The sequence below is a fragment of the Carcharhinus amblyrhynchos genome, chromosome 7, assembly GCF_965287045.1.
Source record: "Carcharhinus amblyrhynchos chromosome 7, sCarAmb.v2.hapA, whole genome shotgun sequence".
NCBI lineage: Eukaryota > Metazoa > Chordata > Chondrichthyes > Carcharhiniformes > Carcharhinidae > Carcharhinus > Carcharhinus amblyrhynchos.
The window spans coordinates 28,444,316-28,516,404 of NC_137330.1; the positions used below are offsets into that span (position 1 = coordinate 28,444,316).

Below are 72,089 nucleotides of genomic sequence, written 5' to 3' on the forward strand. Positions count from 1 at the left end.
AACTCCCCTCACCCCACCGATCACTCCCCCAGAGGCCCTGCCCCCATTATGCCCCAGCCCCATTATGCCCCATCTCCTTGGCACTGCCTGATACCCAGTGGGTAGTGCCAAAGTGCCCCATGGGCATTACTACATTGCCTTTTGGGCAGTTAAGTGGGCCAGGCTAGCACTGCCAAGCGAACCAGGGGGCACCTCCCTAACCTTGACCTCCTGGAGGGCGTCAATGGCCCCCCCTTACACCAGCGGGGTTGGGTTACAGCTCCCTGCAAGTGGGGAGTTGTTTTAAATCCCACTGGAGTGAAATACTCTTGCAGTGGGGGAGGGAGGGTGGGGAGAGACTCCTGCAGGTGCAGAGATTTTGGTCCCAGGCCCGCTAATGAGATTGAAATCCTCATGAGAATAAATTATACAGCTCCACACCAGTTTCTGGCACGGAGCTCTTGGTGCCAGAAGTCCAGTGGCCAGATGCCGTGGTGCCCAGTGGGGAGCCCCCTAAACAGCCTCTGCTTGAGTCTCCCAGTTCACTGCGCTGCTGAAAGAACCAATTCCTCATCCCCTAACTATTCACACCACACTGACACTTTCCTGAGATGAGCTATCAAAATTCAATTACCTATTTTAAAACAATAACTGCAGCAGACATGAACTAATAACGTCCCTTTGGAACACACAGCCAGCAAGGCTGTGAAAGGAGAGAGGAAAGAATAAAACCGTATTGAAGCAGGCTGTTGGAGCTTAATGTCTTTTCTCTCCTTTTTCTCTGAAATTTTTCTGTCCAGTTCATAGTAAAGAAATTTTATTGAGTCTTGGAATAAATGAGTCAGAGTGTCATCCTTGTTTGTAATAATTGTGATCAATGGACTGAACACTCAAATCTCTGTTCAAGGTTAACTACAGTTTGATGAAGTTGATTGTAGCAGGAGCTCACGTAAGTTAAAGTTAACATTTCCATTTAGTTCCAATTCCCGTCATTTTACCTTATATAAAATAACAAACACTCCCGGAATGGCTATGTCAGTCACAGATATAGGGAATAAATAACCCGGCCATGAAATTTGGTTTGTTTGTGCCTGGCTTTTCAGTGCTATGAGCGCTATTTTGCATCCAAAATGGCGATTGCAACGGGTGGGCGTATTTTTGGTGCTAGCTGCCCCAAAAAAATATTTTGGTAAGGGCATGTGGAGCGAGCATTTGCCAGAAATATGCAGAGTAGCAGAATAGGCAAACCGTGCTGAAGTGTGGAAACCTGATTAAACTCTGTCTCAATCGTTTTGGAGCACAACACTCCAGCTAACACTTTCCTCTCACCTTCCACAGCAGACCATGCGTCCTGTAGTTGGAAAGACCCCCCTCCCCCCCAACCAATATTATTGAAAGGAATCATGAACTATTTACTGGTTATTTGCTGATTGATTTCTACTGTGATGAAGTGTGGAAGACTGATTAAACTCCGTCTTAATCATTTTGGAGCTCAACACTCCAGCTAACACTCTCTTTTAACCTTGCACAGTTTTATTATTTATTTAATTAGTTTATTATTTTATTATTTATTTAATTAGTTCCATTATTTCTACTCCTATGATTGTGCACGTGTTTTGGTTATTTATAAAGTTGTATAAAATTGCTGAAGTTTTTGGACAGTGGTGTGACATGTCCTGAAGGACTTTATCCTCACTTCAAAGACCTTGCACGATCCATTTGTTCCCAGGCCTGGACTACAGCATGATGGGAGAATGAGTAGGGGTGGCACAGACAGAGACAACTGCAAGGAGGGAGGAGGAAGATGGGTAGAAAGCCTCTCAGGAGACGACCATTTCTGCCCAGTTTGTTCAGGCAGCAATTCTCCTGTCGTAACCGCAGAGAGGAAAATGTGTTACCAATTCGCTAGCAATGTCCTCACTGAAATCTGCCTCCTGCAGCAGCCACAGCACAGCCTCAGAGCAAAGTGAGGACAACATTGCCAATGACTGGAAAAGTGACCATCATCAAGAACCGATATCCATCAGCCAGCTGCTAATATGGAGCAAGTGATTTGACAACTTCTCTGAGTTTGCCATACATCACTATGTAATGTAGGTCACTGAAACTCTCTACTTCAGGAGGACTGAATACATTTCATTGTTTCTTGCCAGAGAGAAGCAGACAGAGTGAAAGCAGGGCTTCATGAAGATTGCATGGTGCAATGTGCCATTGACTGCAGGCACATTGCTTCACAGACACCATGTGTCAACTCTGAGATGTACCACAATAGAAAGGGATTCTGCTCCCTCAACATTAAGCTGGTATATGATCGTAGGCAGTGAATCATGCCTGTTGCCTGCATTATTAGTAATAATCATGTGTTAATCCTACATTATGATTCCCACATCTGTCTTCAAGCCTACCCAGTTCTATGATGTGTACAGTTTGTTGTGATGATGTGCTTATTAAAGCTACAATTTCTATTTTTTCTTTTAGTGACTGGATTTTAAAACATGGGGACACTCAGTACAAATAATTGAAAACTGCTCAGGCTGCCCCATTACACACAATTTTGCATGCCACATGCCAGGATGAAAACAGACACTCAACCATCAGGGGAGTGTAAAAGACCCCATCCTGTGTAGATTTGCACCATCCTGAGACTTTTCAAATGTTTCTGAGATGAATATCAAATGTTATTCTGAAACAATAACTTCAGCAAATATGAACTAGCATAATTTCTCTGGAATATATAGTCAGCAAGGTACTTTTAGCATCCTTATGAAACAGAAGAGAGAGAACAAAAAAATACAATGTTGTACTGAATATAGGCTCAGCTGTGTACCCTCTCTGCCTTTCACTCTTGGAAGTGCTATACTGGTTTGCAAAAGGAGTCATTCTGAGAAGAGGAATTTACCATGAACCCAGATATTTTTGGGAAAAAGAAGGAAATCCTCTCCATGCAACTACACCCAAGAAAATATTTGAACAAAATAGCAATAATTGGAATCACTGCACTAAGATCCGACAAGGAGCAGCTGACTGTATATTCCCCTGTTTTATTTATACCAACTGTAATAATCCTATAAACCGATCCTCTCATTCTGCCAACTGTGCCCAAATGAATGTATGTAACGAAATTATTTTAACTTCAGGAAATCGTTACAATGAACACATCATGTTCTTTTTTATAAACTTGTCTAAGTTTACAATCTGAAAGTGTATAGTGGGACTCGTATAGAATTGGCAATGCACATCCTTCCCAAATTCACAAAAGAAATCCCTATAATGGTCAAACCTGGCTTGGGTGAATAGGGGTGTCATTCCATCCCTCCACACATGGATGTAACAAGCTTAAGGAATTTTTATTTACTTTTCCCAGTGGCAAGCGTGCAGTCATTTTGTTGTCAGTCCTTGTTCCCTCTTTTATTTTCTTCACTAATGTGTGCTCAGCTTACAAAATTAACTTTGCTCCAAATTACTACTGGTTTATAACCTTACATTTACTGGAAAACTAAGGGAAAAAAACTTCTAAAATATAGACCATGTACTGCTATGAGGCTTATTTCAGTTTTAAAATGATTACTGTGAGTAAAACCAGAGACTAATGTAAACCTTCCGCTCTTGTATAAACTTGACTGTATCATACTTGAGTCATTTTCAGTTGATGGTGCTTTCAGGAAGTTAGGAGTTTGGATCTTGCCTGCAGTAAATTTAAGCTCTTTATCCAGTTATGACGTTTCCCAGGAATTCTAATGTCACTGTCTGAATGTGGCCCACTTATAAACATAAATAAGATAATTCTTACATAGGGAGTTAAATACAAAAGTACTGAGCATACCTATGCAAATATGACCAGAATAAAGACATATCTATCTATTTGGGCATATCTATCTAAATATCTCAAAATAAATAAATGTCACTGCCCTTAGCCGTTTCCTAGTATTTGGCTGAATATTTTTAGATTCGCTCTTGCCTAACATCCTTCAAGATAAAGCGACAGTGAGTTGAGGGGGTTGAGCTATGAGGAGAGGCTGAATAAACTAGGCTTGTACTCGTTAGAGTTTAGAAGAATGAGGGGAGATCTCATTGAGACATATAAGATGATGAATGGGATGGATAGGATAGAGGTGGAGAGGCTCTTCCCGCTCAGAAAGGACAGTAGGACTAGAGGGCACAGCCTCAAGATAAAGGGGGGGCGGTTTAGAACGGAGTTGAGGAGGAACTTCTTCACTCAAAGGGTGGTGAATCTCTGGAATTCTCTGCCTGTTGAGTTGGTGGAGGCTGTCTCGCTAAACATATTTAAGACGCGGGTTGATAGGTTTTTGATAGGCAAGGGGATTAAGGGTTATGGGGAGAGGGCGGGAATGTGGAACTGAGACACGACAGATCAGCCATGATCTTATTGAATGGCGGGGCAGGCTCGAGAGGCTAGATGGCCTACTCCTGCTCCTATTTCTTATGTTCTTAAGATAACTCAGTTAAATTTAGCTACCTTTAGTAGGCATATGTGTTAGCTCCGTTGCCATGAAGTACTCATTATTCGAACGGAAAACTAGTAGGTCCAACACTTGTCCCACTTTGTCAACCCTTGCAAGAAAAAAAGTACAAATACAGGTAGAAATAGCTGAACAATCCATCTGTGGGTGGTAGCTTACATCACAGCTGACTACCTATGTGTGATGTAACATCAATACAAAGCTGGATTGCTGTCTCACCACATGATTATGACAAATCCATTGAATTAACACACACAGCTAACATGATTTTGTTTGTTCATTCTCCAACTGCAGGACATTGTGTTTGCGTTCCAACTGTCCTTCAAGTGAGAGTTAAGCTTTAATCCCCATGGGGGGGAAAATTTATCTTGCATGCAAAAGTCATATGTTTTGGATTTAGGAATAAGGGAAAAATTAAATTTTGCTCATTTGACTAGAAAATGCATTTATATTTTGCTGCCTGGTGCTGGACCTGTGAAACAGGTGATGAGGGGGTGTCAGCTTACTTCAGTTGGATGAATGACTGGTTTGTAATGCAGAGCAACGACAATAAGAACATAAGAACATAATAACATGGGTTCAATTCCTGTACCGGCTGAGGTCATTTGTGAAGACCTGCCTGCTCAACCTTGCTCCTTGCCTGAAGTGTGGTGAGCCTCAGGTTAACTCACCACCAGTCAGTTCTCCCCCTCAAAGGGACAATGGCGGCTTTACCTTTACCACTTGTAATTAAGTGACCTGGTCACTGACAATGCACTCCAACCTGTCAAAAGACAATGAAGAATTGTCATCTGAAGCATTACAGTCAGCTGCAGTTAGGAGAAGCTATAGCTAACTTCAGTTGCCTTGAGTCTTGGTTGATCACCCGACCAGGGTTAAGCCTGAAGAAGGGTTAAAATACAGCACACAGCCTCGTTATAATATTTAAATAATCAGCCTGCGCCCTGCGAGCAGATTGGTTATTGGCCCACCAACTCCATACCCCAATTCCACCTCTCTTTTGTTAAAGCTGAAAGCAGAGACAGGTTAGGGTTGGATCTGAGATTTTTAAAAAGATTTAACATTCCAGCTATAAAAACCATTTTGTTGTTAAATTATAATTGCCTCTTAATTGTACAACAAATATCATAAGCAACAAATGCAGCTAAGTGGAGAATGAGCTGGATATTGTGGCTAGCGGTTCGCAAGCAGTATCTGATATTCATTAGATTTACATTTGGTCATTGGTTTCCTGTGGGGGGGTTCTTTTGCATGGCAAGCTGCTTCAGCAAACTATTCAAAAAGCATGCCACCCTATGCAAGGGCATCTGGGAGACCTGTGGGAATTGGACAAGCAAACACGTGTTTCCTTGATCAATCACATTGAATAATCATCAATAAGTAGAGAGTCTGAACTAGTCACTGTCAATGAGGACAATGAATGTTACCTTTGATTAGACAGATAGGATTTAACCGAGAACTGGCATTTATGCAGAATGGATATCAAACATGTCAAATCAATACAATGAAGAGAGTCTGACTCACGAAAGAATGTCACAATCAGGCCTCCACAATTGCTGCTTGAATTAAGTTTGAGCAATCACTGACTTCCTGCCAGTCTAGTAAACCTCTGACACCATGTACTGTAAATATAAGTCAGCGTGCCTATTCACAGACACACCCCTGCAAATGGACCATTCCTAATCTGACCAAATCCATATTATCTGCAAAACATGATGATCCTGCTCCCATCATGTACACAGGAAGAAAGGCTCATTTTTCCATTCAGTTTGGAAACTCTTTGTCCTTGGCTAGATGTAAGAAATAAGAATGTAAGAATTTGGAGGAGTACACCATTTGGCCCCTTGAGCCTGTGCCATTTAATACAATTATGGATAATCTTCTACCTCAATACCCATTTCCCTTGATTCTCTGAGAGACCAAAAATCTGTCTATTATGGCCTTTCATAATGATGAAGCCTCTGGGGTAGAGAATTCCAAAGATTCATTACCTGGGTGAAGCAATTTCTTCTCATCTCTGTCCAAAATGACGAGCCCTTTATCCTGAGACTATGCCCTGTGTTCTAGATTCCCTGGCCTGGGGAAACAACTTCTCAGTGGCTACCCTGTCAAGCCCCGTCAACATGTAATTTGGTGGCTTCTAAAAAAATCTTTGCTTTATTTTGATGTAAACAGCAGTTTTGCCCCAGGATTTTAAAATAGAAATATTACGTCATTGAATATACAATGTTTTCATGAATGTAGTCATGTCCCCATTACTCAGGCCTTCTTATTATGAATCTGTTTAATCCTAAACAATTCCATTTAAGAAAAAGTATTGCTATCTTCTGCTGAAATTTACTATTATTCTCATTCTGGATTAAAGAAAGCTATTTGGAGATTTCAAAGAGGTAGATTTCAAGGAGGGAAGTGAGGTGCATGAGGCTTAGCCAGGGAAGTCCAGAGTGCAAGGCTTTAGGCAACTTGAGGCACAGGCAGCAGTGTAGGCTGTGAAGGGTGGAGGATTTTAAAAGTAAGAGATCAAAATGACACATCACATAATTATGTTTGAAAGACTTTGAAAAAGTGTACTGGGCTGCAAGGTCTTAAAAAATCGACTTTCACACACTTAATTTTCCCCGAGGAACTAATTAGACAGATAAACAAGGATTACAATGATGTTGCATGATTCTTCATTGGTGTTTAATAGCAATTCATATCCTTGTGTATAAATACTATATATTTTTATAAATATTTGTATAAATACTATATATTGTGAATTTTAACATCCTGCCCTCCACGAGAATCAGACTGGGTGAGGGGGCGAACTATGGAAAGGTGCATTGACTTCAGAAGGGATTTTCTGGTTTCAGGGCGAACAAGGCTGGAAAATCCCATCCATAGTCTCTACTACATGTCCATTAAAAAGTTTAATTTACTATTTTCACCTACATAGAGTTGCTTGCATTTTCCCCTGTCTCAGCTCATCTGATGCTGAAACTTCATTCATGCCTTTGTTACTCTATAATTTGCTATTCTGATGCACTCCTGGCTGGTCTCCCACATTTTACTCTCCTTAAACTCGGGATCACCCAAATCTCTGCTTACTTGGTCTTAACACCCACCAGATCCTATTCACCTATCACCCCTCTGCTCACTCACATGCATCAGCTCCAAGTCAAGCAACGTTGATTTTAAACTTCTCGTCCTTGTTTACAAATCCCTCCATGGCTTTCCCTAGTCTTGCAAGCCTCCAAGAGATCTGAGCTGTTCAAATTCTGGTCTTTTCAATAGATCCACTACTGAAGGTCGTGCCTTCAGTTATCTGGCTTTGGAGCTTCAGAATTTCCCTCCCGCTCCCCGCTCCCCCCACCCCCCTCTGTGTCACTGCTTCACTTTTCACCTTTAAGATACTCCTTAAAACCTATCTTATTTAGTTAATGTATGGCTTGGTGTCACATTTTGTTTTATAAAACTCCTGTTAGATGCAAAGGGAAATTTTATGACATCAAAAGCACTACATGATCACAAGTTGTTGTCTCCAGTAAAATAAATGAAGTAAACAGAATGTGCAATATTCCAATGACTGGCATCGCAAGGGGATTGGTCACAGTAACATTGGAAAACTCTGGCATCAGTTGCACAGGTCGAATATTCAACATCACCTTGCTGTCTCTAATGTTGACCCTGAATTGGAGATTCTATTTCGAGCCACTGCAGAACATTATTAGTCTAACTTTCTATAATTAGTCATGTCATATGGATTTTACTTAAAACTTATATAATTTGGGAAATGTCAAAAGCATTAGGCAGCACAAACGTAAGTACAAAATAAACTTATACTGGATATATTTTCCTCAGGAGCTTTTTCATATTTGTTACTCATCAGCTTATGTGTGGAGACTCACCTCACAAACTCAATAAAATGTGTTTTTCCATGGAAATTGTTACATGCATCTTTCAGTTTCTTAACCATGGAGATCAAATGTGTCAGTTTGTGTGGCAATGACAAATGCTGGTCTACTAGAGTCAAGCTATTTGCTCTTTACATTCAGGTTTCCTTATTTACTGAAAAATTAATTATTAACTTTCTTTAGTACCTGATGTATTTGACAACACCCAGAATTACACAAGTTTCAGAACCTTGTAAGCTTTCATGAACCATAAGTCCATGCTGCAGACCCAATGAATATTTTTAAAATATGAATTGAGTCACTTTTGGAAGAGATAACAAAAAAGTTAAAAAATCATTATTAAATATTGAAGGATATTACTTTGAAAGTAACAGCACAAAATTCTGACATACATTCCAGACTGCAATGAGGAGTGCAGGAGGGCAAGGCAGGAATAGCGCCAGGCATACCAAAAATGAGGTGTCAACCTGTGAAATATAACACAGGATTACCTGTGTGGCAAACAACAAAAGCATTAAGTAATAGACAGAGATACGCAGTTCCACAACAAACACATCACATCCAAGCTGTGCCAAATCCAGTTCAGAATAGTGGTGGACAATTAAACAACCCTCACTGGAGGAAGAGGCTCCACAAATATTCCCATCCTCAGTGATGAAGGAGCCCAGCACATCAGTGTAAAGATAAAGCTGAAACATTCACAACAATCTTCAGCCAGAAGTGCCGAATGGTGATCCATTTTGGCCTCATGTGAGTGTCCACAGCATCATAGCCGCCAGTCTTCTGTCAGTTCAATTCACCCTATATGATATCAAGAAATAGCAGAAGGCACTGGATACTGCAAAAGCAATTGGACTTGACAGTATTCCGGTGTAAGTACTTAAGATCTGTGCTCTCAAACTTGCCACATCCCTAGCCAAGTTATTCCAGTACAGTTACAACACTGTAATGTGTAAAATTACACAGGTATGACCTGTGCACAAGAAATAAGACAGATCTAACTAGGGTAATTAGTGCTCCATCAGTTTACTCTTGATCATCAGTAAGTTGAGCTAAACTCCAGAGGTGAAGCGAGAATCCTGCCTTTGACATTTTTGCAGAATTTGACCAAGTGTGGCATCGAAGAACCCTAGCAAAACTGGAGTTAGTGGGACTAAGGGGAAACCCTCTGCTGGTTGGAGTCATATCTGGCAGAAAGGAAGATGGTTGTGGTTATTGGAGGTTAGTCATCTTAGTTCTAGGACATCACTACAGGCTTTTCCTCAAGCTAGTGCCTTAGACCCAAACATCTTCAGTTGCTTCACAAATGACTTTCCTTCCATTCAAAGAGCAGATGTAGGAATGTTTGCTGATGATTGTACAATGCTCACTACCATTTGTGACTCCTTAGATACTAAAGTAGTCCATGTCCAAATGCAGGAATACCTGGACACTATCCAGGCTTAAGCTGACAAGTGCCAAGTAACATTTGTTCTACACACGTGCCAGGCTATGACCTTCTCCAGCAGGAAAGAATCTAACCATCATCCCTTGACATTCAATGATATTACAATCGGCAAATCTTCAATATGTGCATTCTGGCAGTTACCAATTATCAGAAAATGAACTGCTCCAGCCATATAATCTCCAGCCATATGATTATTATCACTACGAGAGCAGGTCAGGGGCAGAATTCTCACCTCTTGACTTCCCAAAGCTTGTCCATCACAAATCAGGAGTGTGATGGAATATTCTTCACTTGCCCAAATAAGTGCAACTCTAACAACACTCAAGAAGTTCAATACCATCATGAAAAAGCAGCCTGCTTGATTGGTACCTATCCACCACCTTAAAACATTTATTCCCTCCATCACTGATGCACAGTGGTAGCAGTGTCTACCATCTACAAGATGCATTGCAGCAACTCAGCAAGGCTCCTTCAATAGCACCTTCCAAATCTGTGACCTCTGTCACGACAGTTGATGCATGGGAACAGCCGCAAGTGCAAGTTCCTCTCCAAGCCACTCACTATCCTGTCTTGGAGACATGTTGCAGTTCCTTCATTATCCCAGGGTCAAAATCCTGGAATTCCCTTCCTTACATCATTGAGGATGTACCTACATCACATGTCATTGGTGATGTCTTGCTTTCACATCTTCTGCCTCCTCAGCTTCCTCCCCTTCTGCATTTACCTCCTCTTTGGAAGTCACCTCAGAGGCTTTGTGTTCTGTTCCTTGGCACTGTTGCAGTTACAATCCTCACTATTAGATAACATTACAGAGTGCAGCGTACTACGGCCATCCTGGAGATGCTGGCTGGTCACTGAAGAACAGTTCCAGATCTGTTCAGCCGTCCGAATTGAAACATCTCATGCTGTAGCTTGTTCAACAGCATGTCCGGTGATCATATGGTCGTCATTATATTGCTCCAGTGCCTCATTGTTTGCTGAGAAGTATGATTAGCCACATTCTAAGCATTGTCACCAAGAGTTGGCACGGTGGCTCAGTGGTTAGCATTGCTGCTTCACAGCTCCAGGGACCTGGGTTCAATTCCTGGCTTGGATCACTGTCTGTGTGGAGTTTGCACATTCTCCTTGTGTCTGCATGGGTTTCCTCCGGGTACTATGGTTTCCTCCCACAGTCCAAAGGTGTGCAGGTTAGGTTGATTGGCCATGCTAAAATTGCCCCTTAGTGTCCTGGGATGTGGAGGTTAGAGGGATAAGAACATAAGAAATAGGAGCAGGAGTAGGCCATCTAGCCCTTCGAGCCTGCCCCGCCATTCAATAAGATCATGGCTGATCTGTCGTGGCTCAGTTCCACATTCCCGCCCTCTCCCCATAACCCTTAATCCCCTCTCTTATCAAAAACCCATCAATCCACGTCTTAAAAATATTTAGCGAGGTAGCCTCCACCACTTCAACGGGCAGAGAATTCCAGAGATTCACCACCCTTTGAGTGAAGAAGTTCCTCCTCAACTCCGTTCTAAACTGCCCCCCCTTTATCTTGAGGCTGTGCCCCCTAGTCCTACTATCCTTTCTGAGCGGGAAGAGTCTCTCCACCTCTATCCTATCCATCCCATTCATCATCTTATACGTCTCAATGAGATCTCCCCTCATTCTTCTAAACTCTAACGAGTACAAGCCTAATTTATTCAGCCTCTCCTCATAGCTCAACCCCCTCAACTCCGGCATCAGCCTAGTAAACCTCCTCTGCACTCCCTCCAAGGCCAAAATATCCTTGCGTAAGTACGGCGCCCAAAACTGCACACAGTACTCCAGCTGCGGCCTCACCAATGCCCTATACAGCCGCAGCAAGACCTCCCTACTTTTATATTCAATCCCCCTTGCTATGAAGGCCAGCATCCCATTCGCCTTCCTGACCACCTGCTGCACCTGCAAGCTGGGTTTTTGCGACTCATGCACAAGGACCCCGAGGTCCCTCTGCACCGTCGCCTGCTGCAGTTTTTCGCCACGTAAGTAATAACCCTTCCTACCATTATTCCTACCAAAGTGGACCACCTCGCACTTGCCAACATTAAATTCCATTTGCCATTTCCTGGCCGATTCGCCCAGCCTATCTAGATCCTTCTGCAGACTCTCCACACCCTCCGCACAATTTGCCGTTCCACCAATAGTGGGTAAATGTGTAGGGCTATGGGGATAGGGCCTGGGTGGGATTGTGGTTGTGCCGACTTGATGGGCCGAAGGGCCTGTTTCTGCACTGTAGGATTCTACGTTATCTTTGTTAAGCCAGCCAGTAGTTCTGCTTCCAGACAGTAGGGAGGATGGATTGTGCAGAATGAAAGCACCATGAAATCTCCACAGAAATCTTGTCTACAGCTCCATATTGAGCTTTTTTGTCGTTGTACATTGATGAAGTGGAAGACCTTGCAGTTGACAAACTCTCAGACCTGTATTTCCAGTGTTTTTCGATTTATTTCAGGTTTTTATATCTTTTTATTTTTGTTTTTAAAAAACACTTTTTTTTTGGGATAAATGTTTCAAAGCTGTCAGTAGATAATTGTTCTGAACTGTGAAGTAGTGAGGTGATTGTCACCTCTTAAACAACACATTTTTGGGGTAACAAGAAACATTAACCAGTAAATCCTGTGCTGGATTGATGTGATTTTCATTTTGTGATTCATCGTTATATTTATTAGTAAATCAATGAGCTGATTTGCAACATTTTTCCTGTGTTTGGAGAGTAGGATATTTATTTATTGAGGGAGTTAAATGAAGATCAAAACAGACAGGGTACATTAAGTCATTAAAATAAAAGGAAGTGAGACATGGTAAATCAAAAAAATGGGGGCTACAGATACAAACCAGTTTGCCAATCGCCGTAACAAGTCCACAGCAGATGCCCAGCATCTCCCTGGCCATACGCTCAACCCTGATTTTATTTGTGACCTTTTTTGCAGTCAGAATCGTCTGCCATTCAAATTAAGTTTTTTCTTCTTATCGCCATAAGATTTCAGTGAATGTGTAGGCAGCAGCAACAGTGGAAAGAATTTGTCTTTTGCTAAGGTACATTCTCCTTTAAATGTTCAGACATGATTGTACACAGATACGTTTGAGGTAGCAGGCAAATTTAAACAGGCTTGCCTTTCATCACTCCTCATAAAGCGATTGAGCAATCGAGCCTCAAAGGCATAAATGTTAACCAGTGCTCCATAATAAAGCATTTGTGTAAAAATACATAAGGATTGTAAGCACGACTATAACCATCGTAACTCCAAATCTTTTATTTAAGTAATTATTCCGCAGTTGTTTGCTCTGCAATTTCTATTGACTATTTAACTTGATCTAACGCAGCACAATTGTTAGTTTAAAGTTTATTTATTAGTGTTACAAGTAGGCTTGCATGAACACTGCAATTAAGTTACTGTGAAAATCCCCTAGTCGCCACACTCTGGCTCCTGTTCAGGGTACACTGAGGGAAAATTTAGCATGGCCAATGCACCTAACCAGTACATCTTTAAGGAAACCGGAGCACCCGGAGGAAACCCACGTAGACACGGAGAGAATGTGCAGCCTCTGCACAGACAGTGACCCAAGCCGGGAATCGAACTCAGATCCCTGGAGCTAACCACTGGAGTGGTGCTAACCACTGTGCCATCCCAATAACTTAGGAAGGAAAGAATTAGAAAATGTCAGAAATGCACTGCAGTTCAGTCAACATGCAAGAGGGAGCAAGAGACTAATTTAATAGTTCAGCTGTGTTGTTTATCAATTCTGATAGCTCAGTGTTGATAGCTGCTTTAAATTTGTACAACGTTCATTGCTGCTAAGTCCAATGGCCAGGTAAAAGTCCAAATGAAAAAAAAAGCACCAATCTGGAAGTTTACTCTGGGATTGCCTTGAGCTGTGTGAAGCCCACATATTGGGAATCAGAAATGCTAGGATAGGTCTCACCTAATATAAATGCAGGCATTGTTTTTATATTGTTCTCCAGTTGTATTAAAAGATGAGGGTAACCTATCCATCTTTCATAGACTGATTGGTATGGCAGTGGATGTCTTTAAGAGTTGTTTTATGATTTTGCACAGATGCAATAGTTATGCCTGCACGAGGTATTTATAGGCTTTTCCTGTCTGATTTCCCAATAAACAATTAGAAGTTTATTTTTACTGCCCAGTATCTGATCATAACAAAAGAACTCCTTATTAAATGAATTGGATACTATCATTGGAAATAAGCTTCCATGTTTGATTGTCCAATTTTCCAAAAGGTGAGCTAATTAGCCCCCGCCAAAGCAACAGCCACCCGCATAATTCTTAATTACAATAGAACAAATAGCCATTTGCTGAAATGAAATTCATGCAACCACAGCAAAGGTTTGTGCTTATTGTACTAGAAGGATTTGGTACCTAAAGAGTTAACATAGGACTGAGTATACTACCGCTCACATGGTGATATAAGAAAGCACATGACCTAGAGATAAGGCAAGACTTATTTGTAACTTCAACAAGACTACTTCATGGGGCAGTGTCCTGAGCCCGCATTCACCGTCTGTGAGGTTGCTGATGGGGGCCCAAGAACCGAAAGCTGCCAATCTCGACAGCAAGATTGTAACTTCGGATTTTCCCCGCATCCCGCCGGTGACATCGTCAGGTTCTCACCCATTGTGAACATGAACCTGCTTTACGTGCATTTCTGCAGATTTTAATATAATTAACACACCCTTCCCCCCTCTCTGTATCTTGACTCCTCACCATAACTTCAAACCGCATTGACATGTTGTCACATAGGTGCGGTTTACAACAGGTTCATATAGATGTGAACCTGTCGGGGGTCTCCCTGGGTGCTCAAAGATAAGTATAGCCCTGGAGGAAAGGGATGTGGCCAATCAGTGCCTTGGCAATGTCTCCTAGCTTTGCCCCTGGCACAGATTGGCACTGGCAAGTTGGCACCATGTCACCCTGACCGTGCCAACTTGTGCCAAGGGACTGTCCCCAGCGGAATCCTCATGGGAGGGGGAATGTTAATGCAGAGGTAGTTAAGGGCTAGGAGTGATATATGAGCAGGAGATGCCGGCAATGGGATTACCAGCTTCGACTGGGGGGGATTTCGAATCCATTTTCAGTGGATTTTCAAATCCATTGAAAAATATTGAAACCAGCAAAATGAAAGACCTTTTTCAATTACCCCTGCTGCTATCCCCAGAATTATTGAGAGGGATTTTCTGCTCCTGTTTTTAATGGACGGAATGGTGGAGGAAGCAGAGAATCGTGGAGGAAATGCAAGACAGCTTTTACACAAGTGGGATTTCCTACTTGACTGTCCCTGCCTCCCCCACTGCTGACATGACAGGATTCCTGCCATTGCATTATAATACATTTAAATATAATTAGCGGGTGTCCTTGCTGAACATCCCTCACCTAAAAAAGTCCTGCACACCCATGGACCCTCTTAACCTTGACGTAATTTAGGGCCTCAGCATGTCATAATCCAGCCCTGATTGGAATTAATCCCTGACAGGTTGATTTTGAATAGACAAAAAAATTAAATGCTAGCAAAAGTCTACATTTGCTTCACTTGTTGTGACAGCAGCTACAATGTGTTACACTGGGCTGGGAATATTCATTCATACGCATGGTCTGATAGCCATCAGATTTGGATTACAAAGAGAATTTCTGATAAGGCTCAGGTCCCTTCACTTGGGGAATCACTATCCCATGCCATTAGATATGAGCATGATGATATTTAATGATTTTCCTATTTCTGGGCATCATGTTTCTCATCTGTGTGTTTTCAAATGCCTATATTGTCTTGCCCTTCTTTATCTCCCTGTAATGTCTTTCAGACTCACAATCCTCCAATTCTAGCCTCTAATGCATTCTCAATCTCAAAAATCCCTGTGAATAAACTTTCCAACATTCAATTTTGAGCAATGGTGAAGACTGGACTCGTGATAACAGTAGCCTAAAGATCTCGCTAGAAACATCTTGGCAATTTCATAGCACTGGGAACAAAGAGAAATCTCCCCACTTTTACAACACTGACCAGGAATATCCTTCGAACTGCTTCTGTTTTTGAAGCTGTTACTTCACAGTGGTGTGGTATAATCTCCACTTCCACATACCTGTGTAGCCTCCATGCTCTGTGATATTCATCAACTAGCTCCCTATCCAACTCAAGGCCTGACCTTTCAATCAAGCTGAACACTAGTAGGGTACTGATCAGTGATGCTAATGAAACACCATAGAGTTCAACTCCACTGCACTTTTTTATTATTGTCACAATGTGATAGGGATCATTAACATTTAAAAAGAAATCCACACAGCTCATTTTAACTGATTGAATATGAGATTACACTTTTCTTAACAAAACAAACTTTATTGTGCATAAAATAATTAAACAAACATTATTGACATCTGAAGTTGAAAGAACAATGCACTTGGCAAACATTTTTGCTTGGAATGAGGAGAAACATTTAATAATTTTCTTCCTATTGTATTACTGTGCATTCCATAGAACTATTGAACAAGATGATAGCAATGACTATGGTGTGCTTTCATATGAAATTTACAGAAACAAGTTATTCGGACCAGCAGTCTATGCCCGCATGGATCTCCTCCCACTTTACTTAATCCCAACCTAGTTACATATCCTTCTCTTTCTTTCTCCCTCATGTTCTTATCAAGTTTCCCCTTAAATGTATCTATGCCATTCATCTCAACCAAGTGGTAACAAGTTGCACGTTCTAACCACACTCAGAATAAATAAATTTATCTTGAATTCTTTATCAGATTACTTGTGACTATCTTATGTTTATGATCCATAGTTTTGGGACAAAATCTCTTTGGGATCAAACACCATAAATTTCACCTTTGGAGAAAATGCTCAGGTCTGTTCAGTCTTTCCTAATGCCCTCTCAGTACTGATCATCTTTGTAGATCTTTTAAAACCTTCTCCACACCCTTTAAAATGCAGCCTACCATTCCTTTCATAAGAACATAAGAACATAAGAAATAGGTGCAGGAGTAGGCCATCTAACCCTTCGAGCCTGCCCCGCCATTCAATAAGATCATGGCTGATTTGTCGTGGCTCAGTTCCACCTTCCCGCCCTCTCCCCATAACCCTTAATCCCCTCTCTTATCAAAAACCCATCAACCCGCGTCTTAAAAATATTTAGCGAGGCAGCCTCCACCACTTTCATTTTATTTTTGTCTCTGAATAGGACTGATAAATACAGAACTAAATTTCTTCAGAGGGAAGGTGGAAAGGTTGTTGACAAGGGGTGATTATTTTATGTTCTCTCCTGTGACGAGTTTGGAGGTGGGGAATGCATTCATTTGGGCAGGGTGGTGGAGGGTAGGGACTGATTTTTTTTATTTGTCCAGGGGATGTGCACATTGCTGTCTGGGCCACTTTTACTGCCCCTCCCTAATTGCCCTTGAACAGAATGGTTTGCTAGGCCATTTCAGAGTCAGTCTCATTGCTGTGGTCTGGAGTCACATGTGGGCTAGACCTGGTAAGACTGGCAGATTTCCTTCCCTAAAAGGCATTAGTGAACCAGATGGGTTTTTATGACAATAGACAATGGATTCATGGTCATCAGTAGACTTTTAATTCCAGATTCCTATTGAATTCATATTTCACCATTTGCCATGATGGGATTCAAACCTAGATCCTCAGAGCATTACCCTGGATCTCTCGATTACTAGTCCAGTAACAATACCACTATGCTACTGCTTCCCTAATTAAATTCCTGGTGAAAGGTCTGTGGACAGGCTTTACACACTGGCACCAACTGAAGCCCTTAATCGGGCAAGTAATGGCCAATGAAGGGCCGCATCCTACCCCTGGTATTAAAGTAGCAGAGGGCATTTAACCATGTGGGGAGCACGAGAGGCAACACTCTGCAGGTTTCTTGTGACCTTTGTGGGAAGGGTTTGGAGGGGAAGTTCCTTCATCCAAAAAAATTTGGCATCAGCAAGGGGGCGGGGGTCTGGGGGGAGAGTTGATGCTGACAGTAATTGTCCTGCCCTTGCTGGCCTCCATATAACCGCCTCCCCCATGACCCTCCTCCACAATCCCTATACCATGAAACCCCACCTGCCATCACTCACCTGAGTCGAGGGATCCAATGAAATGAGGGCTCCGATGGATGTATCCTGCAGCCTCCACCAGCTCCATGGTGGTGCTGATGAGAGGATTCTGATTGGCCAGTGGTACTCAACAGGCGCAAATTCATGCCAACAGGGGCCTGGAAGACCTACCAATGATCTCTCAGCTACCTGATTGGGACAAAACATCAACAAGCTCTCCCAGGAGGAATCAGCATTGGTCTTTACCAACCCTCCAGCTGGTGACCAAGATCTCTGTGACATCCATAAAATGACCCCATCGAGTTTATTGGGGAAGAAACCACACAGATAAGAATTTTATTTGGGGCCTTGGGAACCAATTGAAGTTAGAAAGGATGAGTGATGAATAAGTGCGGATATAAGATATGGGAAGAGATTGAAACTTGCAGTCGGTGGGCAATGGGAGTTTGGCTATGAGATGGTATGGAGGTAGGTGCAGTTAAGGCTTTATTTATGAGGAAGCTTTTCATCAACAAAATCTTCATATTAGGTGTTGGCAAAGATCATTTCATTCAGGTTCATATGTTCAAAGAGCTCCCTCAGAATGAGCGGATTCTAAATTCACCTTTTGCTGTTACTTGGATTATTTCTACATTATAGTGTGCACCCAAATGCTAGAGAAGAGAAAAGCAAAGGGCAGAATTCATGCACATTATTTGGAAGCAAACTTTGCCCAAGCATGGTGAAGAAGCAAGCTAATGAGAGTTGTAAAAACTTTTCCTTTGAATTCTTGTCCCATTTAAGATGTGTCAGAGGGTGTTAGAATCAGAAAGCAGCAGTGAGAGGCAGCTACCAAGATTTCCTACATCCCCTCCCTCAGATTTGTCAGCACGTTGAGTACAGTTGTCATGGGCAGCCACAGACATGGCTGTTTGTGCCACTCTCTTTGGAGGCTGCTTACCTTTCTTCCTAGCATTTGTCTACCTGATTGGCCTTTGTCTACCTGATCAGCCTTTACTAGGCTGATACCGGAGTTGAGGGGATTGAGCTATGAGGAGAGGCTGAATAAACTAGGCTTGTACTCGTTAGAGTTTAGAAGAATGAGGGGAGATCTCATTGAGACGTATAAGATGATGAATGGGATGGATAGGATAGAGGTGGAGAGACTCTTCCCGCTCAAAAAAGACAGTAGGACTAGGGGGCACAGCCTCAAGATAAAGGGGAGGCGGTTTAGAACGGAGTTGAGGAGGAACTTCTTCACTCAAAGGGTGGTGAATCTCTGGAATTCTCTGCCCGTTGAAGTGGTGGAGGCTGCCTCGCTAAATATTTTTAAGAAGCGGGTTGATAGGTTCTTGATAAGAGAGGGGATTAAGGGTTATGGGGAGAGGGCGGGAAAGTGGAACTGAGCCACAACAGATCAGCCATGATCTTATTGAATGGCGGGGCAGGCTCGAAGGGCTAGATGGCCTACTCCTGCTCCTATTTCTTATGTTCTTATGTTCTTATGATTGGACAGTAAATGGGGATCCAACTCAAGGAAAACCATTCCTGGTTCATTCCATGATTATGATGAATGGCGGAGCAGGCTGAAGGGCTAAAAGGCCTCCTGCATAGAAGAAACACCTTCTATGTTTCTACGTTCAGGTTTTGTGATGGAGGCCGGTTTATGACCCAGAGTTGAACCCATCTCTCGTCTCCCATCTTCAAGGGGAAAATTTGGCCCTAGTTAATTGGGGGATGAATGGTCGTATCCACAGAGAATTTTGTTTATGATTTTGGTTTGATCATTTTGATGGTGCAAGCAGCGCAAAAAACCTGGTTGGAGGGATTGAATGCAGAGGTGTAGGGTAGATTGATAGTCTAATTTCATAGCCATTATTCTGTTTGGTTCATCTTCACAAATGATGATTTACTCACTAACTGGGGGCAAGTCCACTTTGGATTATGTTATGTGTAACATTTTTGCTATGATTTATTATGTATTTTGGACATCAATCAGTGAATGGAAGCATGGCTTATTTACAATTTGTAGCCTTGGCCTAGGGAGGCAAAGGGAGTAATGCTTCCTGCTCCTGCTGCTACTATGCAGTGACACCTGGTGGAAAATGTGTGTCACCAAGGAAGGAATTTCCTGGCTCGCACTTTATTCCTATTATCCAGCTTTACACACCAAGGTCAGAACAAGGTGCACGAGTGACTAGAATGAATCAGGAAGCAAGGTAATATTTAAAGAGCCAAAATTGAATGCTTAGAAGAATGAAGGTGACCTTGTTGAGACATATAGGACAAGATTTGGTTGTGATTCTTCTGTGATTGAGAAGCCTATGAACACTCACAGCCCAGACTCGCACATATGAATAGTCATTTAAGGAGTCATCTAAATGCCTATCATTAGCCATTAAACCAGCTTGAGTTACTGAAGGAGGTGGAAGGAGGTAGAATGGGGAAAAACCCATTCAATCTTCAATATTCTGTTCATTCATATTTGCCTAAAATGGACCTTGAAATGTGAATTAATTTGCTAAAGTTTCCACCAATGATATGGGTAGCCAACCAGGAAAGAGTATTCTGAAATTGTCAGTAGTGTCAGCAAAGAGGAAAAATAAGTCCAACATTTATTATAACGTAATTCACAGCATCATAAAGCACCACAGTGAATGGGAAGCTGAGGTATTTAGAACTTAAATTCCAAAACTGCTGCAAAGAAATCTGCCTCAAAGGCCACCCACATAGAATGAGTGCATAACTCAAGTGATACTGAACGATCAGTCTAACAATGCGTTCATAATTCAAGCTTGAACCTGCACTGAAGGAGAAACTGTTTATAAAGACCTCCTAATGTCAGTATCACAGGTAGTCATTACAGACAGGTTTCACTGCAGATGAATAAGCCTTGTTGATAAAAGGGCAAATGCATCTGTTAAACCGGTAGCATTCAATCACTTTCATAAATCAGGTGTGTCAGCCAATATGCAGTATTCCACTGAATTAAAATAAAAGATGTTTCGCAGAACTTCTAAGGAAAGAGAGAACGTTGCAAATAAAAAGTGAAATGACAGTATCTAAGATTGCAAATCTAAAAGCAATGTAACATTTGGAAAAAAGTTACAGCAGGAAATTATGACAAGCTGACTATTTGTATCAAGTTGTACCCAGCTAGATAAAAAGATACATTCTAAATGGCCACAATTTAGATTTAGAACTGCAGATTTTAGTATTGGTCCAAAAATGTGTCAGTTTCCAGTGATCTACCAGTGAATTGCACATACCAGGAATGGATAGGTAGTACGGTCCAATGCAGAATATACAACTCGGTAAGAACTTAAACTATCACAGTTCAACTCTGTGAACTATTATACTTGAGTGGTCATCTGTCTTGATGAGAAAATGGAGAAATATTTTCACATACAGTGGCCTGGAATGGGAACCATCTGAAAGTGCAATATAAATCACAAACTTCAGACGATTCTGACTATCTTACAGTAATACTTACCCAGGAAATGTTCGAGGAATTAAAACCACTTTTAACTTCTGTGTAACCATAATACAGCCCCCAACTCACCCTAACAAACCACAGGATGCTCCCTGATTAACCCCCAATCCCCAAACCAGTCTTGACTCGCATGGGATGCCCGCCCAATCCCCTATTCCCCACAGGACCCCTCCTTCTGCTGATCATCTGATCCCCACTTTCTCACTGACCACCCAATCCCCGGATATCTACTGATTATCCGATCCCGAATTGTCCATTGACAACATGACCCCCATTTGCCCACTAACAACTCACCCTGACATACCAGTTCATCATCCTCCCAGACCGGCCAACTGGGAACCCCTAACTGATCATGGCCCCTCTTACACTAGCCAATCAAATCAGCCCCTAATCAACTGATTACCCCCCCCAACCAACCGCACCCCAATTCTCACCACTGCTCCTATTCCCCAATCCTACCCACTTACCTTACAAAATGACCTTCGCCTTAGCTTGGCAAAGTAACTGAACTATAAACTTACCTGCTTTCTGTCAGTTAGTGCTATAAAACAGAGGACAAGGCTCCATTACCACTGATTCTCCAGCCCTCAACATAAGGCCTTAGGCATCTGTTGCGCTAGCGCCTCAGTCAAAAGGTTAGGCGAGACAAGAACAGTGAATTTCAAGGTAGACCTAAGAGTGGGATAGCAATCTGATTCTGATTGCCGTTCCATGGAGGTTACAGGCCGTGCTATAAGTTATCTGAGGACTGTAGCTTACCAGTGGAACAATCCTTAAGATGCAGAGATTTGAGGGGGAGGAAGCTTGCCCAGAACATTAACAATGTCACAAGTTGGGCCAAATGGCCTCTTCCTCTGCTATAAACTCTACGGGTGGGACTTTCCAGTCCAGAATCTAAGGGTGGAATTTTACAAGATTTTTCCTAAGTGTTGGGCAAGTGTGAAACTGGGAGAGTTCCAGTTCACTTTTTGAGAGAGTTTTCAGGCCCAATCTTGTGCACTCAGCCTGCAAAATGTTGGACAAGTCTTTTACTAGTCAGAGAGGTTGTGGGCGGGGCTTAACACCCCTGACAGATTTTGGAGGGAGGTAGTGCACACTTGCAGACCTCTGATGCTACACATGCGCATCAACAGTAGCAGGGGTCTGACAGACAAAGAGAGAGCTGTCAGGCTGGTCTTTGCGGGCAGCTCTTTCCCGCCCTTGGCATTCTTGGGGGGCCTGTGGCCTGAGATGCAGACCCTGTCAACTACCCCACTGCCCAGACCGATCGCAACCCCTGTGCTGCCCAGACAGAAAGCGGCCCCATTGCTCACTCCAATTGCAGCCTCTCCCTCCCCGACTGATCACATGCAGAGTGGCAGCGGACCCCCATCCCTCCCTCCACCACTGGTCGCAGCGTTCCCTCCCTCCCCCACCGAGCGTGTGCAGAGTGGCAGCAGGCCCCCTCCCCGCACAGGCCCTACCCCCATTGGCCTTGCCCATCCACAGGCTCCATCCCAGGCACTGCCCCCATCCCATTGACCCCATCCCGACATTGCCCAATTAGTTGTCAGGCTAGCATGTCAAGGTGCTAGGGTGGCACTGCAAGTCTGGCACTGCCCAACGGGCAGCCCATCTTGCTCTTGGCCTCAATGGCCTCCAGTTCCACTGGCAAGGCCAACACGACTGTTCCCTGTTCATGGAGAGCACGTGTTTTCCTCACTTGAAAGAGAGCATTTCCTGGTGATGCCATAAAGGCAAGAGAGCCGGACAATTGAGCACCAGGCTCACTAAACACATTTAAATAAATTTAAATAAATTAACCAGCCTCTCGACATTCCAGCGAGAGGCTGACCGTGCGGGAAATCTGGCTGCTGTAAAATCCCACCGGTCGTGAAAACCTGCACCATTCATGCTAGCAGCCTTATGCTCGATTTTACGGCATTTTTCCCACTGCAAAATGGGCGTAAAGTGGAGGTGAATTCCTGTGCTAAGTGTGGTGGGCGCGTGTAGGTGCAATGATGGATTTCTGCCCCAGCCATGAGCTTTTTAGCTCATCATACTTGCATGAACAGGAAGCATGTCTGCTCCTGTGGTGAGGCAGGCTGCGATTCACGCACACCACTGTGATTAATCAGATCATCTTCCCAGGCACCATATTTAAACAGCACACGTGCATCATTAACTATCTGCAGACCAGGTCAGGTGCATGTGGCCCCCAAAAGCTGGAGGCTGAGTGCCCCAAATTCAGTGACAGAGCGCTATGGATTCTTCTGGATACTGTGGAGGAATACCTGGAAATCCACTTCCCCATGATGGGAGAGGCAGGTCCACTAATCCCACCAATCTGGCTTGGGAGAACCTCAGTGAGAAAAAGGGATGAATGGTCTCATCAATTCCACCAGGGTAAATCAACCTTCTCCTCACTCTCAACTTACACTCTCACAAGCCCATGAAGCCTTTGTATGTTAAAGTCCACATGAATCTTACACAATATTACCACAAGGAACATCACCGCTCACTCTCTCACATACATTTTGACATCTTCACCTCCTCTCGAGCGCTGTGCAGCTCATGTCCTCGGCCCTTATACAAGTCCATTTCAGCACCCACGCAAAACAGGCATCCATATGATCTGTCTCAGCATTCATCCAGCTTACAATCTGTCGATCAGTCTTTATGCAGGACAAGTTCACCCACAACAAAAGGGAGAAAGTACAGGCCAATAAGGAGAATGTCCGTGCTCAGCATCCTCACAGAGTTTGAACAACAGCAGAGCTGACCGAAGAGGATCAGGACTGTGTGCGCACTGACAGTGAGACCAACTTCTCCAAACAGAGTGAAGACCCAGCTCCACGTTCACCCAACGAGACTGTGAATGCTTTGCAACGCCAGTGGTGAGTGAGACCAGTTCATGGGGAATCAGCAATGCCAACACTAGTTTCATTTCCAGCTGTCAGATTTTCCCACTAACCTGGAATGGTTTGAGCATGCCAACAGAATGGACAACAGAAATTAACAGCAACCATTTGTTGATACATCAGCTATGCTGATACTGCTGGAGCAAGGGAAAGAATGATGCTTGGAGGCAGTGCCCAATGAATGAATAACTGTGCTGTCTCTCAGGCTGGCAGCGACCACTGCTTATTCTTCAGCTCAATGAGCGATGGCTGAAGCGGCGGCAAAGATTATGGCTCCCAAGAAGGGGCTGAAGAAAGCAGCCGCCAAGAGGCGGGCCAAGGGCGAGGAGAAGCGTAAGAAGAGCCGCAAGGAGAGCTACAGCATCTACATCTACAAGGTGCTGAAGCAGGTCCATCCAGACACTGGCATCTCTTCCTCGGCCATGAGCGTCATCAACTTGCTCGTCAGTGACAACTTCAAGCGGATTGCCTGCGAGGCTTTCTGCCTTATCCGCTGCAGCAAGCGGCAGGCCTTCTCCTCCCGGGAAATCCAGACCACCGTCCACCTCCTGCTGCCCGGCGAGTTGGCGAAACATGCCATCTCCGAGGGCACCCAGGCAGTCACCAAGTACACCAGCTGCAAATAACAAGTGCCCCTGGACAACGACAGTCAAAAATATACCCCAGGATGGCAGCACAGGCCTTCTCACCAGCTCCTTCAAATCTTTCAAATTCAGTAATCTATGTGAAGAGCAGGCTACCAATGCAAAAGCTCAAGAGATGTGACCTGCTATGCCATGAGATGAATGCCAATTCAGTCCAAGAATGTTACAATAGCAAGACAGCAACCGGCTATCTCACACACTTTGTTGACTCTGAGTAATAAAGTTTTGTTCACCAGATAATTAAGCTCACAACAATTTAGTTCAGAAACTTACTGAAAAGTACAGTGAGGATGTGAGTAGTTATCTCAATCTGAGAACAGAATTATAGTGGTTTCAATGCATTACCTTTTTGTGTCTTTTATGTTTGCTGGCTGTGGTATCTACATTTATGGGCTAGCCTTGCTTCAGACAGAACAATCTACGTTTCACAGAGAGCTTTGTCTTCCGCTGGTACAAAGAATATGGAGCAAAATTTATCCTTGTCAAAACAGGCAATATCAGATTGTCTGCCTGCTATACGCAGCATCTGATGGGAGTGATTCTCCCATCGTGACCTGCAACTTTTCTCGCAGGTCGGGCTGGGAGATGTCTTTTTCCAGGATTTGGTCTACAACCAAGGTCATTGGCTGTAGAGGCAATGACCTGCCTCTCCAGCCTTCTGTGGCAAATAACTCCACAGATTCACCACTCTCTGGCTGAAGAAATTCCTCCTCATCTCCATTTTAAAGGATCGTCCCTTTAGCCTGAGGTTGTGCCAACTGGTCCTAGTTTTTCCTCCTAGTAGAAACATCCTCTCCACGTCCACTTTATCCGGGCCTCGCAGTATCCTATAAGTTTCAATAAGATCCCTGCCTCAACCTTCTAAACTCCAATGAGTACAGATCTAGGGCCCCCAACTGTTCTTCATACAATAAGCTCTTCATTCCAGGGATCATTCTTGTGAACCTCCTCTGGACCCTTTCCAAGGCCAGCACATCCTTCTTTAGATACGGGGCCCAAAACTGCTCACAATATTCCAAATAGGGTCTGACCAGAGCCTTATACAGCCTCAGAACTATATCCCTGCTCTTATATTCTAGCTCTCTTGACATGAATGCTAACATTGCATTTGCCTTCTCAACTGCTGACTGAGCCTGCACATTAATCTTAAGAGAATCTTGAATAAGGATCCCCAAGTTCCTTTGCGCTTCTGATTTCCTTTTTTATTCAAGTTAATTTGGCCTGGTCTAATTTAATCAGGCCTATTCCTATTTTGTCCTTAAAGTCTTAGTAAAAAAATGTTACAGACAAATTATTCACTTTTAGCCACTGAAAACCATACTTCTATGTATCAAATCAGGAAAATGGTTATTGAATCAGTGTAATTGTCAGTGTCCCTATGGTCCCAGTGGTTTAGACAAATAAACTCATCCACCACACCGAAAAAGGTTGAAATAATATTTTAAGAAAGGCCTACTCAGGATACAACTAATGGAAAATCCTTTAGCCGCAATCATTCGCTAGGTCTGAATGAAATGAATTCAAATGTTAATTTTTCAGTAACTTTTCACTTAATTGAAATTGTTCATTTCAGATGTTCAGTGAAGTGGAACAGTAGCTACTGCATGCATGAAGACAATTTATCTGTTTATCCAGATATTCCTAATACCTGTTAATAACATAAAGAGTGCATTAACCTTATGTAACTTGAAAGGTTTGGAGTTGCTATGCTGGCATCTGTGTGTAACCTAAAAATGCTACAAATTATGTTCAGGAATAAAACCGGAATTCTCTGGATTGTAAAAAGACATGTTTGTGTGACATTAGGAAGTTTCTGCATGTCTCCTTTTTTTTTCTGTATGTGGGCTTTCAATAAAGGTGAAGCAAAGTACCAGCATGGAGATCTGAAGCAGTTTACATTATTTGTATAAGGTTAACTACAGTTCTGTGGAGCATAGGATGTTTTGGTAACTTTGGCTTTGTGTTTGTCAATCTGCAGGTAAAAGCTATGATGAACACCCAGCAAGCCAGAAACTTCTGCTGCAGGTAACTATTAATAACAAAACACCATTAACCTGACAGTGCAGACACAAAGAACAGCTTTGCAAACTCTCAATCTGACTTTGCGCTCGAGCAGCCCACCCTGAAGAGATGCCTTTTACGTTGTTCTCGCTGAAGGAAGAAGCGTGAGATCTACACCATTGCCCTGTACAGAAAGAATAAGTGCTTAACAATATGTCAGGCAGAATAAGTGTTCATTGTGCTGTCAAGGTTGCTGATGCAGCTTTCTGATTACTATCTTGTATACCGTAAGAAATCTCACAACACCAGGTTAAAGTTCAACAGGTTTATTTGGAATAATGAGCATTTGGAGCACTGCTCCTTCATCAGATGAGTGGATGAAGGAGCAGCGCTCCGAAAGCTCGTGATTCCAAATAAACCTGTTGGACTTTAACCTTGTGTTGTGAGACTTCTTACTGTGCCCACTCCAGTCCAACACCACCATCTCCACATCATGACTATCTTGTATAGATCTCTTGCCATTGGGCAAGTGCAGAATCTGGAAGATACAGTCAAAAATTAGAGGTTAGCAAACCAATTATGTAACTGAATAAAATCACAGAATTTTGAGCTGCTATAACACACCTACCTCTGTCTGATCTTCCACATCCAGCAGTCAAACCAAAACAAATCTCCGATCACAAACTGACAAGTCCCTTCAGTCAAATGTGAATGTTCTTCAGTGGAGAATGTAGTGCTAACTCAGCAGCCTCTGTCTGGGTCCAAAGGGATCCAACAGGTATACAATAATTGAGTTCCCATCAAGAATGTAGAACACCTGAAGCCCAAGTGAAGCTTCAGCAGTTTCTGACTTTGGTTAGAATCATAGAATCCCTATAGTTCAGAAGGAGACTATTCAGCCCATTGAGTCTGCATTGAGCACAATCCCACCCAGGCCCTATCCCTGTAACCCCATGTATTTACTCAAGATAGATATTTACCTAAGGGTTCCAGGACACTTGCAGGAATTTTCTTCTCTCACCAGTGGCAGGAATCATGCCACTAAATGTGGAATGATGGAAAAAGTCAGTTTATAAGTGGAATTCTGTTCTCCTGACTATGGGGGTTAAAGGTGGGTCGGGTTTCCTGCTGATCTTTCCCAGGAACAATGTTTACATCCATTTGCACTTCATTAAGAAGCCAATTTGTCAGAATTATGTTACCCTTCCAACTTAAAGTGCTCCGCCAGCAAGAGCTTAGAAAAATTTGTATGTAAGTAGCATGCATCCGGCGGGCTTCACTTCATCAGTGATCTCAAATCCACAGATGTTGCTTTCTCCTTCTTGGGACATCACATACCTTCACCTGAGTGCCATTAACAAACTCTGTGCCAAAGCTGGTCAAGGGAAGCAAGCAAAGGCTGAAGTGTGGGAAGGGAGAGGGGAGGGGATCAGGTTGGAAGGGTGGGGTGAAGGCTGAACAAGAAAGGCAAATGTATAGGGGAAGAATGAGGCATGAGTCTGGGGATGGAAGGTGAAAGTCTAGAGAAGGGGTTGGTGCTATTGACAGTGGGATCCCGGGTAGTAAACTTAGGGCAGTGGTGACAAGAAGGGACAGTCAGTCAGAGTGGGGACTTGGGTGGGGTAGGATGGCAGGTCCAGGGTAGAAGTCTGATAGGTGAATGTCTCATTGGGTGAGTCAGTGAGGGGACAAGACAGGTGCCTGGATAATGGGAGACAGTAGGATCAGGGTGGGCATGGGGACAGTACATAGAACATAGAACACTACAGCACAAACAGGCCCTTCGGCCCACAAGTTGCGCCGATCACATCCATACGTACCAAGTCATAGAACTATCTGTAACTCCCAATCCCATTAAATCCCATGTACTCATCCAGAAGTGTTTTAAAAGACCCCAGCGAGTTTGCCTCTACCAGCACCGACGGCAGCCAATTCCACTCACTCACCACCCTCTGAGTGAAAAACTTACCCCAACATCTCCTCTGTACTTGCTTCCCAGCACCTTAAACCTGTGTCCTCTCGTAGCGACCATTTCAGCCCTGGGAAATAGCCTCCGAGAATCCACCCTATCTATTCCTCTCAACATTGTATAAACCTCTATCAGGTCGCCTCTCAATCTTCGTCTCTCCAGGGAGTAGAGACCTAGCTCCCTATCCTGCAGTAGTGGGTGCTGATTCTGTTTGGAGGGAATGGCATGTGGATATGGTTCATTAGACGTTCCAGTATAACAGGAGAAGGTTCAAGGTGACAGAGTGAAGGCAAATGATGATATTGGATGGGTCAAGGGTGATGGTCAGTGACTGCGGGGAGGGTCAAAGTTGCTGGAGCAAGTTTGAAAGTTGAGGCACGTCATGTTTTCCAATTTTACCTTAACGGTGCAATTAGTCAGTCAATGAGTTCCCCGTGGGTGGGGGAAGGGTCTTTTTGGGTGGGTGGAGTGATACTCACTTGTGTTCTCCTCTCTACAGTGAAGTCTATGTTCCTATCTCATGGAACTCAGAACATCAAGATCCAAATATATTGTTGAACTGTTATTCATTCTGTGTCTTTTGTCATTGGCTTCAGTCAGAAGCAGAGACGGAGGGAGGAATGGAGGGATTGAGGAATGGAGGGGGGGCGGTGGTGGATAACTCAAAGGCACATGGCTAATGGAGGGCAGCTAACTCATGAATCCAAAACTCCAACTCCCAGGTGAATGGTCACGGATAGTGAAGACAAGCAGTAAAGGCTTGTCTTGCGCATAGCTCTCATCACCCTGGTCAAAGAACAATGTCTCTAAATAGATTCATGTATGAACAGCAAGAGTACCCATCTCTGGCCCTCCAGCAGATTCTTTATCTGGAAGACATAGGATTGTGATGCTCTGTCTAGACAGACACCAGGTAAAGGGAGTTGCACTGGCCTTCTGACTTTGAGATGAAGGGAAACCTGTAAATGACACGCTGACTAAATGCATCACTTCAATTCATTCACACATTCACTGAGACATCAATGATGCAGGTTGTAGGCAACCCTGCCTTGGTAATGGCTCTTATCCAGATGAGTTTTAATTTGAGTTTATTTATTTGTGTCACAAGTAGGTTTACATTAATACTGCAATGAAGTCACTGTGAAAATCCCTTTGTTGCCACACTCTGGCAGCTGTTCAGGTACACTGAGGGTGAATTTAGCATGGGCAGTGCACCAAACCAGCATGTCTTTTGGACTTTGGGAGGAAACCGGAGCACCTGGGGGAAACCCACGCAGACACAGGGAGAACATGCAGACTCCGCACAGACAGTGACCCAAGCCAGGAATCGAACCTGGTACTGTGGGACACCAGTGCTAACCACCAGTGCCAATGTGCCATCCACTGATGAGACGGAGAACCCGTTACCTTTTTGCACAAGACTGGCAGGAACAAGAGCCTAAGCAACAAGAGGTAGCAGGGCCCCTATAGGTGAAGATGCTGTGGAACATGCATGACTCTAATAGTGAGCATTGGCCTGACCATGGGTATATCACCTGCAGTGAACTCATCTAGAGATGAGTGAAAGGCAATGCGAGAGGCACTAGTGTAAATCCCAGGATGTTTTTGCTCACAACTGCCAGCTTCTTCGCTGTGAATTTGTGGCCACAAGGACTCTGTGGGAGTAACTTCTGGCCTGTGATCAGTGAATGTGTTTCTGGATGCCCTTTAAGTATGGTGTCAGGAGCTTTGACCCCATGAAGTGGGCAATGTCCTGCCTGCCCCTGCCATGAGTTTATGTGTTTATTTATTAGTGACACATGTAGGCTTACATTAACACTGCCATGAAATTACTGTGAAAATCCTCTCGTCGCCACACTCCGGCACCAGTTCAGGTACACTGAGAGAAAATTTAACATGGCCAATGCACCTAACCAGCACATCTTTCAGACTGTGGGAGGAAACTGGAGCACCCGGAGGAAACCCACGCAGACACTGGAAGAATGTCTGTGTGGAGTTTTACACAGTCACCTAAGCTGGGAATCGAACCCAGATCCCTGCTGATTTGCTGAGCTCCTCGTGGATGCATAGCTAATAAGCTGAAAAAAGAAATTTTGTATGTTCAGCACTGTGCCACCCAGCAGGAATCATGCCAACTTTCCCAACTGCCATTGCCAGACTTTCTAGAATGGAAAATTCCACCTACCACACCTCTCCCAAGGTCTCACAATGTAGGGGGCAACCTATTTGAAAATTGGGGGCAAGCAGCCAGCGACTTTCTGTCCATTTGAAATATTTGTATGTCAATTAAATTTCACAACTATTCAGCATCATTATGATTTTGTTCTGATTGGCTGCTCAATTATACCAGCCATGCATTATGGGTAAACTTGAGTTACCCTCTAATTGGTTTAAAAGAATGAATAAAAACTTATTTAATCCACAGAGCAAACGAGCTCCTGAATCTTTTCAGCCTTAATAATGTCCTTTTTTGAACCTTAACATTTCTCAGTATAAAGGTGTGAAAAATTATCTGATTAAAAATGTTTTAATGTACCTGATTATTCTGAAACAAACAGCTAAATATCACACAGCAGTTCATTATTAACCAAGGCTTCTTATAATGTGACTTTGAAATGTCAAATTACACCTGAATTCTGGTAACTAGTTACTGAATTTGCTCTGTAGGTTTAACCAATGCAAACATGTGTGACAAGAACTGATGTAACTTGCAGTACAATTTTGATTTGAAAGGGTAACTGATGGTCTGCTAATGATTAGTTTGTAAGTGGCAATTAGTTGCATTGCATTGTAGTGAGCAATTTGCCATTCTAATCAAATTTGTTTTTTTTAGGTACCAACTAACTCAAATTAACTTAAGGACAAATTAAAAGGGGCAGCTTCAAATTTGGTACATTTGACATTCTTTTAATTTCCTGAACCATAAAAATATAGCTGTATGCCACATATATTTTATATAAAATCAGCTTGCAATAAGTAAAAGAGTGGGTTCATGCTAAAAGTTAATTCAACTGGAAATTGCTTAAGGTTTCATTTCCCTAGAAGCCATACTAATGGACTAATTACTCTAAGCCTGAAAAGGGACCCATGAAGAGAGAGGCCCAGTGGGAGAGCAACTGTTAGATACTCAAAACAAACAACCATAGTTCAAAGCTATTCATTTAACCCCTGTTTAGTTATGATGTTTGCTGAAGTATGTGAGTTTTTTAGTGTATAGAAGTTGAATAATGACTCAGTTTAGTGAACATCACCATGGTTCAACAACCTGAATAAAAGGAACAAGAACAATTGAACTGAACAGCCATTTTGAAAAGCTCATGAACATGTCTCAGCTACTGTCTTCAACTGAAAATAACGAAAGTTTGATTCTGGAGATGGAGTGTCACTGAGAAGAGGAAGCTAGTCAAGGAGAACAAATTGAGATGTGATAAGGAAAAAAATGAGGTCAGATTAATTGATCAATTGGCCAGAAGGTGCACAAAAGCCTTCAGAAGCTAATGCAGTGGATGACAGGTAGGATTTTTAACCTAATTTTTGTACAAAAAACTTGATGTTTTAGAGGATATAAAGTAAATTTTTATAGGGTTTAAGACCTTGTCAATAACTTATATAGCTGTTTAAAATATAATTGTTGGATCACAGGAGAGGAAACCACAATGCAAAAGATAATCTCCACTATTAAAAGCTAATTGCAAATAATAGTCACTGTTGCTTTATTCTTGAGCATCTTTCTGTTCATGGATGCTGATGGCTTGCTACAAACAACCAATCTTTTTATATTTGAATTTTTAATTATATGGAGAGTACAATGGTGCTATCAAGAGGTGGGTAGAATGGGTGTCCTTTCTTGCAACTTACTTTGCTACATTTTCTTGCTTGTAATCCACGAATACTTGATGTTTTCTGTAAAGTATACTTCTCTGTAATCTTTTGAAAACTTGTTATAATCCTAGGAGGTACTCTGATATTTTATTTGTTCAAATGCTTAATGGCTTGTACCAAATCAATCACTCATCTGTTAAATAGATGTCACCTCTGCTAAGATAGTGGAGCGAGGAATTTGAAATGAAGGATTCATAAGATTGTCATTCATAATTTCACATATGAAGAATAATGATTGTTTAGGAGTAACATTACTGCTTTGGAAGGAACGTGTGCCCATTGTACTCAGTCTAACTGAAGTGTTGATCATCTCCCTTCTGGAGGTGGAAGGATTGTCCTCCTGAAGGATCATCCAGACCTGAAACGTCAGCTCTGTTTTCTTTTGCCAATGCTGTCAGACCTGCTATGTATTCATAGCAATATGATATGAAGAATAACGTATTATTCTTCATACATTCAATAATATTATGATCAATATTTGCAAATTACTACTAATTATGGCTTAATGCTCATCACAAAATCCAAAATAGCCCAGTCCTTTGTTTGTGAGCACAAATGGTGATGTGAATGCAAAATCTCGTGAGAATTGGGAAATGAGATTCTTGCAGGTGAGATCTTGTTTTCCAAATTTCTCCTTGCTGGTGATGTAACAAGGTTTCCATCCAGCCGGAAACTGCATCCCAATGCATTTTAATCAATTATAATATAATTAAAGTGCTTCCTTGCCATATGTTGCGTCCACGTTTAGAACTCCACCTCCCTCCACACTTTGCAGATGTAATGTTACATTGGTAAGGTTTGCAACTGGCATGTAGAAATGTGAAGCAGATGAAGGGACCGCATATCAGGAGGCAAATAAGTAAGTATAACCCCCAGGGGGGAGAGAGTATGAAGGGGTACTGGCCGCCTGGAAATGCCAATGGGGCTGCTGAGGGGAGCTCCATTGGATGGAGGATTCCCCTTAAGTGGGGGTGGGGTGGCGGGGCGCAGCGGCGGCAGCATGAGAGAGAGGAAGGAGGAGAGCGTTTAGTGCTGATCAGGGCACCCTGAGTTCTGTCAAGCTGGCCTTACTGACTCAATCAGGCCCACCCCAACCAGCATTAATGGCATCAGAGACACCTACAGCACTTTTTTTACACTCAAGTGCTACATTATCTGTTGAGAAAAGCTTTTTCTTTCTTGAGTCATCACTTGGAGTAAATATTGGAAAATTTCACCTGTATTACTCAAGAAAACTGTCCAGGATAATTCCACTGTCTTTCCTGCTTGAACTGTTCTGCTTCCCCCAGTCTACATGAAACTTATAATCTCACATTAAAACATTTTTCTTTTTGTTTAATATTTTTCTGATTTTTTTTTTGCATTTACACCCATGTCACCACCATTGGTTTGTGGAGCTGGGAATTCTTTCATCTCTGTGTACCCAACACTGGAGTGAAAATCTGGGGCCATGATTGACAAATTTATTGGAGTTTCTGAGGGTGAAATGAATGATGTAAATAAAAGGAAATCAATGGACAGGAAACAAACAATAGAGATAATCTCTCTGCCACTGATGAACAGTGTGTACCATCTACAAGATGCACTGTAGGAACTCTCCAAGGTTTCTTAGGCAGCACCATCCAAACCAATGACCACTACCATCTGGAAGGACGAGCAGCAGATATCTGGGAATGCCACCAATTGGAAGTTCCCACAAAGCCACTTGTCATCCTGGTTTGGAAATATATCAGCATTCCTTCATTGTTGCTGGGTCAAAATACTGGAATTCCTTCCTCATAGCAATGTGGGTGTATGTACAGCTCAGGGACTGCACGGTTCAAGAAGGCATCTCCACCACCACCTTCTGAAGGGCAATGAGTGATGGACAATAAATGCAGGCCTAGGCAGTGACAAGCATATCCCATTAAATGGATAAAAAACAAATAGGATGTTTTCATTTGGCAGACTACAACCAGAAGAGTGCTTTTGGGATCAGATCTGGGGCCTTCAACTATCTGCAATCTATAGTCACAACTTGGTAAAGAGACCTTGAACAATCCATCCAAGTTTGTGAATGATATGAAGCTAGGTGGGAATATAAGGACACAGTGAGATTGTAACAAGATACAGACAGGCTAAGTGAATCGATAACAAGTTGGCAGGTGGAGTATAGTGTGCAGAAGTGTGAGGTTTGGTAAGAACAGAAAAGCAGGTTTTCTTTTTAAAAGGTGTGAAGCTTTCAATATTGGTGTTTAGCAACACTTGGATGAACTTGTGCAAGAAATGTAGAAAGTTAGCTTGCAAATAAACAATTGAGAAGATAAATGGCACAAACAAACTCACATACTTCAGCATGCATCTTAACTAAACAGGGTTAAATGAAAAGCTTGGAATAGCTTTGAACTATGGTTGTTTGTTTTAAGTATCTAATAGTTGCTCTCCCAGCGGGCTTCTCTCTTCATGGGTCCCTTTTCAGGCCTAGAGTAATTAGCCCATTAGCATGGTTTCTAGGGAAATGAAACCTTAAGCAATTTCCAGTTGAATTAACTTATAGCATGAACCCAATCCTTTACTTTGAGCTGATTTTATATACCACGTGTGGCATTCAGCTACATTTTTATGGTTCAGGATCTTGGCAGAGTAGGCATGGAGAGGTTTGGGAAACTAGAAGATGGAGTGTCACGTTGATATGTCTTGTGTAAAGTGGAGTATTAATCTTGAATTTCATTGGCTGATATGTGTAAAACTGCCTTTAAACGGCAACCTGTGAAGCAAAGAAACAGATTTAAATGATGGAAGGAAGTCACCTGACCTACAGATTGGCCAAGTCTGGAAACTTCCAAATGTGAATTTGCCAAAAGACATGGCTAAAGGCAGCTCCCCAAATGAACGATACACCTGCTATTGGCTGAACTCACTGTGAAACACAAGAACAATTGACATTCCTGAACTAGACCTCCTGATGACAGAAATACCAGGAACAAGGAAGAACTAAAGCCTTGAACTAGTACAGTCCATGTTTTCAGATACACCCACAGTGCTCTTAGGGAGGAAGTGCCAGGATCTTGTCCCAGCAACAGTGAAGGAACAGTGATATATTTCCAAGTCATGATGGTTAATGGTTTGGAGCAGAACTTGCAAGTGGTAATGTTCCTATGCTACTGTGACCCTTGTCCATTTAGATGGTAACTGTCATGGGTCTGAAAGTGCTATTGATGGATTCTCGGTAACTTGCTGCAGTGCATTTTGAAAATGGTACACACAGCTTTCACTGTGCCTTGGTGAAAGGAGTGAATGTGGAAGAGGTGCCAATTCTCTTTCCTGGATGGTGTCAAGCTTCTTGAAATTTGTTGGAGCTGCACTCATCCAGGCAAATGGAGAGTATTTGATCAAAAAGTGAGAATGTGGATGATTCACCTGCTGACTTGTGTCTTGTCAATAGTTGACAGGTTTTGGGGTGATTACTCTTGCATAATTCCTAGCCTCTGACCTGCTCTAATAGCCTTAATATTTATAGCTGGTTCAATTTCTAGTCAATGATAACCCCCCCCGGGTTGATAGTAGGGTTTCAGGCATAGTAATGTCAAGGGGTGATGGTTAGATCCCCTCTTGTTGGAGATGACCATTGCCTAGCACTTGAGTGGCAAGTAACACTTGTACCAGACATCAGGTCAAGCTTGAATATTGTCCAGCTCTTGTCCACTGGGCACAGGTTGCTTCATTAATGGTGCTGGACATTGTGCTATCATCCACATTCTCACCTCTGACCTTGTGATTGAGGGGAAGGTTGTTGATGAATCTGCTACAGACAGTTGAGCCAAAGAGGAACTCCTGTAGTGATGTCCTGGAGCTGAGATGATTGACCTTCAGCCACCACAGCCACCTTCCTTTTGTGCTAGGTATCACACCAAGTGTGGAGCTTTCCCCCGAGTTCTCATTGACTTATGTTTTGTTAGGGTTCTTTGATGCTATACTCAGTCACTATGGATTTCAGCACTTTTGGGTTATATTTGGACTAAGTCTGTAATGAGTCCAGGAGCTGAGTGGCCATGTGTTAACCCCAAACTGAGCATCAGTGACTGAGTAAGTGCTGTGTGATAGCCCTGACATCTTCCATCAGTTTATTGATGATTGAGATTAGAATGATGGGGTGATAATTGCTGGATTGGATCTGTCCTGTTTCATGTGTATAGGACATACCTGGGCAATTTTCCACATTGCCAGGTAGATGCCAGTGTTATAGCTATAGTGAAACAGCTTTTCATTGCGTGGCTAGTTCTGGAGCATGTCTTCAGGGCCTTTGCAGTATCATAGAACATAGAACATAGAACATTACAGCGCAGAACAGGCCCTTCGGCCCACGATGTTGCGCTGACCAGTTACAAAAACAATGACCCACTAGCCTATACCAATCCCTTTTCGTCCATAAACCTATCCATAGATCTCTTAAACGCCCCCAAACTAGACGCATTTACAACTGCAGCAGGCAGGGCATTCCAATCCCTCACCACCCGCTGGGTAAAGAACCTACCCCTGACATCCGTCCTGTAGCTACCCCCCCTTAATTTAAAGCCATGCCCCCTCGTGCTAGCTTTCTCCATCCGAGGAAAAAGGCTATCACTATCCACCCTATCTAAACCTCTAATCATCTTATATGTTTCAATAAGATCCCCTCTTAGCCGCCTTCTTTCCAACGAAAACAACCCTAAATCCCTCAGTCTCTCCTCATAGGACCTCCCCACCATACCAGGCAACATCCTAGTAAACCTCCTCTGCACCCTCTCCAACGCCTCCACATCCTTCTTGTAATGCGGGGACCAGAACTGCACACAGTACTCCAAGTGCGGCCGCACTAGAGTAGTGTACAGTTGCAACATTACACTGCGACTCCTAAATTCAATCCCCCTACCAATAAACGCCAAGACACCGTACGCCTTCTTGACAACCTTATCTACTTGATTCCCAACTTTCAGGGATCTATGTACACACACACCTAGATCCCTCTGTTCATCCACACTATTCAAAGTCCTCCCGTTAGCCCTATACTCGACACATCTGTTGCTCCTACCAAAGTGAATTACCTCACACTTCTCCGCATTAAATTCCATCCGCCACCTCTCGGCCCAGCTCTGCAACCTATCTAAGTCTCCCTGCAGACTATGACACCCTTCCTCACAATCTACCACACCTCCAACTTTGGTGTCATCAGCAAATTTACTAATCCACCCAACTATACCCTCATCCAGATCATTAATAATTATCCAGTATCTTCAGCCAACAACTGTTTCAAAATGAGAATTATTAAGCCCTGAACATCATCAAATTATGCTTTATTTAGAATATCTTTAATTTCACAAGAAGATAGTGCCTGATGGAGATTTGTATTAAAATGATATTTTCTGAGCTAACACTTGGATATTTTTTGTTGACTCTTGAATATTTTGTGCACATCTCAATCAAAAATTCAAACTAGAACTCCTTATTTTGTTACTAAGGAACACCAGTTCTGGTTTTCTCCTGAGAAGAATGTACTTCGATCACAATATTGGGGAAATTTCAATTAGCATCCATAGTATTATTATTTCAATCTTTTTCCACATATTGAATACTTTCAGGCTATTTTTAAGTTAATGATTCTGCATACACATTGAACCAGTTTTTACTACCAATCGCAGCAGCTTTGTCCCTGGAGGGATATCATTTAACTTGGTGTCTGTCAAGGCTGATATTCTGAGCACAAAAACTTATGGCCTGCTTTTTATTTATGGTGGTAAACAGCAACCTCTAGGGATCTTTTCTGGGTACTGCGATGCTTCTAAGCCAGAAATGACCAAATCTGTTTAATATGATGGATTCTAATGTTTGTGTGATCAAAGCTGCTTAATATTAATCGATGATGGAGGCAGAGTTGAACAATTACAGCATAGATGGCATAGAAATAATTCAATGCGGCATGTCTGTATGTTAACTAGTGTAAAGTGTCTACTTCCAACCAGAAGATTATGAATTCAAATATCAGTCCTGTCAGGTAACCGATTGCTTTTCCCCTGTTTTAGATTAATCATTATTGACTAATTGTTGCCAATAGATCTTTATTCATGATTAGTTGTAGAAGATTGAATCAGTGATAAATGTATGGATTAATGTTATTTTAATTCTTCATTTTGTGACAAAACCTATTGAGTGATCTGCCAGCCAACATAAGGTCACAAATTAGTTATAGCTGAAATATTTACAAGTTACAGCATTGATCGATTCATGATGAATGTCTTGTATTGAAATGTTCACTTTTTTTTGTGCCAGTTCAGTGTTTTGATTTTAATTAATGCTACATTATTTGGTTGACCAATGTGCTAATATTTTCATGATGTGGAGATGCCAGCGTTGGACTGGAGCAGACACAGTAACTAGTCTCACGACACCATGTTTGAAATCCAACAAGTTTATTTGGTAGTACAAGCTCTAGGAGCGCTGCCCCTTCATCCGGGGATGGAGAGACTTCTTGCTCTGCTATTTTAAGTTGATGTATTGAAGAAATGCAAGTGGTGTATTCCCATAAATACTTACACCTGAGCTTTCATGACCCTTTTTTTATATACTAATTCAAAAGTTAAATCATTCAAAGCAATGCCTGCCTACAAACTTGGCCTTCTGTCCATTGCCCCTGTTCAGGGTGCTTTGTCACATTGCACCTAGCTCAATTGAGAAAATTTTGTGTTTGGGATATACAAATGGGTTTGAGTGGAAAACTGGCCTCAACTTCACCTCAGCAATATCAACTCAGTGCTGAGCATGTTTCGGGCTCATTATTCTGATTGCACCTTTGGTAAGAATCCAAGACAATAATGTCTAACTTAATATTGGATAAGGAAGTGCTCTCCAAACTCCTTGAGACTTGCATTTACTCTTGAAAACCCTCTGAAAATAGGCTTGAATATGTCTGCCTGAGTAAATAGTATAATGTCAATCCATTCGCTGCAGTCAAAGCTGTTTAGGATGTGAGGAACAGGTTTAACTTTTAAGTTCACCCCTCCAAATTTGTGAATGATTGATTGCAGGGCACTGGAGCACAATCCAAAATTTTGGAACATAAAAAAACGTTTTAAATTATTTCTTCAGCTGCTCCGTCTATTGCTGCAGTGACCATTGGTCTCAAGTAGGATATTTCCCATCACAACTTCCCATTCCACCTTACCAACCCATGAAAGGCTCCCTGATGTAGGTGCCAAACCCCCAGAGTCCAAAGCATTAGGTCAACATGAATGATTTCCAGATATTAACTGGAGACAGTTGTACTGCTGTGAGATAAGCATAATTCCCAACAAAGTAGTAGCTGCCATTTGAGGGGAAAGTCCTACTTGTTATATGAGTTGGATACTGTAAACTTGTGAATGACTCCAACCTGTCCACCTTTTGAAAGGCAAACTAAATGTAAATCAACAATTATTTTAATTGTCAAATGAATGAGCAGTGTAATATCTCTCAAATCCCTCCACACTTCGAGTTAATTTCAACATCATTTCCTGCAGTAAAATAATAATACGTCTCACTATGCCCTCTAAGTGGACTGCCCTTTCTCTGGTTCAAACACGTTCTATGTTAAGGAAGTTTTGGCTGCTGTTTGTATGCTCAGTTGATCTCTTAGCTGCTAAGAGATAAAGTTGGGGCATGCAGCCATACTTAGGAATAAGTTTAGGAAACATTTATTCTCTCAAAGGGTTGTGAATTTTGGAAATTGGCTCAGCCAGAGGGCTGTGGAAGCTCAACCACTGAGTGTATTCAAGATTGAGATCAATAGATTTATGGATTCTAAGGGGTATGAGGATAAGATGGGAAGTTGGACTGTAGAGAGAAGTTTAGCCATGACTTTATAAATGGCGGAATAGGCACAAGAGCCACATGGTCTATTCCTGTTGCTATGTTGATGCGTTATAAGCTGTGCGTCCTACAATATTCTCTAGCCTAACTGAAGGCATTGGTTTAGTCTATGACACTCTCCCCAGGCAAAGAACTAACCAGCTAATCTGTCAATTACACTATAGTCACTGATGACCCAAATCAGACAACATTATGCTGAGTTCAGTCACCTCCCACAAAATAGCATGCCAGAATGGTGAGTACAATTCTTCATGTTGTCCCACAACTCTAAGGACAACAATTCAATGGATTGCATATTAATTTAGAAACATTAGGGATGAAGGAGGGATGCGTATGTCAATTTTTTTCCTTAAATCCTTCTTCCTCTAAAGTTAGACCCTAAATCTGATTTAATATCAAAAACATATTAAAGCCTGAGTCAAAAATTTCTTTGCCTTAATATAATTATTTTAACATAAATTAAACTACTTCCATAGCCTGGGGCATGACACCTCACATGGTGAACATCTGTATGATTAAAATGCAGAGTGGGAAGAAATTCCAGAATATATCATAGCCTGTTGTGTGGAATGGTGAAAATCAGGAAGCGAAACAAGAACAAGTCAAAACATCTGACTCCTTTATCCAGTGAATTTTATGGACTGCTTCAGATTTTTTTTTTGGGGGGGGGGGGGGCGTGGGGAAGAAACATTTCATACTGAAACCAAATAGAAAAGTTTGATCAAACAACACCTATGAAGATTTTAAAAGATCACCAAAAATACTTGTGGCGTAGTTTCCTTCTAGAGCGATTAGAAACTTGCTAAGTGTATTGCTGCAGTTAAATGCAATGAGCAGGAATGTTCTTAATAAATCAAATCCATTAAGAACTTGGCATCTTATAAAAAGGTTCAGAGAATTTAACAATTGTAGTTCAGTGTGTGCACACAGCTCTGGTTTTAATTGTGATTTCGCCTTCTGCGTATAAGCAAAAAAATTAGGCTGCTCAACCCTTACAATCAGATAATTGCTGATCTGATTGTAATTTTGACTCCACATTCCTACCTACCCCTGATAACCTTTCACTCCCTTGTTAATCAAGAATTTATCTAGCTTAGCCTTAAAAATATTCAAAGCCATTGCTTCCACTGCCTGGTAAGGGTGAGTTCCAGAGACCTCTCAATGATCCCTAGTTCTAAATTCTCCAAAAAGAGAACATGTCCTTTCCACGTGCATCCTCAAATCCCTCAGGATCTTCAAGGTTTGATCAAGTTGCCGCTGACGCTTCTAAACTCTTTGGATACAAACCTAACCTCTCCAACCTTTCCTCATTAGACAACCCACCCATTCCTGGTATTAGTGAAGTAAACCTTCTCCGAACTGCTTTTAACATAACACCTTCCCTTAAATAAGGACACTAATGTTGTACATATTACTCCAGATGTGGTGTCACCAATACTCTGTACAATTGAAATATAACCTCCCTACTTTTGTTTAATTCCTTTCACAATAAATGATATTCTAATAGTTTTCCTAATTACTTGATGTATCTCTACCTTTTGTGATTCTTGCACTAAAACAACCAGATCCCTTTGCAATCTCTCACCATTAAGATAATAAGCTTTTTTAATTATTCCAATCAAAATGGACAATTTCATCCACTCAAAGAAGAAAGAAAATTACAGCATAGGAACAGGCCCTTCGACCCTCCAAGCCTGCACTGGCCATGCTGCCCGATTGAACTAAAACCCCCTACCCTTCTGGGGATCATACTCCTTTATTTCCATCCTATTCATGTATATGGCCAGATATCCCTTAAAAGTCACTATCGTATCTGCTTCCATTACCTCCCCAGCAGCAAGTTCCAGGCACCCACCACCCTCTGAGTAAAAAAAAATCTTGCCTTGTACATCTTGTATTAGAAATAGCAAAGCCCTCCGCACTGATCCCTGAGGAATGCCACTTGTCACAACCCTCCATTCATAAACACATCCTTCCATGGCTCTGATTAGCAACCACACCCTGACTGTTCTTTTTGAGTCTTACTGGCCCTAGTCTCTGGTTCCTTTTCAGTTTATTCATCTTTGCTTTGGTTTCCATCCCCCTGCCAAACTAGTATGAATTCTCCCATGTAACACTAGCAAATCTCCCAGCCAGAATATTTGTGCCCTTCCAGTTTAGACGTAACCCATCCTTGTACAGGTTCCACCTGCCCTGGAAGAGATTCCAATGAGCAAGATATCGGAAACCCTCCCTCCTACACCAGCTGTTTAGCCACATGTTCAGCTGTACTATCTTCCTATTTCTAACCTCACTGACACACAGCACAAGGAGCAATCCTGAGATTACAACCTTAGAGATCCTGCTTTTTAACTTTCTACCTACCTCCCTAAACTGCTGCTGCAAGACCTCGTCACTCTTGTTACCTATGTCATTAGTACCAGTGCGTACCACGACCACGGGCTGTTCACCCTCTTCCTTCAGAATGCTTTCTGCCCATTCAGAGACATCCTGGACCCTGGCACCAGGGAGACAACATACCATCCTGGAGTCTTTTCACATCCATAGTAGTGCCAATCTGCACCTCTAACTGTAGAGTCCCCTACAACTATTGCTCTAGTTCTCTTTGTCCCTCTCTGCTTAACAGAGCCAGCCATGGTGCTACTGCTCTGACTGCTGTTGTTATTGCCTGATAGACCATCCCCCCAGCAGTATCCACAAAAATATACTTGTTGGGGGGCTGGGGAGGCGGGGGGGGAACAACCACTCACTCAACCTATGCATGTCCCTTTGTAGCCTCCTTATGCGCTCCTCACCATTTGCTTTCCAACTTATCTTTGTGTTTTCAGCAAATTTTGCAATCATACCTTCAGTCTTTTCATCCAAGTCATTTATATAAATTGCAAAATTTGAGACCCCAGCACTGATCCCTGTAGCACACATCCTGCTAACCCACTCATGTCTACTGTTTCCTGCTGGCTGACCAATACTCAGTCCATGCTGTAGTCAACCTTCTGCCAATTTCAGCAATGTTAGGGGGGACAATGATCTTCTTGCCTGGGTTGAGAAGCACTGCACTATTGGAGGCACCTTGATCTTTCCAGACATGATGCTAATGGCATGCTCAGTAGGAACTTGCTTGTTGCATTGACTTTGTTGCATCTGCATTCCACCTGTGTTCATGGCTGCTGTAAGTATGCCATTATTAATCAGTGAAAATGAAAGTTTTCCTTTCGATCTTCTTTGATTTTCAAGTAATCCTGGCATGAATGATTGCAAATAAGATTGAAAGATTGGGAGAGTTGCCTTGAAAGTAAGATTTAACCTCTTGAGTGACTTTTGTGCAGATCACAGTCCGATCTGATGTATCCCATCCCCTGTTGGACAATTGATTTTGATCCAGGTCCAATCCTTCTTACTGATGCCACTCCAAATTCCACCCCAATTCTGAATGTCATTCCACTGCATGTGTCAACACATCAGCTAAACCAAGTGCAACAAAGTCTATATATCTATTGACAAAGTCAACAGGAAGCTTTTGGCTCAAACACCTACATCAGTTTCCTGAAAGGACAATCCATTTGATTCCCCTGCCCTTTTCTCACATCACTAAAATGTTTCTTCAGAAATAATTAGCAATTTCCTTTATTATTGCCCTGCTGTGCAGTTATGGAGGGTAAGTTATACCATTCACCAGTTAGACCATCATTGCCTGCCTGTTATAGAACTAGTTCTATTCATTTGCAACAATTTCACTGTACTGTCCACAATGCTTAAGTCGCTCTGCTCTCTTGTTTCTCAGTATCATAGCTGCAGTCAAATGCACGTCAGGCAGCCAATTCCCTACTCTGTGTTTTGTGTTCCTGACAAGGTTGAATTCACCCCCTTGGACTGTAATATCCTTCCAAGTAAAAAACTGTTGTTAAAATCTAGGCCAGGTCATTGGAACAAGTCCCAGAAGTAAAAAGTCAATGCCCTTTCCCACCTGTTTCCAATTCTGTGTTTGCACTGATATTTCATGACTTTGGATCATTTTAAGAGGAACCAAATGCAATCAGTACTGCAATTTTTAGAACCATCAGTACTTGCAAATTTCACTTTGGCAAAAGAGCTTTTGAGGTTATTGTGAGTTACATAAGACATATCATGCTTCATAGGTAGAAATGAATAAAAAGAGTAAAACCCAAAATTCTAATGGTTTGGTAGAATGTGCACGTAGCCAGTCTAAACAGCTTGCATACCATCATGACTGGGAATGAATTGCTTTTCCTTCATTGTCATTGGGTCAAAATGTAGGTACTGCCTACCTCATAGCACTGAGACTACCCTTCACCATACAGACTGTAGCAGTTCAAGAAGGTTGTTCACTACCACCTTCTCCAGCACAGTGCTGGCCTTGTTGGTGATGCTCATACCACATGAATGAATTCAAAAAAAATTGTTGTAGGTGGCAGAACACAAAGAAGTGATTGGAAATTAGGACTTAAAGAGTTGATTATAAAATGAAAGCTCAGCAGACAAGATGCTTTTAAACCTGCACCTGGGTTAATAGTCCTAAACCTGGACCAAAGTTAATCATGTTCCTCCATCGATGCCTCATCACCTTGCTTCCTTGTGAACTATGTATACCTGGCAGGCAAAAATTCTCCTCCACAGCGTGGAACTTTCACCCACCTTTTGAATTTTCTGGGTCAAGGTATTATGTACGCACAATGGAGTCCTTTTGCTCTAGAGTGAGATTAGGGACAATTATCGAGCGTTCATGAGTTATGCTTGAGTCCTATTGCTGCAAAGTGCCCAGAGGGCCTAACTGTTTGGCGGGCTAGTGAAAATGACTATGTCCTAATGGGGAGAAGCACTATACCTTTGGGAGGAGGATTAAAGATTCTGAGGTGTTAAACTTGTGATGATCAATAATATTCAGTGACATTTCCAAAGGTAACAATTGCCTAACTTCACCCAAGCCCACGCTATGTCCCTGCAGTTCCTTAGATTTGTATACCCTCCCCTTACATGTGTTCCCAGAATGTGCATCAGAGGTAGAGGCTGCCTTCTGTCTTCTGCACCTTGTTGCCCAAGATGCCCTTTGGTGGGCATCCCCTGGAGGGCTCTGGCCTATTTTTGGGTGGTGCAGATTTTGCATCTCCCTGCTGTGCCCATTGTGCCTAAGTTGCAAGGTTCTCAGGAAGGTGGGGTTCAGATTGGCTGGCTGGTCACTCTGTCTCCTGGGTGGAAGGCCCCGGGATGTGCTCCATCAGATCCTCCTCCCTCCGGATGCTCATGGTCTCCTGGGTTACTCCACGGGATGGAGGGACAGCTGGTGTGAACTCCAGAAGCCTCAATGTGATCTGGTGCTGCCAGTCCTGGAGGCCCACCATTGTCTGAACAATACCATTGAAGCCCTCAGCCATGATCCTCAGCAATCCTTTGCAGCTCTCTTGTCATGGATCTGACCTCTTGCTGAGGTTTTTGGTACGGGTGGGAATGTAGACTTAGAAATACAAACTGATCAGTAACAATCTTTTTTGAATGGCAGAGCAGGCTCAAGAGGCTGAATGGCCGCCTTCTCCTGTTCTGTATATTGGAGGAAGAAGAAATGGATGTGGGTGACCAAATGACAGTGCGTCTCGTGGTATCATAGAAATCCTGCAGTGCATAAAGAGGCCATTTGGCCCATCAAGCCTGCACCGACAACAATCCCACCTGGGCCCTACCCCTATAACCCCACATATTTACTTTGCTAATCTCCCTGACACTAAGGGACAATTTAGCATGGCCACCTAAATGGCACACCTTTTGGACTGTGGGAGGAAACCAGAGCACTCAAAAGAAAGCCCCGTTGACAGTGGGAGAACGTGCAAACTCCACATAGACAATCATCCGAGGCTGGAATTGAACTCCAGGTTCCTGGCGCTGTGAGGCTAGCCACTGTGCTGCCCCTAATCTTGTATGTACACGTTCACTTTGTACAATACGTATCTGAGGAACTACTGTGGACTTCCGTTTTTAATTTGTATAAAGGGGTACTGCTCTGTACTCTACTGCTTGAGGAACCTGTTGTAAACTTAGTATTTTAAAATCAGCCTTCTCAGAACCCATCACCTGGAGCAGATGCAAGACATCCCAAGCAGGAGGACACCTTGTGCATTGTTGTTTCCCAGTGGTTCCACTTCAGACATTGGAGTCAAGGCCAACCCTGGCATTAGAGTCTCCCTGAAGAATTATCTTTTTTTTTGGGGATGGCAGTGAGGATTTTATCAATGTCAGAATGGAACTATTACATAACATTGTCATCAGAGTGGAGGATCAGGGCACAAGTGCTGATGATGATGACATACATAGTTATAAGACAAATGACAATGCTATTGCAAAAAGGGAATATTAAGATTACAATTTCCTCACAAAAGTAAGTAGAATAGCAAATCTTGGGTGTATTTGTGTTCTAATGTGTACCAAATGGTTAGTTGGTCATGTCGTGACACAATTTTTGCATACTGTTGGTGGGGAGTAGTGGGGTGGATCTCACCAGGGGTAAGCCATGGGGTACAGGTCTCTGGCACAGGGTCTGCCCCTGTTGCTCAGAAGGGAAGGGGGGAGAAGAGTAAAGCATTACTCACTGGGGACTCCACAGATAGGAGATTCTGTGGGAAGGAGAGAGAATCGTGGTTGGTGTGTTGCCTCAAAGGAGCCAGGGTCTGTGATGTCTTGGGTTGTATTTTCAGGATCCTTTAAAGGGGAGGGGGACCAGTCCCACATCATGGTCCACTTAGGCATCAAAGACATAGGTAGGAAAAGGAATGGGGATGTAAGGCAGAAATTTAGGGAGTTAGGATGGAAGCTTAGAGTTAGAATAGACAGAGTTATTATCTCTGGTTTGTTCCCCATGCCGCGTGCCAGTAAGGAGAGGAGTAGGGAGAGAGAGCAGTTGAACACAGCCAGTGGCTACAGGGATGGTGCAGAAGGGAGGGATTCAGATACCTGGCTAATTGGGGGTCATTCTGGGATAGGTGGGATCTCTACACCTGAACCAGAGAGGTACCAATATCCTGGGGCCGGGGTTTGGGGGCGGATGTGCGTGGAGAGAGAGAGGGAATTTGCTAATGCTCTTCGGGAGGGTTTAAACTAATTCAGCAGGGGGTGGGAACCAGGAACCTGAATTGTAGCTCCAGTGTACAGAAGATTGAGTGGTGAGGTCATAAATAAGGTTTCAAGGTCACAGGAGTGTACTGACAGGCAGGAAGGTAGTTTGATGTGTGTCTACTTCAATGCCAGGAGCATCTGGAATAAGGTGGGTGAACTTGCAGCATGTGTTGGTACCTGGGACTTTGATGTTGTGGCCATTTCAGAGACATAGATAGAGCAGGGGCAGGAATGGTTGTTGCAGGTTCCGGGGTTTAGATGTTTCAGTAAGATCAGGGAAGGTGGTAGAAGAGGGGGAGGCATTGTTAGTCAGGGACAGTATTACCGTGGCAGAAAGGGCATTTGATGAGGACTCATCTGCTGAGGTAGTATGGGCTGAGGTTAGAAACAGGAAAGGAGAGGTCACCCTGTTGGAAGTTTTCTGTAGGCCTCCAAAAAAGCTCCAGATACGTAGAGGAAAGGATTGAAAAGATGATTCTGGATAGGAGCGAAAGTAACAGGGTAGTTGTTATGGGGGATTTTAACTTTACAAATATTGACTGGTAAAGCTATAGTTCGAGTACTTTAGATGGGTCAGGTTTTGTCCAATGTGTGCAGGAGGGTTTCCTGAAACATTACATAGACCAACAAGAGGCGAGGCCACATTGGATTTAGTACTGGGTAATGAACCAGACCAGGTGTTAGATTTGGAGGTAGGTGAGCACTTTGACAATAGTGACCACAATTCGGTTACATTTACATTAGCAATGGAAAGGGATAGGTATATACTGCAGGGTGAGAGTTATAGCTGGGGGAAAGGAAATTATGATGTGATTAGACAAGATTTAGGATGCATAGGATGTGGAAGGAAACTGCAGGGAATGGGCACAATTGAAACCCATCCATCTACACCCAGATGGATTTTATCAAGGACTGCGTGTCGTTGATAAGCATGTACCTGTCAGGCAGGGAGGAAGTGGTCAAGCGAGGGAACTGTGGCTTACTTAAAAAGTTGAATCGCTTGTGAAGAGGAAGAAGGAGACTTGTGTCAAGATAGGATGCGAAGCCTCAGAGTGCTTGAGAGTTTCAAATTAGCCAGGAAGGACCAAAAGAGAGAGTTAAGAAGAGCCAGGAGGGGACATGAAAAGTCTTTGGCAAGTAGGATCAAGGAAAATGTAAAGCTTTCTAATAGGTATGTCAGGAATAAAAGAATGATTAGGGTAAGATTAGGGCCAGTCAAGGGCAGTAGTGGGAAGTTGTGCATGGAGCCCGAAGAGATAGGAGAGGTACTTAATGTCTTTTTCCTGTGCGAATACTGATGAAAAATCAATGTCGTTGAGGAGAATACTGAGATGCAGGCTATTAGACTAGACGAGATTGAGGTTCATCGGGAGAAGGTGTTCGCAATTCAGGAAAGTCTGAAAATAGATACATCCCCCTCGGCCAGAGGGGATTTATCCTAGGATTCTCTGGGAGGCTAGGGAGGAGATTGCAGAGCCTTTGGCTTTGATCTTTAGATCGTCATCGTCTACAGGAATAGTGCCAGAAGACTGGAGGATAGCAAATATTATCCCCTTGTTCAAGAAAGAGAGCAGAGACAACCCTGGTAATTATAGACCAGTGAGCCTTATTTCTGTTGTGGGCAAAGTTTCGGAAAGGATTATAAGAGATAGGGTTTATAATCATCTAGAAAGGAATAATTTGATTAGGGATAGTCAACACAGTTTTGTGAAGGGTAGGTCGTGCCTCACAAACCTTATTGAGTTCTTTTGAGAAGGTGACCAAAGAGATGGATGAGGGTAAAGCAGTTGATGTGGTGTATATGGATTTCAGAAAAGCGTTTGATAAGCTTCTCCACAGTAAGCTTTTGCAGAAGATCCAAAGGTATGGGATTGAGGGTGATTTAGCGGTTTGGATCAGAAATTGGCTAGCTGCAAGAAAACAGACGGTAGCGGCTGATGGGAAATGTTCATCCTGGAGTTCAGTTACTAGTGGTGTACCGCAAGGATCTGTTTTGGGGCCACTGCTGTTTTGTCATTTTTATAAATGACCTGGATGAAGGCGTAGACTGATGGGTTAGTAAATTTGCAGATGATACTAAAGTCGGTGCAGTTGTGGACAATGCAAAAGGATGTTGCAGGTTACAAAGTGACATAGGTAAGTTGCAGAGCTGGGCTGAGAGGTGGCAAATGCAGTTTAATGCGGAAAAGTGTGAAGTGATTCACTTTGTGAGGATTAACAGGAATACAGAGTACTTGGCTAATGGTAAGTTACTTGGTAGTGTGGATGAGCAGAGATATCTCGGTGTCCATGCACATAGATCCCTGAAAGTTGGCACCCAGGTTAATAGGGTTGTTAAGAAGGCATAGTGTGTGTTAGCTTTTATTGGTAGAGGGATTGAGTTTAGGAGCCATGAGGTCATGTTGCAGCTGTACAAAACTCTGGTGCGGCCGCACTTGGAGTATTGCATACAGTTCTGGTTGCCGCATTATAGGAAGGATATGGAAGCATTGGAAAGGGTGCAGAGGAGGTTTACCAGGATGTTGGTTGGTATGGTGGGAAGGTCTTGTGAGGAAAGGCTGAGAGACTTGAAACTGTTTCCTTTAGAATAAAGAAAGTTAAGAGGTGACTTAATAGAGGCATATAAGATGATTAGAGGGTGGATAGCGAGAGCCTTTTTCATCGGATGGAGATGGCTAGTATGAAGGGACATAGCTTTAAATTGAGGGGTGATAGATATAAGACAGATGTCAGAGGTAGGTTCTTTACTTGGAGTAGTAAGAGTGTGGAATGCCCTGCCTGCAACAGTAATGGATTCGCCAACTTTAAGGGCATTTAAATGGTCATTGGATAAACAAATGGATGATATTGGAATAGTGTAGGTTAGATGGGCTTTAGATTGGTTTCACAGGTCAGTGTAACATCAAGAACCGAAGGACTGTACTGTGCTGTAATGTTCTATGTCTATGTAATTCTTTATTGCTATATATATATATTCCTTATCATTATGTATGATACACTGCGTTTTCCTCTGCTTTATCCCCTGAACATTTAAAGGAAAATGTCCCTGGAAAGACTATTACATCCATACCCTATCAATGCCATGTGCATGTTCTCTCCCCCCCCCCCCCCCCCCCACCCCCACCTCACCCTAGATAGTTGCTCCCTCTTTGAACGTTCCTCAATGTGTCTGATGGCCAGAGATCTACCCAATATCATGGCTTTCCACAACAGGGTTGTTAACCACAGACACCAGCAAGAGAGATGGGTGACAGACCTCAGCAGAGCAGCAGCAGCAAACTCACAAACTCCTTTTGAATGGGTGAGGTTTTCAGCGGGCAGCCCTGTCTCACTCACTTGCTCTCTCCAAGCCCATGCTGTATCTCAAGTTTTTGTCTCAGTCTGAGGTCTTGCGTGCAGTTTTCCAGCAAATTGCCAGGGTTCTTCTCCTGTTTAAATAAGGCTGCATGTAGCGATTATAGCAAGCTTCCTAGCTGGGGGGAGCGGAATGAAACTGCTGGGAGTTTGGGGGGCTCACTTAAGCAGATCAATCTTGGAAAATGTGCATTGTGATACATGAAAACTGAGCCTGAAGGAAATTCAGATCAATATTTATAATCTGATTTTAATTAGGGCAACATGAACCAATGTTGAAAAGATAGATTAATTCTTTGTAATATGTTGAATTAATACAAATTTCTACAATGCATTGTTATGCTAGTACATTTTGTTTTCAAAACATAGAATCCCTACAGTGCAGAAGGAGGCCTTTTGACTCAAGGGGCATAAGTTTTACCATCGTGCTCCGCTCATTTTCGGGTGCGAAAACTTGGTAAAGTCGGCTGTGAGGCAAATAGCGTGATCCACAACCAATTCCATATCAGTTCCCTTTTTATCAAGCGTCCAAAAATGGCTGTGATCGGGACTGCGCCCGAAACAGACGCAACAGCAATGTAAATAATTGAATTAATGGACTGGACACCCAACTTTACCAGCACTTCCCCCTTTACCACTGCATTCACCAATCAGGAATCAGTGCGAATCAGACGTGCTTCATAAAAGTCCAATTTGGGCGCACTATTAATGAGGAGAAAAGTGTGTAGGTCTGACGGTTCTCTGCTACTCATGGGTGTCCTGTTGTTGTGGCTATTTTCTGTCTCGGGTCTCCAATGTGCGACTTGCAGCATGGACCCAGGTCTTGGGACTGACCTCGAGCATGTGGTACTGCTGAGTCATAGTGCACTTAGCTCACTTCCAGCTGAAGGATGTGCACAAAGCCCTTGTAAATTGCACTGCTGCAGCCTTGTAACTTTGCAAAGAGCTGTGATTGTGAGGAGCATGTGGCTGGGGGAATTGGTGGGGGGAGGGGGGGGGGGCTGTGATTGTGGGGAGCATGTGGCTGGGGGAATTGGGGGTCTGTGGCTGGGGGGGATTGGGGTACAGGCAGTGACTGTTGATCTGCTAGGGGTAAGCAGTGTTCCATAACCTCTACATATGTTCCTCTCTGTCTCCCCTCCGCTTCCCCATACCCCACCTGTCCTCCACTCAGAATGACAACATGGCTTTTTCTATGCGATCAGTCAGTGTAGCTGTCCTTTTTAGTTATGCTGGAGGAGACCCTGGCCTTCCCACTTCCAGGACCAGAGGGAAACAACCACCAGGGGCAGAAGGTAGCCACCATTCACCCAGGGGGCAGGGGAAACATAAGAGAAGGAGGGAGCAGAGACCCCGGCAATTCTGTGTACAAGTGTCCTTCGAGCAGATATCGGACACCGTACGCTGCTGAAGTCTGCGCCTCTGAAAGGAGACAGTGCAACACCTATTGCAGGACCTGGCATCTCGAGGTTTGGGGGGAGGGGGCGGTGGGGATGAACTCACTCTAGGTGGCTGTCAAATTGTCTAACCTGCAATTTAGGTTAGACTGCACACACATCTTCCTCAAGGGCCCACTACAAAATCCATGAAGATTTGTAAATAGGAAGGGTTCCATTCCCTGAATGTTCAGCTAGTGTGTGACCACAGTATGACCATCATGTACATCTGCACCAGACATCCAGGCAGCGTACATGACAGCTTCATTGTCAGGAGCTCGGACAGCCCAGAGTCATTTGAGGAGGAGCCCAGCCTGCAGGGTTAGCTCGTGGCTGATATGGGTTACCTGATTCGGACATAGCTGATGGTGCCTGTGTCGGAGGTGGAGACCTGCTACAATGAGGTCCATGTAGTCACCCATGTGGTAGTGGAAAGGTGCATTGAGCTGTTCAAGATGAGATTTCTGGTACCTGGATCGATCTGGCAGAGCCCTCCAATGCAGCCCAGTGATCTCTTCCCACGTTGCGGCGTGTGCTATGCCTTGCACAACCTGGCTCCATAGAAGTGACCTCTTGGAGGAGGATGTGAAGGCAGACAGCAGGCCATCGCTGGGGAGGATGACCAGCAGGAGGAGGAACATGAGGAAGAGCATGCCGAGGAACATCAACCAGACATGCGAGGGTAGCAAGGGAGGCCCTGATCACCAGGTGGTTCACTCACTAGAGGTTTGTGTCTGGGGGTTCCATTTGCCCAATCTCCCCCACCACCACCGCCCCCCCCCCCCAAATTCCTTCTTTATCCTGTAACATTTGTCACACCAGTGTGGTGGGCATGGGTGCTCTGTGTTAACAAGTTCTTTGGCAGGCAGGAGGGTAGTGACAACTCGCTAAGCACCGTTATGATGATGCCCTGATGCAAACTAGTCTGACTCCTGCCTGAGCTCCACATGCACGCTGGCACCTGGACCCAGTAGTCTGTGTAGTGGATAAAGGATCTGAAACCCCCACATAGGGCCCTGGGACGGTTAGGGTGGGAGATGGGAGGGAATCGCTTGTGGGGTCTGGGGAATCCATGCCTTCCTTTTCTCAGTGACACAGCATTGAGGGGGCTCCCCAACTGACATCAACATGAAGCATTCCTCAGGCGATCATCAATGGAAGAGGATTCATAATCGAGACAAATTAGAGATGAAAAGACATTTTATTTACAATAAAAGGTGTTTTATTAAGATGTTGTAACATGAAAACTTGTGAACAGAAAACATTAAGGTGCTTAAATATCTTTCTTTCTAGTGCAGCCATTCACCCGTGCTATCTCAGTGCAGCTACAACTTCCTAACCTTATGTAGCTGACCACTACCTCTCAGTGAATCCCCAGAATGTACATCAGAGGTGGAGGGTGCCAGCTGCCTACCTTGCCCTGTGGCAGGCGTCCTCTGGATGCCCTGGACCTTGAGGGCCCTTGCCTGCTTCCAGGTGTCAGGGGTGTTTCCATCACACCCTCTTCATCCCGCTGCCCTTGAGATGCTCTGGTGTCAGGAAGGGGGGAGTCAGAAGATGTAGCCACAGTCTCCTGGCTGGAAGGTCTTGGCATGGGCTCAAGATCTTCCTCCTCCCTTGGGTTTTCTGTGGGCCCCTTGGTCACTCCATGAGACAATGGTGCTTCAGTGAGCTCCAGAAGCTCTGGCATCACCTGGCACTGCCAGTCCTGGAGAACCACCTGAGTCCTACCCATGATGGTCGAGTCCTCTGCGATGGCCATTTGAGTTGGGGGCCACCTGCAAATAGCCGCAGCAAGTGCTCTCTGAGTCTGGGCCACGCTCTGAAAACTCTCAGCCATGGCCCTCTGTGACTGGGTCATGTTCTCAAAGGCTGCTGCGATATCCCACTGGGTTTCCTGCAAGCTCTCCGAGCTTCTCAGCCATGGGCTGCAGAATCTCGAAGCCTGTTCGATACCTCAGCTGTGATCTGCTGTAACTCGGTCATGTTCTGTGGAACTTTACTGTGTCTCAGCTATCAGTTGGAGCCTGCCACTGATGGTGAGGATCTCCTGCCCCAGGCTTCCCACCACAGACACCACCCTTGCAGTGTTGGCCTAGGAAGCATGCAAGTCAGGAAAGCTTTGGAACTTCTTCCAGCCTCTGAGTTGGTTCGGTGTAGCCATCAGCCCTCCTGCATTCCCTGGCTCTGTTGCTGCATCTCCAGCAGCTGAGGGAGAAGTGATCTCACAGGCCCAGCATGTAGCCTGGGGCCATTTGAGTCCTCACCTCCAGCAGACCCCCACATGCCAGAGAACTTGAACATTTCCTCCTCCACCTGTTGTACGTTATCAGATGTGTCGTGCTCACCAGAGAGTGACCCAGAAGTGTGCTGATGGGGAGGGGGTGAGTGGTGGATCAGTGCCTCAATGATTGGGGAAAGGGGAGAGAGAGAGGAAGGTGTCACACAGCCATTGGAACCCAGAGGAGGTGCGGGCCTTGTGCGGGAGGGTCTGGAATGAGGGTAAGGGTGAGGGGGGATCGCTCTGTCTGAGATCAGTGGGTGAGAAGGTGGGTTTGCTACCTTTTTATTAGGGAGGAAGGACCTGTGTTCAGTCTGGGTGGTGGGCAGGAGCGGGGATAAAGGCGTCAGTAATGTTGTGGGGGTGGGGCAATATCTGGGGAGGCCGGGGGAGGCATTATCTGGCCTGGGTGATGTGGCAGGGGAGCAGCATCCCATCATTTTTTCTCTCTGTGCATGCGTAGTTAGAGGTGCCGATAGGAGCTGCAGGATTTCGGGTACATTGAGCCCCTCCCACAGGCTTGTGCAGCGCAATTCAGAATTGCTTTTATTTTTTCAGGCAGAGTGAGTATGGGGGTGCCGGAGAACGAGTCTAGAAGTCAGACCTGAAACACTCCTCCCAGATTCAGGTCCACCCAGCACTCGGACCCGATTTTTACCTATCGAGTCTGCACCGATAGCAATCCCATCCAGGCCCTATCCTCATACCCCTGCTAATCCCCCTGACAATAAAGGGACAATTGCCATGACCAAGTCACCTAGCCTGCACATCTTTGGAGTGTGGGAGGAAAGCGTGGGAAGAGTAAACCCATTTGGACACTGGGAGAATGTGCAAACTCCACACAGACAGTAACCCAAGGCTGGCATTGAACCAAGACCCCAGGTGAAGCAGCAGTGCTAACCTCAGTGCCACCAGATGTGGTCTATGAAGATTAATACTAATTTATTTTGGCACAGGTTAGAAAGAATTTAGAAATTGAATTACATTTTCTGTGTTCAACAAATGGTTCACCAAAGCAGCAAGGAATCTCCAGTTAACATCCTTTTGGTTTTGCAATGGACAGCACTGCTGTCTTCCGGATAATATATCCAAGTGTATTCATAGAATCCCTACGGTGCAGAAGGAGGCCGTTTGGCCCATCAAATCTGCACCGACTTGCTGACAGACTATCTTGCCCAAGCTCACCCTCTCCAATCCCCACATTTACCCTGCTCATCCCCCCCCTGTACTAAGGGGCAGTTTAGCTTGGCCAATCCACCTATCCCGCATCCTTTGGATTGTGGCAAGAAATCCACACAGACAGAGGGAGAATGTGCAAACTCTACACAGACACCCAAGACTGGAATCGACTGAGACAGCAGTGTTAACCACTGTGCCACATTATGGGCAATAAGCGCTTGCCTTGTCTGCACGGCAATATCCTGTGAATGAGTTGAAATTAAAAGATTAATGGAATCGAAGAGCAGAGTAATCTAGAATACAAATATAGCAATCACTTGAGGCAGCTTAATGATGCCATAAAAAACACTTGGGGGTTTATTTCTAGCAAGATAAATGAAGATACTAAATTGGTACTGAACATTGATTCAATGGCAAATTTAAACTAGTGGAAACAGCTGAAAATTGAGACGAAAGCAACCTTGTGAAGTTTGGGTGGATCAGCTGAGCCAATGATATACAATATATTCATAGGTTTACTAGAATGTTACCAGGGCTAGAAAAGTGTAGCTAAGAATGGATAGTTTGGGTTATTTTCCATGGAACAAAGAACAAAGAAGCTGAGGGGTGATAGAGGTGTACAAAATTATGAGGGGAAGAGATAGAATGGACAGGATAAAATCATTTCCATCGGTGGAGAATTCTAGAACCAGGGGACATAGATTCAAGACAAGTGGCAGTATGTGTAGAGGAGACAAGAGGTAGTTTTTTTATGCAGAAGGTAGTGGGTTCCTGGAATTCAGTGCCCAAGTTGATGGTGGAGGCAGAGACCCTACTTGGATCTTCATCTAAAAATACTGTCAGCTACAGGGCTATAGGCCAGGTGCAGGAAAGTGGGATTAGAAAGAGCACCTGGATTTCCTTGGGTTGGCATGGACAAGATGAGCTGAATGGCCTCCTTCTGTGCTGTAACTTTTCTATGGCTCTGAGTGGGAAGTCTTGAGTGCTTCGTGGCGATGATGTGAGCAGATTTATCCAAGAACAAAATACTGTGGATGCTGGAAATCTGAAACAAATACAAAAATGCTCGATAAACTCAGCAGGTCTGGCAGCATCTGTGGAGGCAAACAGATGCTCCCAGACCAGCTGAGTTTATCCCGTATTTTCTGTCTTTCTTGACTATATTAGTTTGTCTTTGAACTGCATATTTAGAGTTACTGAGAACAGTCCCATCTGATAGAAGGCTGGAAGGTTTCTGGAATGCACATTTTACATAATAGGCATGTTAAATTAATGATTAAAAGGGAAGTGGGTGACCATCCAGCAAGGGTATGACAAAGAAACAAAGCAAAAAAGGGTTGTTGGCCTTGAGTGCCAGGGAGGATGATGCCACAACTAAACGGAGTCTAAACTTTATCCAAGACACTGTGGAGCAAATAAAGAGACAGTGGGGCACAGCAATGTGTACTGGCCATAGGGCAGGGGTTTCCAAAATGCAGTACACATACCCATATTACCAGGGGCGACATAGAAGAAATTGTTAGATGTCAGCTCATCCTCATGTAGTCTGTCCATTCATACTTTCTCTTCTACATTCCTAGAGTTAATATGGTACAGCTAAGAAAGCTCACCAATGCCTCTACTTTCTCAGAAGACTAAGGAAATTTGGCATGTCAGCTGTGACTCTCTCTAACTTTTACAGATTCACCATAGAAAGCATTTTTTTCTGATTGTATCACAGCTTGGAATGGCTCCTGCTCTGCCCAAGATTGCAGGGAACTACAAAAGGTTGTGAATATAGCCCAATCCATCACGTAAACCAGCCTCCCATCCATTTACTCCATCTACACTTCCCGCTGCCTCAGCAAAGTAGCCAGCATAATTAAGGACCCCACACACTCCGGACAGTCTCCCTTCCACCTTCTTCCTTTGGGGAAAAAGATACAAAAGTCTGAGGTCACGCACCAACCAACTCAAGAACAGCTTCTTCTCTGCTGCTGTCAGACGTTTGAATGAACTTACCTTGCATTAAGTTGATCTTTCTCTATAAGTTGCCATGACTGTAATAGCACATTCTGAACTCTCTCGTTTTCTTCTCTATGAATGGTATGTTTTGGCTGTATAGCACACAAGAAACAATACTTTTCACTGTATGTTAATACGTGTGACAGTAATAAATCAAACCCTTGGCTCCTATAGTCCATTATCTCTGAGAACTCCTTCCGCATTCTCTGTGTGTGTGTGTGTGTCTCTCTCTCTCTCTCTCTCTCTCTCACTCACACATGAGTATTCTCTGCTTTAATGGAAGCTGGAAACCACAATAAGTACCCTGGCCTTGAAAATCCCTAGAAATGATTGGGCAAATTCACTACCTGGAGCTATCAGAAAGCAAGTATTTGAAACTGCTTTAAATTCCACTGGAGCTCCCTGGAGAAATGTCTGTTTGTCACCTGCAGGGAAAGGAAATTCCACCAGCCACCACCCTGCCCACCCCCCACCCCCCTCGCCTCCAATTTTGCCAGAACCTGCTGCCATTTGCATTAAACTTGGAGCTGTGGACTTAGTCACTGTCTTATTGGCACTGTGAGCAATTCATGTCTTCAGGGTTTGTTGGTAGCATTTGAGCTGTTTATCCACCAGAAGGAACTCTTCAGTTGTAGGCAATAAGATGAAACAAGACTTACTACAACTTCTAAATCAAAGAGAAAGGTTTAATAAAGAAATGCCAATCCTTGAGGACTCACCCTGGGCCATTCCAAGCTCCTACAAGCCCCAGCAGCTTCTTATTTATACTGAGCCAGCTGACCTCATCATTTTGTCATTAGTAACATAGTTTGCTGGGTCAGTTGGCCCTTACAGAATGTTATCATTGGTCACACTTCAGCAGATCCAATGTTATCCTTGGTTACATTTGATCATGAACTTATTAGTAAAGTAAGCGGCAGCGTGATGTAAGATACAGTTGTTTAAAATTTACAAGTTTTTTTTTAAAGTGTATGACCAAAGTCACTGCTGACAGGTCACTGCAGGCAGAGAAACCTGCTAGATTATTCCTTGGGTTTATATTTTCAGCTCTTCCTTTGCAAAGGTCATTCCTCTATTTTGTGCAAATACTGACTTTTGCAACAATATTTTTGGAAGGAGTTCATATATATTGAAAATAATTTTATTGAATTCTTCACTCACTTGCACTAACTTCATAGGTTAACACAGGTTGCTTTCTATTTTTTCCTTCAGCACACACTAATCCCATTTAAATCCCAAATGCACAACTTGACGAAGAATCACACAGACATTAAAATGTGAAATGTTTTAAACTAAAATGTTCTTGCCCGGAGGAGATCAAATATTCAAAACAACTACGTAAGCAAACTTATTTTTAGATGTGTTGCTGTTGAGTACAATAGCATCCATTAAAAATAATGCATCGGAGGAAGAATAAAATTCATTTAAAAAGTTGTAGTTTGCAAGAACAGCAGAAGAAAGATCAAGTGACGCCATTCTGGGAATTGTAATGACTTACGCAAGGCATGAGGTTAGTTTGTTTCTGGGAAAAATCGCCCTCCACATTTTTGAATCGTATGGTATCTGAAAAATTTATGGGAAATGGCAAATACGGAAGAATGATCAAAATTAATATGGTGCCTTAATTATTAATGATGCATTTAGTGCAAACTGACTTCCTGGATTTGAATGAAACTGAGGAGAGATCAGTTCTGTATCTGATAAAATGCTGAGATACATCAGTAATTCACAAATTTCTTTACATGCTGATAGGAACATAAGAAATATGGTAAAAGTTAAATTACGAGGAGAGATTACACAAACAAGGAGTATATTTCTTGGATTTTAAAGTTAAGAGCTGATTTGGGGGGGGGAAAAAAAGTTTCAAGATTTACAGGTTAGGTTGATTTGTAATGGTAAATTGCCCCTTGGTGTCAGGGAGATTAGCAGGGAAAATACGTGGGGTTAAGGGGATAAGGCATGGGTGGGATTTTGTCAGTGCAGGCTCGATGGGTCAAATATCCACCTTCTGCACTGTGGCGATTTCTACGCTGGCAAGGATTTTTATTTAGGATGGCAAATTTTGCCATCCTGCCATCCAAAGAGTCAGCGGAGAACACACCCCCACCAATAATGCCTGACACCACCAGAGAGTGCTAATTGGCTGGAGGCAGGACTTCCGCTCCCTCACTTGGAAAGCAAGGTGGTGGCCAATTCCAACAGTCCAGAAGTTGCGAGGGACAATACCCAGAACCTCAGACCTAGGAGTGCCAGGATCAGGTAAGTTTTGGGCATCTCAGAGGGGGGCATTGAGTTTCAAGTGGGAGGATAGGGCATGATGGGACTGTTGTGTAGAGGGAGGACCTGCAAAGAGCAAGTTTTCTGGGGCGAGCTGGGGAAAGGCATTTGATTATGAAAGAAAGCTACTAATGGAGGCTCCCCTTGGGATTAAATACTGCTGGAACCCATTGAAGCTCCATTCCAGTACTTCCAACCAGGGACTGGGAGAAAGTGGTGCAGATGGTTCCAAACTTTTGTTTAAAACCAAATTCTCATCATTCAGGCTGAGTAGCCGGAACTTAGAGCCTGACAGACTGGCTTTAATAAAAAATCTGAACTTTCAGGTTGAGAGTACGATTTTAAAGCATTCTGTCAGGTCAATTTCACTTACTGCTGCTGGGGGTGGGGAAGGGGTGGTGCTGATGTGAGAGGGGCTTAAAGGATGTATCTAAACTGAGTTCTGCAGCTGCTGCAGAAGAAAAGTCAATGTATTGACTTTCACAGGGACATAGGAGTTTTTTTAAAAAAGAACAGATTACAAAGTTTAATCTGGATTCGGGTCAGGTATGGGGAATGAGAGGGGGTGGGGGTTGGGTGTTGTTTGGTTATTAAAGGAGGACTTGTGCTGAGTATTGGGAATTGAAGGGGAATCAGGCTGGGATGGGCGATCAAAGTTCTTTCATCACAAACCCTTTTAATCTGGCTGAAGTAGCTCAGCTTTTGGATATAGTTTGAGATTGAAATGTTGAGCAGTGGCAGGTACTTTTGTCACCATTTGGTAAACTTGTCCTTTTCTCCTTTCAGAGTTTTTTCACTGTCACACTCAGGATTGTTTTGGGGGGGGTGCGGTTGGTGCATGGTAGGGGGATTTATGTGCAAGTGATGCAGGGTTGCTGGGCTGGCCAGCAATTGAGCTGGCTAGTGATTTTTGGAAGGCCGGCAGTATGGGGTTATGCATGCCCCAATCTCTGCTATGACAGATTAGCGCATGTGCAGTGGCTCAGTTTTTGCACAAATTTGACATTTTGGGTTGTGATGTGAGGGGGAAAAAACTTCTTCACACAAGTGGTTCAGATGTGGAATGCACTGCTTGGAAGTGTGGTGGGTTCAATCGAGGCATTCAAGGGGACATTAGTGAGCAGAAATGTGGAAAAGATAAGGCGATGGCACTAAATCGTGATGCACATTTGGCGAGCCAGTGCAGACATGATGGGCTGAATGCCACCTTCTGCACAGTAACAATTCTGGGGCCAGAGTATCCTGTTAGATGACGGCTGCCTTTTAAATAGTTTAGTAGACACCTAACAGCTGACACCCCCTCATTTCTTGCAGTCATGAAGAATGTTAATAGGATTGGGTGCACATTTGAGTCATTTAAAAAGAACGGGCAGCATGACTATCACATGCAATGAAGTCCTATACCACAAGTACATTCCCGATTTCAGCAACTATCCAAATCACAGGCATTAGTTTTCTTTTTAATCCAAGAATTACTAACTTGACCAGACAACTAGAATCAAGACTAGGCTCATGTGGTGATAATTCTGTGGATTTTTGTTGAGCATAAACAGCACAATAATGTGTATGATTTGTATTTCTGCCTTATTACAAGTTAAGTGTAAAGTCTTTTATGTCGAGTATATTGAGGTCACACCTGAGAATCCAATCTGAGGAATTCTAATATTAATCATCCTTGGATCCAAACACACATCTACTAACTTCAAAACCTGGTTTCAATTAGTTAGCACTGACCTAGTTTGTGATGAATGATGTAAATTGACATGTATATTCTTGCACAGAGTTATCTGTCTGACCATATAAACTGATAATTGTAAGTCCAAAACTATTTTTGTACCATAGAAATTTATCATTACATAACAGTGCTTTGAACGTGCAACCTGATAGAAGTATAAATGATTGAGGGGCATGGATAGACTGGATAGTCAGAAGCTTTGACTCTTCCCAGGGTGGAAGAGTCAATTACCAGGGGACATAGGTTTAAGGTGTGAGGGGCAAGGTTTAAAGGGGATGAAAGAGGCAAATTTTTTACACAGAGGATGGTGGGTGCCTGGAACTTACTGCTGGGGGAGGTAGTGGAAGCAGATATGATAGTCACTTTTAAGGGGCACCTTGACAAATATGAATAGGATGGGAATGGAAGGATATAGTCCCTGGGAGGGTAGGGGGTTTTAGTTCAGTTGGGCAGCATGTCAGTGCAGGATTTGAGGGCTGAAGTGCTTGTTCCTATGCTGTAATTTTCTTTGTCCTTTGAATTAGGGCAGTCTCAGTTAAAGATGCTTGGAACTTGAGTTACACTCCATTTTAAAAAGATTGCTTTGAGCACAAAAACTTCCCTGACCATGGTAAAACTCACTTTCCTGAAAGGAAAAGAAGCTACATTGTGAGTAATATTTTGATATTCACTCTCTTCAAAGCAAACCAATTAATGAATTCAGATTTTGAGAAACTGGTTTAGTGGATTGATTCCAAATTCAATATAAAACAGCTGACTTTAATGGAGAGGTCCAGCAGGGGTCACTATCCTTATATGGCCAGAAGTAGTGGAAAGGTTGACAATATTCTCGGCAGGGAGCCATTACGTTGTCTAGTCTTTCTGATTCTGGTAAGCCATGCATGCTATTTTCTTCTAAGATGTACATTCATCAATAAGAAATTATTATATAGCAACAAATGTTGGAATGTGTCTGTGAAAATACCACACACAAATTTTTGCTTGAGTGAATTAAAAAATATTCTAATTATTGATTCTCTGTTAGCTGGAAGAATTTCATTTATAAATTTTTGCTAGCTCACAATGAATGAAAAATATATTTCCGAAGTTGATTTTTCCACATCTTTGCTCCTTAGAGTTGTCCCAAGTACTTGAGAGAAGAGCAGTAAAGAGGGTGAAACAGCTGATAAACGGAATGCATCATGGATCAGGAGGTCTAGTTGGGATTTTCCATTCAGGATCGGGAAACTTGCGGCCAATTGAGTTCCAGGTTTCAGTGCTATACGGTGTGTTCCAGTCCACTGGCATTTTTAAAGTGTCAGGCTAATTATTGACCGGGAATAGGTTCACTGCCTAGTTAAGGATGGCAGGCGAGTCGCTGAGATGGAAAGGCAAATGGGAAAGATTGGCAGCACTACAGGCCAAAGTAGAAACCACACAGTCTCATTAGTATGAGGGAGGGTACTTGAACACGGAGGGACCCGATGGAGAAGTTCTTTAAGATTTTTTAAGTGGTGTAGCTGCCTGGCTATGATTGTGGAAAGCAGTCCTTATAAAGGACAGCTAACCGTCTCAACTGTGCTCCACAGTTATTAAGGATTGAGGGAGTGCCTAATGTGATCCATTGTTCCCTTTCCCACCCCACGTCCTGCTCTTGAGCCTGGACTGAAAGGCTGGTATTTTACAACCTCGCTCAGGCGAGGCTTAAAATCCCGCACGAGGCCAACAGAGAGAGTTCTGTTCTGCGAGTTATGTCTGCCCTGATTCTGGGGTGGACGTGGTAGTAAAATTTTGACCAAAATGTCAGTGAATGTGGAAGCAGGGACTTAATAGATCCTGTGATTAACTTTATTTGGCCTGAATTATTGCCCAGCAGGCAGCCGATTCGACACGTTGAAAATGGCTACAGGTCAAGTTGGTCAAGGAGTCCATGCCGACAGCTCAAAATTGTGTGCCTGCATGCCTAAACCTCAATCCTGACTGGTGGTTAGCTCAGTTGACTGGACAGCTGATTTGTGATGCATAGTATCACCAACAATGTGTGTTTAATTCCCATACAGGCTGAGGTTATCCCTGAAGGCCCCACCTGAGGTGTAGTGACCTCCGGGTTAAATCACCACTTGTCAGTTTTCCCTCAAAGTCCTCTGGGACTGTGACACAGCACATATTAATATCTCATTCCATTCTGGCAGATGTGCAATGACATTGGACGTTCTGTGTAGCATTACGAAGCGTTCTTTTGCACAATGTGACACTTCTAAGTAAGCTGAAAATGTGTCATTTAGAAAAACAATTATATATATTCAGTTTCTTTTTTTTAAGACAGAGATTAGGAGAAAGTTTTCTCTCAAAGGGTCATGAGCCTTCGGAACTCTCTCTTTTCAAAAGGTGATGGAAGCAAAATCTTTGACTACTTTTAAGGCTGAGTCAGAGAGATGTATTTGAGGTATGGGGTGGGGTGTGGAGATAATCTTGGGTCGAATGGGAATATGGGGTTGAGGTCGCAATGCGATCGGCCGTGATGTTTGATTTGATTTATTATGGTCACATATTAGTATACAGTGAAACATATTGTTTCTTGCATGCTATAATGACAAAGTATACTGTGCATAGAGAAGGAGAGGGTGCAGAATGTGGTGTTACAGTCATACAGTGACACGAAGATGAGTGGAAAAGCAAATGGTGTGGAGGGCGTGGAAAGTCTGCACAGAGATCTGGATAGGCTGAGCGAGTGGGCGAGGACCTGGCAGGTGGAGTACAATGTTAGCAAGTGTGAGGTTATCCACTTTGGCAGAAATAATAGTAGGAGGGATTACTATTTAAAAGGTGAAAAGCTGCAGCATGCTGCGGTGCAGAGGGACCTGGGGGTCCTTGTGCACGAGTCGCAAAAACTCAGTCTGCAGGTGCAGCAGGTGATCAAGAAGGCGAATGGGATGCTGGCCTTTATAGCGAGGGGGATAGAATATAAAAGCAAGGAGGTCTTGCTGCAACTGTACAGGGTACTGGTGAGGCTGCAGCTGGAGTACTGTGTGCAGTTTTGGTCACCGCGCTTGCGCAAGGATATATCGGCCTTGGAGGGAGTGCAGAGGAGGTTCACTAGGCTGATACCGGAGATGAGGGGGATGGACTATGAAGAGAGACTAAATAGACTGGGTCTGTACTCGTTGGAGTTTAGAAGGATGAAGGGGGATCTTATAGAGACGTATAAGATGATGAAAGGGATGGATAGGGTAGAGGTGGAGAGATTCTTCCTGCTTAGAAAGGATAGCAGGACTAGAGAGCACAGCCTCAAAATAAGGGGGGTGCAGTTTAGATCAGAGTTGAGGAGGAACTTCTTCACTCAAAGGGTCTGGAATTCTCTGCCCGTTGAAGTGGTGGAGGCTACCTTCCTAAATATATTTAAGTCACGGGTGGGTGAGTTTTTGATGTACAGGGGAATTAAGCGTTATGGGGAGAAGGTGGGAAAGTGGAACTGATCCACTGATCAGCCATGATCTTGTTGAATGGCGGGATGGGCTTGAGGGGCCAGATGGCCTACTCCTGCTCTTATTTCTTATGTTCATAGCTAGGGTGTAGAGAAGGATCAACTTAATGCGAGATAGGTCCATTCAAAAGTTTGATGGCAGCAGGGAAGAAGTTGTTCTTGAGTCAGTCAGTATATGAACACAGACTTCTGCATCTTTGAAGAAGGTGGAAGAGAGAATGTCTGATGTACATGGCGTCCTTAATTATGCTGGCTGCTTTTCCGGGGCAGCGGGAAGTGTGAACAGAATCAATGGATGGGAGGTTGGTTTGAGTGATGGACTGGGCTTCGTTCACAACTCTTTGTAGTTTCTTGTGGTTTTGGGCAGAGCAAGAGCCAGACCAAGCTGCGATACAACCAAAAAGTATGCTTTCTATGTGCATCTATAAAAGTCGGTGAGAGTCGTAACTGACGTGCCAAATTTCCTTCCTTGTGTTACTGAATGGCAGAGTAGGGTCAAGGACACGATTGCCTATTCCGGCTCCTAATTCTGTCTGTTTATGTACAACCAAGAGCCCACAGAAGGCTTTGTAAGATGAGCTCTGTTAGGTTATGTGGGTGAATGCTATTACTAATAAGGAATGATACAGTAGCAGAAAAGGAAATAATAGAAGCACTGGGAACTGCAAAATGATATTAAGAGACCAGTGATACCTATGAAATCTACGTGCCTGAAAGTTCCACAATGTTTCATCTGACCAGGATGAGCACAACACAGGAACTCTATCCAATCCATGCTTCAGTTCGAGGTTTACAACTTGGGACACCAGATTGGTTAATTGCAGTGTTTTCAGGATGCATAATCCCAGAGATGGTTGCCTTACAGAAAAAATGATATAAACAAACAAACAAAAAACTATGGAAAGAACAACAACCAGAATTTATGCTGCCTGTTGGAATTAATGATGAAAGAAGGAATAAGGTTCTGTGTATGAAGTTTCAGCCAATAGGGGGTGAAATGAAGAGTGAAAGTTTAGTTAAATCAGGGGTACTCTCAGTGCTAATCAGTTTAATCAGATCAGGAAATAAATGTGAAGCTGAAAAGATGGTGTGGGACATAAATGTAGGGATTGCTGGTCTCTTATCATGAGTGGAATGACATGTATGGGACTGACCAGACCTGAGTTGCCTGAGACCGATATCCATACTAACAATTGGGCTAGTTGCTGGAGTTTCAACTAATATGGTGGGAGAAAAGAGAAGTAAGAGAATTAGGAAATATAAGGAATAATAAAAGGTGTGGAAAAATGAGATAAACAGAAAAGCAATAATCAGAGGGAGGAATGTAATTTTTCTTTTGAATTATTGGAATTTGGATTAATATTTATGTGAATGCACACAGTATTTAAACTATAATTGGAGATTGAGAAATGCTGGCATCTATGGAGAGTTGTGATATAATTTTTACGAATGACATAACTTAAAAAGCTTTTTAAGGGTTGCACTCAATTCTAAGCACACACAACAGTCCTCCCATTTTACATGGGATTTCACACTGGAGACCCTCCAATGGTCATTGAATTGAGCTGATTCATAAAATTCTGTCTCAAGCTCGGATTACATTGGTTGAAATTTGCCACCAATGAAATGGGTGACTATGACATCAAGTTCCTTTGCAGAAGCTAAAAAAATATATAAATTGCTAATCATTCAGAACTAGAAAATAAAACTAATTAAAAGCCTGACTCATGTACTCTAAGATCCAAAGGAGACTTCAGTTCCACAGCAGCAACAGCAATTAAAAGGAACAAAAAGAAAAATGAAGACAGCAGCGATGAAAGGGGTAGGTTATTGGTTTTCATTTTCAAACGGCCATTAATAATACATTCATACTTTATCCAGCAGTTCAAGTTGCTGTTAACCATCTGAAATCAATGTTAAATTTCCCAATGGGTCAAACTTTGTACATCTCCTAGGGATAGCGTATAAACAAAGAGAAAAATCTGATCCTGGTTTACCTAATCTTCAGATAATTAAATGAAACACGGCTGTTAAAACCGATCACTGAGTAATTCTCTGAAGCTGTAATGCATGGACTCCTGAGATGGTTTCCTGATGAAATCTAGTCGCTCACAACAAAACGTTGGAATTATGGCATGATAATTCCCTGGTTTGTGAAAATTATAATTTATTTATTTTTTAAGGTGAAGGCACCATGACAAAATGTTAAGATTGTGGCATGATAATTTCCTGGTTTGTAATTATTACAATTTCCTTTTTTTGTTTTAAGATGAAGGCTCTTATACCATTAAAACGTGATAAATTATACCTGGATTTGCAAGCCTTTCAAATGAAACATTGCAACTTGGTGAAAGCAAGTTCAGCAGTAGATACGCTACAGGGATGGTTTGATGCCTATTTGAATATTTTCAATGTCCTCAGATAATTAAGTAAACAGCTCACATCTTCCAATATCCAGAAAACCTTTTAACGAGTTTCAATCATTATTTCATGTCTTTACCAAACCCACACTGGCTGTCCTTTAATTATTCCATCCATCTTGAAACTTTCACTAATATGATCTTGAATTCTAAACCCACATCTGACATTAGACTAATGGATCAATGGATTTCTTTTCCTCTATGTTCTTCAAGTGTTACATTCACTGCCATTCAATTGCCTTGCACTATTCCAACATCTAGGTCTTGTGGCAGAGTGGGTAGCATCTCTGCCTTGAAGCCAGAAATGCCAGATTCAAGTTCCACTCCAGGACTTGATAGCCAAGGAAGGTACGTTTTAGAATATAGGTGACAGGTTGAACATCAACCTGCAAAACCCTTCCAGCACACCAATGGCAGTCAGTAAGAGCGAGAGAGATTCCTGGTCAGCCATGCTTGATGTGGAGTGGCACTGTTCAAGTTATAAGCCTCTGACAACAGACTGGGCACCTGTTCCAGGAATAACCTGCTCTGAAAACAGACAAAAGCCTATCTTAGTACACCAATAGTAGGGGAAGAGAATTGGAGTTCCAATATCAGTTTAGATATTTGTTATCCTCTTTCTGACTTCTTTCAATAGTCAAACCATCAGGATTTGGACCCATATTCACTCCCTGATTTTATATTTTTATCAGGAATAAATAATTTTCACTAGAATCATAGAATCACTACAGTGCAGAAAGAGGCCATTCGGCCCATCGTGTCTGCACTGACCACAATCCCACCCTTGCCCTATCCCCATGCATAGACCCTAGCTAGTCCTCCTGATACTGAAGGGCAATTTAGCATGGCCAATGCAGTTAACACACACATCTTTGGACTGTGGGAGGAAACTGGAGCACCCAGAGGAAATCCACGCAGACACACGGAGAATGTGCAAACTCCACACAGGCAGTAACCCGGACCGGGAATCAAACCTGGATCCCTGGCACTGTGAGGCAGCAGTGCTAACCACTGTGCCACCCTTCAAACATACATCAATGACAGACAGTAAGAGAGGGAGCAATTCCTGGTCAGTCATACGATGGAAACAATTTGAAGCCTCGACTGTCACTATCCATGGCTCCACAGAATCACAGAATCCATACAGTGCTGAAGGAGGCCATTCGGCCCATCATAGTGAATATAAAAATTTCTGTTGCCACAGTAGCCTGGGTTCCTTGTGGGGTCTGGCTGGCGTGTGTGGATCAGATTGGTGCCAACAGCACGGGGTTCAATCCCCATTCTGGCTGGGGTGGATTTGGGTTCTGTCTCTTTGCCCCACCCAAAGCGGATTGTGGGTCAGACCTGCGTTCAGGTAGAGAACGCAACAAGAAGAAGATTGTATGTTCTGGCTCCCAGTATTATATCGATTAACAAACATTCTGCCTAACTGCTAATCCCATTCAGAAGAAACAAATAATTCTCTTGATTTTGAGTTTGCTGTGTGTAAATCATCCCCTTATAAAAGTGTTTCTAAGATCCATTACTGTCAGTCCTCCTAAAAGGGAGCACTGTGCACACGCGCGCTGCTGCATCACTACCTATAAAGATGGCGCTGTACATGTGCTTTTCTACACATTGCCCCCTACAAACACTAACAGCTGTTCTCCTCTGGAGCACCAACATTCTCACTTCCGTCAATGCATTTGGATTTGCATCTGATGAAAAAAAATCTAGACTAGACCAGATAAGGATGACAGATTTCCTTCCCTACAGGACCTTAGTGAACTAGATGGGACAATTGGCAATGACTTTTAATTCCATTCCAAGATGGGATTTGAACCCAGATCATTAGTTTGGCTTCTGGAATATTCAACCAGTGACATCACCACCATCACCCCATATTATTAGACAAAGCATTAAGCAGAAAAAAAATAACAAAGGCAATGTGACAATTGTGTTAGAACATAAGAAATAGGAGCAGGAGTAGGCCATCTAGCCCTTTGAGCCTGCCCCGCCATTCAATAAGATCAAGGCTGACCTGAAGTGGCTCAGTTCCACTTTCCCGCTTTATCTGTGTTAGACTTCAATCTTTATATAGACTGAACCAATTAAATTGCCAAAGGTAGATTGGAATTTTCTAGCCATTCAGGCCCTGCTACTGCTGCCAGCGAGAATGGAGAATTTGACGCTCAGCCAAAACGCCATTCACTGCAGCAGGACTGGAGAATCCCAACCATGGACAAGGTTGGACGTTTACATCGTTAGTGTCTGTCTTCACAATAAGAAACACAAATTACATACCAGAGGTAAAGGGTAAAATAAGAGGAAGGAACTTAAAGTAATTAATTTAAGCAGAGGAAAAAATATTGGAGAAATTTAAAGGGTTAATAGTTACAAATCCTCAGGATCTGATAGCTTACATCCCAGGGTTCTAAAAGCGGTAATTGGAAAACTAATAGACATACTGATTATAATTTTGCAAATCTCCTTAGATTCTGGAAAGGTTTTAAAAGATTTTAAGTTAGTAAATGTAACATTATTCAAGAAATGGGGAACTGCAGGCCATTGAGTTTGATATCAGTCATTGAAAAAAATGGTGGTATCTATTGTGAAGGGAGTCTTAGTAAAGCACTTTGAAAATCATAGTATGGTCAAACTGAGTTAACCGGCAATGTCATTTTTCCAAAATTCTTGCCATGATGGAGAGCTTCCCCATTGTGGTGAAAGTGACCAAAAATCCCAAGTACAACACTCCCCATTTTTTTTTCAGAAGTGGAAATGTGGCATGCTGGTTTACAGAGGTACCTGGCCTTCTAATTCATTACAGAAGTAGAATTTTGATTGGCTCAGAAACTGAAGCATGCAGATTGACCTGGTAAGAGCTGGTTTGAACTTGCCAAATAACCAGAGTACCCCTTTGAAGAAGTACCTTTTTGGATCTGCTCATTGGACACCTCTGGAGGAGGTCAGTTGCCCTTTAGAACTATTATAAGTGGACGTAAATGTACACACACACACACACACACACACACACACACACACACACACTCCTTACAGATGCTGCCAGCATTTTCTTTTTTGTGTATAAATATATACTGTCACAACTGTCAGAAGCACCTGTCAATGGTAGCTGTCAAAGGGTATTGGACGGTGGGGGGATAGCATAGCGTGGCATATGTTGGCACAGAGCCATAAAGGGCTATGGGGTTAGCTGGATGGGTATAGGCTTGCATAGGGTTATGAAGGGCTATGGACATGGGTGGAGGGGCATAGGTTGGTATGTAGGTTGAGGTATTATGGGGGTGGGAGTGTGAAATGACATGGATTAGCACGGATTTTTAAACTTTGGACATAGTGTTGGAGCCCTGAGGCAGGCTCTCCTCTGCACCCGGCATCTTCCCTCCGCAACTGAAAAGATTGGGTTTACAGAGCTGGGAATTCACCCAATTCTGCACACCTGGCCCTGGAGCAATGTTTGACAAATTTATTCAAATATTTGTTTGTTACATCCTCAAATGTGAGAAAAAAGAAAAGCCAGCAGATGTATTAGTATCATTGGATTTCAGAAAGGGATTTGATAAGGCACCACCATAAAGTCTCATGGACTTCGGTGTAAGCTGAGTACATGGATGGATAGGACAGTTGGTTAATGGAAAGGAAGTCGAAGAGGGATAAAAAGAGCATTTTCAGTTGGCATGCTACAACCAGAGGAGTGCCACAAGGATCAGATCTGAAGCCTTCAACTATTTTTAATCTGTAGTCACAACTTGGGTCAGGAGATCTAGGACAATATATCCATGTTTGTGAATGAAATGAAGCTGGGTGGTAATATAAGCTGTGAGGAGGACACAGTGAGTTTGTATAAAGATACAGACAGGCTAAGTGAATCGATAACAAGTTGGCAGATAGAGTATAATGTGGAGAAGTGTGAGCTTTGGTAAGAACAGAAAAGCAGGTTTTTTTTATAAAGATGTGAAACTTTCTAACATTGGTGTTTAGCAACACTTGGGTGAACTCGAGATGTAGAAAGTTAGCTGGCAAGTAAGTAATTAAAAAGGCTAATGGCTTGTTTATCATTTTTTGCAATGGGATTGAAATACAATAAGGAAGGATTGCAACAATTGTAAAAGGTTTTGATGCAGCTACACCTCCAAATATTGGGGGTGACTCTCCCAAAGGGCTGAATTGATGAGAAAACTGATCTAGATCACAACTTCAGACCCGAAT

At 43.1% G+C, this 72,089-nt stretch overlaps 1 protein-coding gene across 1 annotated transcript; it reads left to right on the top strand.

Moving 5' to 3' along the window:
• The first annotated feature begins 24,501 nt into the window (after nucleotides 1-24,501).
• LOC145345432 (histone H2B 7-like) lies at nucleotides 24,502-24,882 on the top strand. Its single transcript, XM_080193246.1, has one exon. The coding sequence runs from the start codon at nucleotides 24,502-24,504 to the stop codon at nucleotides 24,880-24,882; it is 381 nt and encodes a 126-aa protein (XP_080049372.1).
• Nucleotides 24,883-72,089: the final 47,207 nt, after the last annotated feature.

Excerpts from the sequence above, each read along its gene's own strand:
- LOC145345432 (XM_080193246.1), top strand. The coding sequence starts at position 24,502 with ATGGCTGAAGCGGCGGCAAAGATTATGGCTCCCAAGAAGGGGCTGAAG.